At 56.4% G+C, this 68,190-nt stretch overlaps 3 protein-coding genes and 2 long non-coding RNA genes across 10 annotated transcripts; 3 read left to right on the top strand and 2 right to left on the bottom strand.

Moving 5' to 3' along the window:
- Positions 1-8,910: 8,910 nt before the first annotated feature.
- On the top strand, positions 8,911-15,799 carry SRP9 (signal recognition particle 9). Its single transcript, XM_036354954.1, has 3 exons — positions 8,911-9,119; positions 12,823-12,891; positions 14,591-15,799. Exons 1-3 carry the CDS (start codon positions 9,048-9,050, stop codon positions 14,708-14,710), a joined length of 261 nt encoding a protein of 86 aa, XP_036210847.1. The 5' UTR covers positions 8,911-9,047; the 3' UTR covers positions 14,711-15,799.
- Positions 15,800-16,712: 913 nt separating this feature from the next.
- EPHX1 (epoxide hydrolase 1) lies at positions 16,713-39,552 on the top strand. 2 transcript variants are annotated; one of them, XM_036355221.1, is made up of 10 exons: positions 16,715-16,828; positions 26,164-26,167; positions 27,989-28,176; positions 30,769-30,949; positions 32,636-32,863; positions 33,576-33,705; positions 34,228-34,436; positions 36,924-37,032; positions 38,540-38,665; positions 39,109-39,552. In XM_036355221.1, exons 3-10 carry the CDS (start codon positions 27,994-27,996, stop codon positions 39,308-39,310), a joined length of 1,368 nt encoding a protein of 455 aa, XP_036211114.1. In that variant the 5' UTR covers positions 16,715-16,828; positions 26,164-26,167; positions 27,989-27,993; the 3' UTR covers positions 39,311-39,552. The 2 variants fall into 2 exon arrangements, with proteins under 2 accessions (XP_036211113.1, XP_036211114.1); XM_036355220.1 differs by lacking the exon at positions 26,164-26,167 and having other exon boundaries at positions 16,713-16,828.
- On the bottom strand, positions 18,947-29,461 carry LOC118678982. 2 transcript variants are annotated; one of them, XR_004975078.1, is made up of 3 exons: positions 28,325-29,461; positions 26,210-26,321; positions 18,947-20,514 (listed from the first exon to the last, which is right to left on the bottom strand). It is a non-coding gene; the product is annotated as an uncharacterized LOC118678982 (long non-coding RNA). The 2 variants fall into 2 exon arrangements; XR_004975077.1 differs by lacking the exon at positions 28,325-29,461 and having other exon boundaries at positions 26,210-26,451.
- Positions 39,526-67,964, bottom strand: TMEM63A (transmembrane protein 63A). 4 transcript variants are annotated; one of them, XM_036355216.1, is made up of 25 exons: positions 67,746-67,964; positions 66,306-66,465; positions 64,554-64,753; positions 63,465-63,544; positions 61,273-61,339; positions 59,627-59,664; positions 58,330-58,472; positions 57,388-57,439; positions 56,911-57,019; positions 55,970-56,040; positions 55,624-55,704; positions 54,858-54,981; positions 54,637-54,770; positions 53,429-53,566; positions 52,366-52,519; positions 50,888-50,994; positions 50,698-50,784; positions 49,926-49,988; positions 48,627-48,789; positions 47,191-47,296; positions 45,298-45,465; positions 43,600-43,715; positions 43,207-43,269; positions 40,904-41,008; positions 39,526-40,816 (listed from the first exon to the last, which is right to left on the bottom strand). In XM_036355216.1, exons 3-25 carry the CDS (start codon positions 64,737-64,739, stop codon positions 40,484-40,486), a joined length of 2,688 nt encoding a protein of 895 aa, XP_036211109.1. In that variant the 5' UTR covers positions 64,740-64,753; positions 66,306-66,465; positions 67,746-67,964; the 3' UTR covers positions 39,526-40,483. The 4 variants fall into 4 exon arrangements, with proteins under 4 accessions (XP_036211109.1, XP_036211110.1, XP_036211112.1 ...); XM_036355217.1 differs by lacking the exon at positions 61,273-61,339 and having other exon boundaries at positions 63,465-63,515; XM_036355218.1 differs by having other exon boundaries at positions 40,677-41,008.
- On the top strand, positions 49,043-51,460 carry LOC118678981. Its single transcript, XR_004975076.1, has 3 exons — positions 49,043-50,295; positions 50,621-50,800; positions 51,163-51,460. It is a non-coding gene; the product is annotated as an uncharacterized LOC118678981 (long non-coding RNA).
- Positions 67,965-68,190: the final 226 nt, after the last annotated feature.

Below are 68,190 nucleotides of genomic sequence, written 5' to 3'. Positions count from 1 at the left end.
CTCTCTGAGCGGGCGGGCGGCTTGGAACCGTGAACCAACAGCGGGGCTGACACTGACCCCCACCCCTGGAAGCTGAGCTCTCCCAGGACCTGGAGGAACCTGGGTCTGCGCTGGGCAGGGGGGGTGGGGGTGGGGTGCCCCACCTACCTGACCACACCGTCCATGAAACTCTCCCTCTAAGAAGCTCAGCACGTGTCCCTCTGCACCGGGTGCTCCCAGACCACCGGCCCTGAGCACAGCCTCTGGCTCACAGTAAAGCTCTGGCCACAGCGGCACCCGCTATGATGAAAGTCGGACCAAAGTGTCTTCCTCCACCATCTCTCGGTTATCCGTTCCCATTGGGCAGGAGGGTGGGAGAACGTAGAGAGAAAGTCACAATGACCTTGGCTGCTGTATCTTACACTTCACAATGTATTTATTTTTTAAAAAATAAAAACACAGGCTTATGTTATTTCTCTCCATCTTCTGAATCAAATGACACCTGGTACACAGTAGATTCAAATGTGGGTTCTCTTCCTTTCTCCCAATGAGGTTGGAGGGGAAGACATTGTTATCCCCAAAACAACAACAACAAAATAAAATAAAAACTAAACAGACCAAGGCCATCATTCAAGATTAACTCTATATATAGTCGTGGGCCCTAGACTCAAGCACAGCTTTCCTGGCTGCAACACCCAGCTCCTAGAATCCTGGGGTTGACCCATGACCCTTCCTTCCTCTTAAATCCCCATCCAATTAGCCCCGTGGATGCTACAGCTTTTACAATCTCTCAGATGGGCACCGTCCTCACGATTCCTGGCACAGTTCGAGGCACTTTAAATCTCTTCACGAAAGGAATCCTCATAGAACACGCAGGTGGGCGTCATCGTTATTCTCATTCTACGCTGGGGAAACGGGTGCACGTAGCCGTGAGTCATCTGCCCGAAGTCCACCCAGCTTGTAGGCGTGCAGGCCCAGGCGGGCTGGTCCCTGAGCCTGGGCTCGCGATCGCCGTGTGACATCCACGCTCACCTCCTTAGGTGTAAGTGCCTGCCTGTCTCAGACTTAGTAAGTCCTTGAAGGCAAGAACTGCCTCTTTTAAAAAAAATAAATAAATAAAGTACTTTTATTGATTTCAGAGAGGAAGGGAGAGGGAGAGGGAGAGGGAGAGGGAGAGGGAGAGGGAGAGGGAGAGGGAGAGGGAGAGGGAGAGGGAGAGGGAGAGGGAGAGGGAGAGGGAGAGGGAGAGGGAGAGGGAGAGGGAGAGGGGGATAGAAGCATCCATGATGATGAGAGAATCATTGATTGGCTGCCTCCTGCACACCCCACACTGGGGATGGAGCCCACAACCCGGACATGTGCCCTGACCGGGAATCGAACACTGACCTCTTGGTTCATAGGTCAACGCTCAACCACTGAGCCACACCGGCCGGGCCAATAACTGCCTTTTTTATCCTTATTCCCAAGCCCTGAGCACAGTATCTGGCACACAGTCTGTGCCCAGTAACCAGCCGGGGAAGTAACGTTCTGGTAACTAAGGAAGCCAGAGGGAAGTCATACTGTTTCATTCTAAACTCTCAGAGCTCAAACCTGTCATGATTTCTTCCCTCTGCTGTGACCCAAGATATTTAAACGGCCATACAAACAGGTCCCTGATTGCAAGCTAGTCCATCCTTAGATGGGCTGGGAGGAACCGGCCCTCCCAAGGCAGCACGGGCTCCGAAGGACCCGGTGCAGAGTTCCTGGGGGCTCCGCCTGGGGTCCCCGCCAGTCTCCCGGGACCACACTTGTGTGTCTGTGCCTAGACTCAGTAGGACCCCCACAAAAAAAATGGGGAAGCGGCTCCCCAGCTTCCAGGCAGATGTGGGGGGTGGGGTGGGAGGGCTTCCAGAACGTCCATCCGAGGGAATCAGCTGCTCAGGCTGGGACCCGTCCAGCACATGCGACAACAAAGGGTGGCACATGGCAAATTGCGATGTAATGTGAGCCATCTGGTTGGGAGAAACGGCCAACTGGAGGCATGGGGGGCCTGGAAACAGCCCAGAGCGCATGCTTATCTGGGGGAAACGATGAGTCAGCCCGAAAATGACAAAACGGTTCATGAAGGCCTTCGCCACAGGCCCCGCAGAATCTATTCTTGGAGGAGCCGGAGTTGGGTAACTCCATCACACAGGCCTCCAAGTTCCAAGACGCCTGGCTTCGGCGCCGACCAGGCGTACCGTGGACCAGGCCTCGTTAACGTGCACCCGGCTGAGCAGGGGCCTGAGTGCCCTAAACCTTCATGGCTGTGTCAGGGGCAACACGGGCGGGAGACCATCATTTTGCAGCCAGTCCAGATGTGCAAGGCAAGATGTGACCGGAAGTGCTGGACTCGCTGGGGACAGCGTAGCCCTGGTCCTGGAGACCAATCTCCTCCTGTGTCTTCTTCTCTCTGCCGCCGTGAATCCCCGTGGCCCGAAACAAAAGCAAAAAGCAAACCGATGACCAGGTCTCCTGATCTCCTGCGGCCAGGAGGAGGCCGCAGCTGCCCAGGCTCCTGCCAAAAAAACTCTGCTTCCCCCACATCCTGGTCCAAAAAGCCCACGTCTGTCTGGCAGGAGAAGGCTGCGCCGGTCCCCAGCAGCTGGAATGCATCCTGACACGGAGACGGGGCGCAGGAGTTCAATGCCCGCCCGTAGCTACAAAGCAGCCGTGTCCCGGGCCCCCTTGGCCTCTGCATCTGGCTGGAGCCTAGGGCCCGGCATCGGCCACCTGGAGCTGCACCAGAAAATGACATAGCAATCGCCAGGCACTTGCCCTGACTGCCCTCCTGTCCGGGGAGTTGGGGGGCTTCAAGGTCAGGGTGGTCTCCATGGCCATTTCTGTCCGGGCTCGCTGAGCAGAGCCGGGAGATGGACCCCGGGAAGCTCTCTGGGCACTACACCCCACTGATGGGCACTTCCTTGGTCCCCCTACATCGTGTCCCTACCTCGCCCGTGGGTGAGCCTGAGACCTGTGGTCTCTTCCCGGCTGGAGAGGAGGCAGCTACGGCCTGAAGGGTGCCCCCAGCACCAGGCTCTGGCTCCCTCCCCAGTGAGTCAGCCTCCCCAACCCCAGTTGCCTCAGGGGTCCGGACTTGCCTGAGCAGGGAGTGGGGGAGCCATCCTTGCAGCCCCAGGGCCAGAAGGACCAGCTGCAGTTCCCGGGCAGTTATGGGGGCCTTCGGACCGGGGCTTTGAGAACAGGCGGGTATGGTGTGGGTGCGGGTGCAGGGAGAGCAGCGATCCCCCACCCATTCACACACAGACCCTATCCAGGCCCTTCACAGAGGGAGGAAGAGGGGGAGGGCGGGCCTGGGAGGGTTCCGATGGGAAATGGAGAGAGAGGGCTGAGCCCATCAGGCTGGGTTGGGGACCCACACCTAGAAGAAAGGAATTCTGGAAGCCAAGATGGACACGTTTCCCAACCCTGACCCCTGTGCCTACGACAGTTCTGTAGGCCTCAGCCCATACACCTTAGACTTCTCTGGAGATCAGACACCCCCTGGGCCGAGGCTAAAGAGGAATGTTTTCCTACAGACGGTGGGAGGCAGTGTCCCCGAATGTCTCATGCGGGCCATCAGCAAATACGGACAGAGCGGGCCTGCCTGCGCGGACCTGACCCAGGGTGGTCGGTGACAGGTCAGCGGCCGCCCTCCTGGCCCTACATCCCCACCCGACCCTGCATCCCCGCAGACAGACCATAAAGAGGAGCCCGGGGAAGCAGGCCGGAGCTCTAGCGACCAGACACCCCGGCTTGCAACTGGTCAAACACAAGAGACACAGGACACCGCATCTTTGTCCCAAAGACAAAAGCTTTGCATGTTGTATGCCGGTTCCCTTTCGCTGTGGCTGGAAGGCTGGCTACGGTGAGAAGGGAACAGTGCAAAGGAGAGAAACTGGGTGAGCTCTGATGACGTGTGGGGAGAGTGATAATGGAGTGAGAGGCTGGGGGGGAAGGATGGGGGACAATGGCTCCTGGGTCTGATGGGGAAGGAAGCCGGACAGGCACCCAATCAACCCCGATTCCCCCGGGGGCTGGCTTATCTCTCCATCTGCCCTCCCGCAGTCACCCAGCGCTGGGAGCTTGGTCGCTTTCCCTGTCTCCCTTCCTGATGCGATGGGTGGCCTGGTTCCCGCAGCCCCAGGCGGCCAGTCCTTCGCTCGTGGCCTCTAAAAAGGAGGAGGGTGGGAAGACCTTGCTCCCCGTGTTGCCCGTGGCCACGGCTCACTCCAATGCCATCTTTCCCAACGGGTCACTCCAGGCATCTCCGCCAGGAAGCCCACCATGTTCTGGGGACCCCGACCTCCCAGGAGGGAAGGGCTGAGCCTGCTGCTCAGAGCGAGTCTCTGTACCTTTGCTCACACGCGCTCTCTCTACCCAGAAAGCCAAGCCATTCCGCCCAAAGGTCGTAATCTGACCTTGATTTCCAAAATCCAGGTCCTCTGGGCGGCTTTTCCGGACGCCTGCCCTCACTTCACCTTCCCTGCTCAGTGGAGTTTTGTGACTCGATCGTGAAAATTGGTCAGTGTGGCCAGCAGTGCGTACATACATCGCCCTCTCCCCTCCCTTCACAAAACCCAAGTGAGTCCCAGGCAGATGCTCAGGACGTGTTGACTGGCTTGTTGGACTGAATGACTGGGGACATGACAGTTGTGATCAATCAAGAGTCCACAGTCAGCCACGGCCGGCGTGGCTCAGGGGTTGAGCCTGGCCTATGAACCGGGAGGTCTTGGTTCCATTCCCGGTCAGGGCACAGGCCCGGGGTTGCATGCTCAATGCCCAGTGGGGGGCGTGCAGGAGGCAACTGATCCATGATTCTCTCTCATCATTGATGTTTCTCTCTCTCTCTCCCCCTCTCCCTTCCTCTCTGAAATCAATAAAAAGACTTTTTTTTTTTAAATGGTGACTGTGGTCTCTTTTTTTTAAAGAGTCCACAGTCACCATTTCTCAGGCCACCCAGAGAGCTTCCACAGCAGAGCCTGCTTCGAGTAGAGATGTCATCTGATTTATTAATTAATGTGAACACCATTCATCCCAAAGCTCCAGGGCATGGTTAAAAAAAAAACCTAGACTGCTTCAAAAACGATAAAAATAGCATTTCACAGTCTAGAAATAGCTGAACTTTATTCCTAGTACTCTGGTCCCATCATCAGTCCCCACTTCCCGCCTCCCTGCCCGCATCAGCCCCCACCAATTGGTCGCCCCCTTTCCCCACCATGCCCACCTGTGCCCACCTGTGCCTACCTTGCCCACGTGCTTGCTGTCTTTGCTGAGTAACAGAATTCCCGCCAGGGAGGGCTAATTGGGTTAACGGAGTGACTACCTAATTGTTCTCTCTCTGCAGCCCAACCCAGCACTCTGGCTGCTTTCCGACTACCTGCCCCGCATCTGTCCCAGGATCGCTCGTTTGCTGCAACAACAAGGTCCATTGTGGTCCGCCTGTGGGACTTTGGGGTTGGAAGTGAATCTCCCCCAGGCAGAGAACAGAAGATGCTGCTATTTTGGTTGGTCTGGCGGACAATGGGGCCATTCTCCGGGCTTGATGGGCATGTGGGAAATCTGAGATGCCCTGGGACCCGGCCAGGGCGCAGGGTGCTGAGGGAGGAGGAGGGAGGGGAGCAGGTGGGGGCAGCATCCTGACCTCTTCTTCCCCGTTGACTTGGGTTTGCATTTCATTTTAATCAGTTTCAGATGCAACGGACCAGCCAGGAGCCTCTGGAATCTCAGGGCCCCCACCTTTGTCCTTTGGCCCAAGCACCCAGGAGGCGCGGGGCTGGGCGGTGCGTGACCTGGCCTGGCCCAGCTCTCCCCGGAGGAGGCAGAGCTGAGGGTGGCCTTTTCCATCCCCAAGGCTCAGGGGGAGCCTGCTCTCCCGAAAACACCCTTGGAAAAGATGAGGCATCTTTGCCTGTTGTTTTTTGAGGTGTGTTCGTTCTGCTTCAACCTGTCCCACCTGGAAGGGCTCCTCACCTGCCCCGAGAATGGCAATGCCAGCCTCCTGGGGCGGGGTGTACCTGGGGCAGAGAGAGACCCTCTGAGTCGCACCTGAGGGGATGGCTATTAGGGGGCGGGTGGCATGAGGGTGCTAGCGCAGCCTGTGATCTCCGATCGCCTGCAGGGGGCTCTGGGAAGGCGCTTGGCTTCTTAGGGTGACTTCTCTCTCCGCTGTCGCCCCTCCCTCCCTGTCCCGCCCCACCCCCAGCCTCCAGGTCGTCCTTGTCCTTGCTGTCCCCTCTGCAACTCCAGGGCCCACCATCACAGGATCTGGGGGAGCCGCATGGGGGTGCTCCATCAATGCCCATCTCTGCCTCTGGCTTGTTTGCAGACTTGCCTCACCCTTCCCTCTGCTCTCAGGAGCACATGAGCCTCTGCTTGCACTGTAGCCCCCCTGGTGAGGTGACTGACACGGAGGAGGTGCTCAGTAAGTATGCCATGTCCTGACTGGTGTGGCTCAGTGGATAGAGCGTCAGCCTGCAGACTGAAGGGTCCCAGGTTCGATTCTGGCCAAGGGCATGGACCTTAGTTTCGGGCACATACCCAGGAGGGGGTGTGCAGGAGGCAGCTGGTCGACGTTTCTCTCTCATCGATGTTTCTAACTCTCTATCCCTCCCCCTTCCTGTCTGCAAAAAATTAATAAAATATATTTTTTTAAAAATAAGTACGCCATGAATTCAACTGGCTGGGAAGTTCCCGCCAATCAAACAAGAGCCCAGGCTCTGTCCCCAAAGGAAGGGATTGAGCAAAAGGCAACCAAACCCACCACCACTCACCAGCTAAGCGAGGGGTGCGGGCCCCCTGGGGACGATTTCCTTCGGGGAGACCGGGCGTCTCCATGCGACTGTCTGCGCACCACTGCCCTCCGCTGGACGCTGGGCCAAAGCGGCCCCAGACCCGCTCCCTGTCGGAACGCTTCCCTCCCCATCTGGACGCGACTGCTGGGCAAACCGGTTTCTGGGCTGGCTCCCCTTACCAGGTCTGCCCCCCCTGCCCCCTGGCTGCCAGCATTGAGTCCATGAAACCTGGGAAGGCACGGGGCACAGGGCCTCTTGGACTCCTAGCATCGTGGGTGCAGGCAGGCGCTCCTGGCACGATGGTGACGATGAATATCAGAATCCACATAAGCGCCCACCCTTGTTCCGAGTCTAGAACAGCTCTGGCTCTGACAGTTGGGGGAAGACAGCTGAGAACCGCACAAAGGGGCGGAAAGCTCCAGGAAGAAGAATTCAAAAACAACCCGTCATTTCTCCGTGTCTCAACAACAACAGAACCTTCCTCCTCTGGGAAAAGATAGAGGCGAGGAAAAAGGAACGCGGGCACTGCCAAGCCCTGTGGCTGAGACCTGCCCTCCCTCCCTCCTCTGTCTTCAATGACAGCGACTGGAGAATCGGCCTGATTTCCTCTGCCCCGACCTCGTTAGCTTGTAAGCACTTTGCCCCGCACAGTGACTGGCCCGCGAAAGGCCTGCAACACAGAGTTCCTGAACTCCTGGCAGGCGGATCGAGGTGATGAGTGGCTAAGACGTTGCCAATGGCAATAGTGAAAGAAGTCAAAGTGGAAGCAGCAAGCGCATTGCATATATACGTTGCTTCAGTTTGCTGAGGAATTGTTCCAGCTCCCCAAAATTGAACCCCGGGGTGAGCCCGGGGCCAGGCAGGCATGTGGATACATGAATCGGAAGCTCTGGGAGGAATTCTGCACTAGGCAGAAACCCAGGAGTCACACGGCCTGGAGGTGGACGTGGGAACCCAGCAAGGACTGTAGAGCAAGCATGTCAAACTCGTGGCCCGCGGGCCGCAGGCCGCGTTTATTTGGCCCGCGTTAGCCTTTGAGTTTGACATTAGGGAACATCTGGGAGGTGAAGAAATAGTCTGTGTTTGGATTGCGATAGTGGGCATACGGGGTATATACTCAGTGGGTACATTTGTCAAAAATGCATCAAACTGGGCATTTAAAACCAAAACGTCCTATTGCATGTAAACTATGCCTCAATAAACGTCATTAGAGAATGACACCCTTCTAGGCTACCCCATTGCCTGGAGGACAAAGCTCTAATTTCTTATCCTGGCCTAAGCATTGATTTGGCTTCTTTCCTGGCTCTTCTTCCCCCCTTTATCCCTCTCCCCCCCACCTCACCCCCTTTCCCTAAACACCTGTCACATGAAATGCACAGCAGATCTAACATGGGCCTGGATCTCCCTGACCCACAGGTGATCATTCTTCTCTCGTGCTCCACTGACCCTGACATATGGGATATCAAGTTTTTGGAGGCGTGTGATGAACACACGATGCAATCCACGGATGATGGATGATGGAGTGGTAGACTTAAAACCTGTATACTTGTATTATTAACCAATGTCGCCCCAATAAATCCAATTAAAAAATAAAGAGCTTGCCCCAGCTGGTTTGGCTCAGTGGATAGAGCGTCCACCTGCGGACTGAAGGGTCCCAGGTTCCATTCCGGTCAAGGGCACATGCCTGGGTTGCAGGCTCGATCCCCAGTGGGGGGCGTGCAGCAGGCAGCCGATCAGTGATTCTCTCTCATCATTGATGTTTCTCTCTCTCTCTCCCTCTCCTTTCCTTTCTGAAATCAATAAAAATATTTAAAATAAAAATAATAATAAAAATAAAGAGCTTCCGGTTGCACTCTTGTGTTTATGTCTCCCCTCTCCTTACTCGACGGTGGTGGTGTTGATGGAACCCGGGCCTTTTTACCATTGCGCACAGGGCGGCGGGACGGATGCTCCTCCAGTCCTGCAGGGGGCGCTGTGGGAGCGGCCAGCTGCCTCCCTGCTCTCGACTGCTCTGGGCCGCTCCCCCCCCCAAAAAAACACACGCTTGGGGCCCCGCCCCTTTGCAACAACCCTACTTCTCATTGGTCAGGGGCTGTCCAATGAAACGAGGCGTTGGTGCGAGGTCGCAACCATCTTAGTCGGCTAGGCCCGGGTGTCGGGTGGTGGCGGCGGCGGGAGGTAGGAAGGTAGGTGGGCCGGGTCGCGCCGCTCCGGTCCCGGCCTTGCCTCCCTGTCCGGTTCCGCCGCGGGCCCACGATGCCGCAGTTCCAGACCTGGGAGGAGTTCAGTCGCGCGGCCGAGAAGCTCTACCTCGCCGACCCCATGAGGGTAAGTGGCCCGCGGGCCGGTGCCTCTGGCCGCAGCCCCAGCCCCAGGTCGGGGGTCTCCCCGGCCGCCCGCCCGGCCCCGGAGGCGGCTCCGCACCGGGGAGGGGGGCCGGGGTGGAGAGAGACGGACGCCTCCACGTCCCACCGTTCCTCCTGCCTCCTCTCCGGTGAACGGCCCGGTCAGGCCTCGAAATGGGCAAGAATCGGGGTCCTTCCGGGGCCCTAAGCCGCTCCGCCGCCGGCCTTTCTCCGCCCCGAACCCCCGAGGACCTTTGTGGGTTTACGTGTCTCTAAGGGCCGGGCTCCTCCCCCGCAGCTTCACTTCCTGTCCCTGGATCTGCTGCCCATTTCCCCCTGCGCCAGGGCGTTAGGGTGCCTCGGGTCCAATAAAACGGTTATTTCATTTTATTTTTTTCTGACACCGCCGAAACGTGCTTGAAACCCCCCCCCCAGTTTGGAGGCATCGACACCCCTGAGACTAGTGCTGCTTCATCAGATGGATGGTGTGGGGGTGCTGGCACCCGTTCCTCAGCACGATGCACTTGAACGGCAAGGTTTGCAGACAGTTTTAGGGGGGCCTGTGGCTTCATTCAGCTCCGCCCCTCCTCCCCCTACAGAAGTTAGGTCATTCTTTTAAAAGCTAAGGATCGCCCCGGCCGGTTTGCTCAGTGGGTAGAGCGTCGACCTGCGGACTGAAGGGTCCCGGGTTCGATTCGTGGTCAGGGCACCTGCCCGGGTTAAGGGCTCGATTCCCCAGTAGGGGGCGAGCAGGAGGCAGACGATCCATGATTCTCATCATTGATGTTTCTATTTCTCCCTTCCTGTCTGAAATCAATAAAAATAGTTTTTAATACATAAGTAAATAAAAAGCTAAGGTTTGTCTTGCGGTCACGTCTAAAACTCACTTGGAACCCCTGCTTGTTAACGAAAAGCCCTGCCAGCTCTCCGGACCTTGGGAGGGAACCAGAAGCTGTAGAATGCTTTGCTCCATTCTTCTCCATAAGGTGACAATGAACGATTGGGTGAGTGAGATGTCTTTCTGATTCATTCGCTCATTTAAATGAGCACTTTGTGGGTGACACGGTTCCTAGCTTCTCTGTTTGGATGACTTCTCTGGTCTGTTCCTTCCTTCAAGCCATGTACCGCGAAAACGAGAAGGGACGTTTGTCCAGGGGTCCCGGGCCGCTGTCTAAACTAAGAATATTTTAGCAGAGTGAAGAGCAGACAAGCTCCCATCCTATCTAAATGCGATGTCATCCTATCTAAATGTGATGTCATCCTATCTAAATGCGATGTCATCCTATCTAAATGCGATGTCATCCTATCTAAAAGCGATGTCATCCTATCTAAATGCGATGTCATCCTATCTAAATGCTATGTCATCCAATCTAAATGCGATGTCATCCAATCTAAATGTGATGTCATCCTATCTAAATGCGATGTCATCCTATCTAAATGCGATGTCATCCTATCTAAATGCGATGTCATCCTATCTAAATGCGATGTCATCCTATCTAAATGCTATGTCATCCCATCTAAATGCTATGTCATCCTATCTAAATGCGATGTCATCCTATCTAAATGTGATGTCATCCTATCTAAATGCGATGTCATCCTATCTAAATGTGACGTCATCCCATCTAAATGCTATGTCATCCCATTTAAATGCGATGTCATCCTATCTAAATGTGATGTCATCCTATCTAAATGTGATAGCTGCGGCCTGCCCCCCTGCAGGCTCCCTGGCTTGGTCGCCCCCTTCCGCCGCCCTCAGCTCTGGCCCAGGAGCACAGCGCCCACTGGCTCACTCAGCCTGTGTCTGCCTTTAGCCACCTTCTTCCCTAAGAGGAAAACCTCCCTTTCCACAGCGCGTCCCCTCCCCCAGTCTAGTCGCCCACTTTCTCAGCATTTTACCTGCAGGCCTTCCTCTGGGACTTCCTCGTGCTCTTTTGTGCTTTGTGGTTCTGGTTGGTAGAATCAAAGTTGCTGGGAGAGTAAGCACCCTGATTTCTCTCTCCTCGTGGCATCTGAGTTGGTAACTGAAGATGCCCCATGTTACAACATGAACCGCTCACAGGAGCACTCTGACCCTTTAACTCCCATTTCTCCTAATGAGGCAGCGAGCGTTCTTTAAACTAAGACTTGAAACTTCACATAGTTGTCATACTTCGCATTTTAAAGTTTCATTGTGTTTCTGGAGAATTGACATTTGTTAAATAGGTAAGACTGAATCTAACAATTCAATAAATAGCGTCAGGTAATCTAAGACAATTAACCTAATTATTATTTATATCTGCCTAAGTGCTTGGTGACTCCCTTTCCTCCCTCGCCAAGACAGACCTGCAGGGATGGGGTGACTGTTCCAGTCCCGGGAGAGCAGAGAGCATAATGGAAAGGTCTGCAGGTTACAGCTCGAGGAGCCTTAGGATGCAGTTGGCAGAATTGTCTTGAGGCTTCTGGTACTGCACTGCAACCATTTTAAAATGATGTTCCTGTTTTAGCTTATAGATACTTGGCACTTTTTCAAACAACTAGCTACGAATTATTCATATTGGTTAGCAAAAAACTAATACGTTATTGTGAATTCATCATTTAAAAAAATAAAATAATGTTCACGGAAATTATAAATTCTCTTGGGAAATGTCTTCTTTTATTGAAATATGCTAATCTCTAAACTATGTTCATGGCTACTAATTATGTAATACTGAACAACAAAAAACACAATCTAAAACTGTGTTAGATTTTTTGTGTAGCATGGCTCTTGATATAGGAGTTTAATTCCAGATTTGGGAAAATTGTTGATGGAGGCTTCTTTTCAAGGCAGAATTCTGCTCTTTGGTAACAATGCATCATGCGGCATCACTATAAAGACATGATTTTGCTGAATACATTAGCCTCAGTGCACCTCCTGAGCCATGGGGAAGGGAGAGTGCGAACTGGCTTCCAGAGGAAGATTTGGACTGAACTAGCCATTTCTGCCGTGTGTGTCCCCACCCACACCCACACCCTCTTCTTTTCCCATCATTCCTCTGTGGCTGACAGAGGTTTAGTGTTCCCCTTAGGTTTAATGTTGGGGCCCCGCAAACTAACCTGACAAAAGACAGATTAACAAAGGGAAACACTACCCGTGAACTGGATTTCATGAAGGAACAGGAGGAGGCAGAAATAGGAGCCTATAGGCCAGCCTAACAGAGGCTGACGGAGTGCAGAACGGAGGCTAGAAAAAGAAAAGGGGGTTTGGGTTCCGGGGGGGGGGGGGGTGACTTAATGGGGAGGTGATGGGAATGTGTGGTAATAATGGCTGATTGGTTTGTTGTGCAGGTAAGAATCCTGTGGAAGGAGAGGGGACAGTTGTGTCCCCTTTACGGGGCTGATTTATGTCCTGCTATTAGCGAGAAAAGGCAGAGCCTATTGCCTGCGGCTCGTACAGTCCTTATGCCACCGTGGCTCTTGGGAGCTGGCATGCTTGGATGCCCTTCAGTAAATGTTTTCATTGCTGGAAATGCCAAACCACCTTAAATCTCTTTACAAAATAAATTGTAGCAACAGGAATGAACTAGAATGCTGTGTGTCTACCTCATTTCAATAAGTTTACATAAAGGTGACTATTCTAAAGGATCGTTTTAGCCAACCTGAAGACTGAACTATTTATGAGAAAGACCTTCTGATTTCGCTGTTTCTAAATACGTATTTTTTTGTTTCAGGCACGTGTGGTTCTCAAATACAGGCATTCTGATGGGAGTTTGTGTATTAAAGTAACAGATGACTTAGTTGTAAGTATACATTTTTTTATTGGTTGCACACTTTCAGATTTGTTGGCGTTAATAATTTGTTTAAAATTACATAGGATTTATGCAGATTGCCCATTAGGACTCTTATTTTGCATTTCATTCCGAAGTCAAGAACCACATTCTAGATTAGAAGCTACTTTCATAGGCTCTTGAGGAATTAATTCAACTTCATTAAGATAGCATGCCGGGTGGAGTTTCATAATTGCTCTATTTGGACCTTAATCAAGAGTAATATAGAGGCCAGAGCTGGATCTAAGGGGACAAAGGTTCTCTTATGGGCACATGAGAAGTCAGTGATGGTATTTGAACACAGATACAGGTTTTACAGTTACATCTTTCTCCTTCCCTGTCTGCTCGCTCTTGCCACCTCCTCCATCCCCTTCACTCCGAGCCTCTGCCACATGCTTTCTGCACGCGGTGCTCCCTCCCCTGCAGCTGCTCCCGCCACTGCAGCTGCTCCCTCCCCTGCAGCTGCTCCCGCCACTGCAGCTGCTCCCTCCCCTGCAGCTGCTCTTGGTGCAGCCCACGGCACCTTCCGTAATTCTCAAGCCCAGAAGTCTCCTCGCTTCCTACTTTACTTGACCTCCTGGCTGCTTTACAGAAAGCCACTCTCGTGGAAATCATTATTTTGGTGTCTGTGGCTCCATTTTATCTTTTTTCTTTTAAAAAATTTTTTTTCTTGTTCTCTGCTTGTTTCATTCTTTGCTCATGGCTTCGCTGAGGTGCCCCCAGCATGCTGATTTCTCCAGGACTCTGTCCTTGGTTGTCTTTTGAAACCACTTGTGGAGTAATCTGTTCAGTGATTAAGTGCAGGACTGCCTGCAGCTGTCTCTTCAGTTTTGTACATTTAACTCGCATGGTTTTCTGACTCCTGGCTAGTTCTGAGCTGAGCGTCCTCACCTCAGCGCTCCTCACAGCCAGCCTGTCCGGAACGGAACACTTCGCCACTTCTCCCACGGGCTCCTCCTGTGTCCTGGTTTCAGTTCCACTTCATGCTTGTGGATCATGTGGTTCCTTCCTGTCCGTCATTCTCAAGTCCACTGTTTCCTAACCTTGAACCTCTGGTACATTCTGTACACTTGTCTAGGCATTTGGGGGTTGGGGGTTCGAGCTCCCTCATTTATTTCCTGTCGTGAACTCTCCATCTTCACTGTTACTCTCTAAGGTTAGGATCTTGTCATCATCACTTGCCTGGACTCTTAGAATAGTCTCCTGACTCCCTGCTAACAGTTCCCCCTTCAGTCCTCCTAGACTGCTGCTGGAATGGTTTCAGAAATGCGAGTTTGACTGTTATAACCGCCTTCAAACCTTTAGTGGCTCCTCATCACTCAAGGTACACTCCACCCTCACCGCCCTAAGCTCTGTCTTTCCTGTGTTAATTTAAAGCTCAAGAGTTCTTCTCACCAGACCACAGCAGTATTTAACATGTTGCTTAACTGGTCGTTTCTGAGAAGCTTCTGAGAGAGTTCGTGCAGTGTTTTATCCACAGCAGTGACAAACTTAAGGGATGTGATTGCTGGAGGCTTGGAAACGTGGATGTGATTTTCTTAGTATGACCTCCAGAGAGGAGAGAGCAGCACAGCGTCAGCACAGACGCACACTTTTACCCAGTCACACATCTGGCACATGGTTGCTCATCTGCTTTTGCATAGTTAACGTGTACTTTTAAAATTTCTGACAGTGTCTGGTGTACAGAACAGACCAAGCTCAAGATGTAAAGAAGATTGAGAAATTCCACAGTCAACTGATGCGACTTATGGTAGCCAAGGAATCCCGCAGTGTTGCCATGGAAACGGACTGACTGGTTTGAGGTGAAGACTGCTTGCCATGCTCTTAGGAAGTAAATCTCTTTTGAATTTGAGGCAGTGTTGGGACAGAAAATTCTTACTGTAACTATTCAGAAGCCAAGAGACCATTGTTTTGTACTTTGCTTCTTATGTTTACTCTAGAGAGCGAAGAATGCAAATGCTTTCAGTTAGAAAGCCTTTATTTATTTTTGGAAATGGAACAAGAAATGTGTCTATCTTGGAAACTTTCTGCAGATTATTTGATGCTGGGGAAAAATATGTAATTATTTCTTTCAGTAAGTTTGTAGCAATAATTTGAAAATGAGATATCAGGAAAAGCCTATTCTTCCTTAAGTTTAGTTTATTTGTCTTTAAAAAAAATTAAATGTAACCATTTTGCTGGGTTAATCATTTCTTTTGGGGCATAATATTTGTGCAGTTGGCGACCAACAAATATAAAATACGGTAACTAGAATTAACTGCACATACTGATTATGTACAGTAGAGTGAGTCTCAATTGTATCTAAAAGTAATTATGAAAACAAGTATGCTTTATCTTGAACTTTGCAAATTTAAACTATTTTTTCATATAAGGGATTATTAGTATTAATAAGCTTGTTGAGAAAACTTTGAATCTAGTTCTCAGTGCTTAAAACACATGAACAGAATGGTCACTGATAGACGGAAGCCAGCACATTACAGGGCATTTGTCACAGATTTCCCATGGGGACTTGCCCAGAAGGGCTAAGGATTATGCGAACTGTTATGTTATTTAACATAACTGTTGTCATGTTAAATCTCTGCGTACCTCGTACCTCTTCGATGCCCCTGCCCATTCCTCTCATTACCGAACCAAGGGGTTAAACACGACCATCACAACTGTTAGGTTTCCATTAAGCCAGAAGAATATTATTTGATATTTATCTTATCTTTGTAACCTGAATTTTACCAAGTAATGTAATGTTCATATGTTGATTCCCACATTAAAATATTTTTTGTTAGGAATTTGTTGTGTTGAGCAGCCTTTTAACATGGAAAGTTCTACTAGCCATATGAATTTTGACATGTTTCAAAGAGGTCAGTAAATAAAATATGCGAATATATATTGTTTCTCTCGAAGTTTTTAACTTCACAAGAATTACTCGTTTCTTGACTGGCATATACTGTATTCATTTAGTCCACATTGAGCATAATGATTCTGTGAGTAAACGTTTGTTTTGTTTCTTGGTACTTTCCATTTCTCTGAGCTGTCCTGTTTCCATGGCGCGGCTCTTTTCTGGATCAAGGAAAGCGATCTAAGAGTGTAGGGTTTTTTGAGTTTGTGGCGGTTTTTTCCCCCCATAATTAATGGGATCAGGAGTTTTTTGGGCCTTTTTCTTTCTTATTTACATCTTCCACTTGTTAGCACTACAAAGGCAACCAGGAAGGGAGGGGCCAGCAGGTTATTTATCCTCCGCCCAATGTACCTGGAAACTGGCCAGAAGCTTGTAGAGAGGAACAGCCTTTGTTCTGATTTTTAAAAATAATTTATCCCAGAGAGCACATCATACGTCCTCTCCGTACCAACGGCTTCTGACCGAAAGCGGGAGAGCTGTGCCCACATCTTGCCCTGCTGAGTTGGACTCTGCATCTTACTTATTCTATGGACTGTAGATTGCGTATGTGTAGATGGTACCCCGAAATCTCAGTGTCTTGGGTTTCATACCCTAAGGGGTGAGGCTACCGTCTCACCGCAGTTATTTTACATAACAGCAGCTTCACTGAGCTATAACTCACTATAAATTCCCCCATGGAGTGTACAGTTCAGTCGGCTTTTCCGCAAATGCGGAGCGTGGTGATGCGACCGTGCCCAGCACTGAAGTTCGGAATGGAAGTCACTGCACCAAACGCGGGGAGAGTCCCCGAGCCCTGCCGGGAGGGGGCGGCGAAGCTGGGCGGTCCCCCAGGTCGCCGAGGGGGGCGGGGCCGGACCAGGACGTCCCAGCCGGGAACGCCCCTGAGGGGGGATAAGGGGGGGCCTGGGCGGGGTCAGTGCCTGTGCTCCGGAGATCAGCCGCGCGGGAGTGGGGGAACCGGGAGCTGGAGGGACCGGGTGCGGGTCTCCGCCGGAGCCTGGGAGCCGACGACCGACCGTAAGCGCCCGGGGCGGGGCGCGTGGTGCGCAGCTCGGGGCCCAGCGGCGCGATCGCGCGGGGGTGGGGGGGTCGGGGGGGTGGGAAAGCGTGCACGGGGAGGGGCCGCGGGCTGGGGACGCTGTGGGGCCGCACCGTCTGGCCGGGGCCCCGGTACAACTTGCAGACAGACCTCGGGGACGTTGTGCGCCGCCTCCCCTCCCACCCCGCCGCCCGGGGGCGCAGGCGGGAGGAGGCCACAGTCGGGGCAGCTATGGCGCGGCCCCCGCGCGCTGGGCACTGCCCGGTTGTGCGGGAGATGGTGACTCCACGGTGCCTCTGGGCCCCGCAGGGACATGCACGCGCGTGTCCCCGGAGGCCTGCCGCCGGCCTCCCGTCCTGCAGTCGCGATGCGCTTTCCTGCCGTCTCTGCCCGCCCCCCGCCCCCTTGTTCTCCAGCCCGCCCAGCCCGCCCCTGCCCTGCGCGCAGCCAGGAACTTGGCCTTGGGGTTGTGAGAGTTCATGAAGCCGAAGCCCAGGAATGTGATGGGCGGGGGGGGGGGGGGGGGGGGGGGGGGGGGGGCCACGACTCCACGTCCCGCCCTGGCAGCGCGCACTGACCCAGAGGCTGTGCAAATGGGCTCCTGGCCTCTCACGTGGGCCCCTTCTGCAGCCTCGGGGGTGGGAGGTGGGGGGCTAGCAAGGCTGTCATCCTAATTTTGACTCCCTTTTTTTTTTACTGATTTCGGAGAGGGAGAGATAGATAGAAACAACCATGAGAAAGAATCATTGATGGGCTGCCTCCTGCAGGCCCCCTACTGGGGATCGAGTCCACAGCCTGGGCATGTGCCCTTGACTAGAATCGAACCCGGGACCCTCAGTCCGCAGGCCGATGCTCTATCCACTGAGCCACACCAGCCTGGGCGGCAGAGAGACTTTTAGAGAAAGAGCCTCCGGCCGCTGGAGGAAGTGCAGCGCCTCCCCAACCTCCCGTGGCGTCCTGGTTCGTGTGGGGTGTCTACGCCCAGCACCAGCACCCACCGATGCCCAGGCCCTCCCCCCCGCATCCGAGCCCAACATGCCAGGGCTGAGTGGTTGTTCACGGGACACCTTGACTCTTCCCCGCCCAGCGCCCTGGCCAGGCCCAGGCATGTGAAGGCAGGAGCTCCCAGACTCCATGTCCTCAAAGACATGGAACGTAGCTGAGCTTCCAAAACATGGGAGGGCGGAATGCGGGCTGCTCGCCGCTGATGAGGAAACAGCCCAGCCTACCCACTCGGGGCTGGCGGGGCACAGAGCAGCCCGTGGCGACCTGCAGAGCCCCAGCTCACGCTCCAAACCCACCCCCGATGGGGCCTGGCTTCCGCCCTCAGTGATGCATCCCTTTGGGCGCTCACGTGATGATGTGGGAAGAGAACTGGCATAGAAGGCAGCCCCGGCTCATGCCCTAGCGCTGCCATTCATGCCACCCTCCCGGGGCCTCATCGGTACAACGGCAAGGCCGGGCTCCACTCCGCAGGGCCCTGCAGCCCTCCTGGGGGATGGCTCCGCGGTTAAGAAGTCCGGCGGGATCTGCGGGAAAGGAGTCATGTGGGTGGGCAGTGGGCAGTTTCGATGGGGACCTGGGTGGGCCCTGCCGCGTATGCCAGGTGCCCTGAGGGCGGCTTCAATAGAGTCAAAGTCTGGGCCCGGGGGCAGGGGGCAAACCTCAAGGGGCCCAGGCTGAGGCCAAAGAGTCCCTGCCTGGCCCCGCTGGCCTGCTGGGGCCACCTGTGGGTGGGCCACCTATGGGCGCTCTTGGTCTAGGCCGGCACTTTAGGAGCAGAGGCTGTGGGGTAAGGTGGGGAGGCTGCAGCAGGGAGCAGGCACCCCAGCATTCACCCCCCTCCCCGCCCCCCAAGGGAGCCATAGCTTTGCCAGGGACACCCACTCCTGAGGAGGGAGGAGCGGTGAGCGCTGGGAACAGCTCCCTCTCACCAGGAGAGAAGGGTGCCAGCCGACCCGGGGTTGTACCGTGACCCTTGGACCGCACGGGCTTGACCTGGGCGGGTCCACTTAACACGTGGATTGTTTTCAATAAATATATCGGAAGATTTTAATTTTTTTTTTTTTGGAGCTGTGCAACAATTTGAAAAAACTCGCAGGTGAAACTCTTTATATTCTTAATCACCTGTTCTTCCCCTTAGTTCACGTTAGTGTGGCGATACAGTATGTAATGCATAGAACACAGAATATGTGTTAGTCGACTGTTGAACGTTAATAACGGTTCTCAACCTGTGGGTCGCGAACAATGAGAATACATCCTGCATTTCAGATATTTACATGACGATTCATAACAGTAGCAACATGACAGTTATGTAGCCACGAAAATAATTTTATGGCTGGGGGTCCCCACACCATGAGGAACTGCATGAAAGGGTCGCGGCCTCAGGAAGGTTGAGAACCACTGGTTTATGCGATCAGCAAGGCTTCCGGTCAACAGTAGGTCGTTAGTAATTAAGGTTTGGGGGAGTCCAAAGTTATACGTGGATTTTCGACTGCGTGGGGTGTCAGTGCCCCAACCCCCCACACTGTCCAAGGGTGAACTGTGGAACTCAACACACAGTTGTGCAAACCAAGTTCAAAGGGAAGCAGCCTTGTCTCCCATCCAGGCCTACTGACTTTCCCGCGGGGGTCAGAGTTCACCCTTTCCCTCCCTGATAAGGCTGTTTTCATACTCCAAAGCAGGGGCCATTGAAGGCCCGAGAAACCCTTTGGTCTGGCCCTGCCAGGGCATCCGGGGTGAGTTCATGAAATGTTTCACCACATGCAGCAGGCTCATGTTCAAGTTGATCCTTTTGTTTGGCCCTGGAATGATGTCGTAAACACCCAAATGGCCCTGGGCAGAGAGAAGGTTCCCTGCCAAGGCCGGCCTCCAGCCCCCTCCGGACGGACGGCTGGGACCTGGGGTGCAGCTCTCGTGCCCACTGATCCCCACTCTCCATCTTCGGCTTTTGTTGCCTGGTGGGTGGGCACCCAGGTGCAGCAAAGCCTCCTGTTAGGCTGCCCCGGGCCTGAGGGGACGTGCTTGCACGAGAGGGGGGAGATGTTCTTCTCTTTGGGGAGTTCAGAAATTTTCCAGAAGCTTCTCTGGCGAACCCACAGAGGGCCCCAGGCCTTGTCCCCGGTCAGGAACAGAAGTGCATGCTGCCTTTAGCTCTTGGGAAGATGAATATGCAGACTGACTGCATTCTGATGTCTTCTTGGCGCCTACTTGGGGGGGTTGACTCAAGCGAATGACGTAGCCTCTCTGAGCTTCATTTTTCAATCTCTTTAAGCCAGAAAAAAATACCCCTTGCTTCTCAGGGTCACTGTAGTACAGGAGATGATGATTTACTGTCCCCAGCCCCGGGTCACAGCCCAGGGCTTCTCTGGGCTTCCTCACGGAGCTGTGGGGCCCAGACACACACGCGTGTCCCTGCCACGGGCCCACGTGGCTGGCTGTGGCCCAGCTGGGAGCCAGGGCCCAGGAGCAGGAGGGCTGCGTGTCCCCGTGCGGAGTCAGAGCCACGCGGGCTCCTCCGGAGACCAGGGCGTGGGTTCTCCACCCTCCCCCAGGGCCGCCACCTCAGGACTTGCCTCTCCCCGTGGCCTGTGTGACCTTTGCCACCTTGAGTGGCGACTCTCTGGCGTGTTCCTCTTCGGATGAGAACTGGAGGCACTTGGACCTTCGGGAAACGGAGAGAAATAGTTTGGCTCCAGCACCAAGGCCGTTTACAAGGGCAGCTCAGGAGCCTGACTCTCTTGCCAGCTCTGGGGACGTGGAGCTACGTGCCCGCTTTCTGGTGGTGCTGCCTGTGGCCACAGTGTCCCGGTGAGGAGGCAGGAGAGGCGGGCCCAGCCACCAGGTGGGGGAGGCGGCCGCCCTGGCCTGGTTCAGGGCCCCCTTCGCATAGAGCAGGGCTGTCCCCCAGGCCACGGTGCTGCTCCTTCCGGATGGCACATCTGCATTTCAGAGCTGCCCCAGGACCTTTGAACGCCAGGAGTACGCCGAGCCTTTTGTCACTTATTCCTTTGTGCAACCTAGACACGGCGGCAAGCTCACTAACCCCCCACGATACTGACAGCCTGGAACATTCCCAGGTACCCTGGCCCTGGTCTTTTTAAAAAATTATTTGATATATTTTTATTGATTTCAGAGAAGAAGGGAGAGAGAGAGAAAAACATCAATGATGAGAGAGAATCATAGATCAGCTGCCTCTTGCACGCCCCCTACTGGGGATGGAGCCCACAAACCCGGGCCTGTGCCCTTGACCAGGAATCAAACGGTGACCTCCTGGTTCCTAGGTCTCAACCACTGAGCCACTGAGCCACGCCGGCCAGGCTGCCTGGTCTCTAGGGCTGTTCCGCTTGCAGCACCGGCCCTTTCACTACGTGCCAGGCCAGAAGGTGGCTCTGAGCCAGGGCCCATCCTGTCACACACAATTAAGGAGCCCTGTTGAGGACCAGCCGGCCTGGGGAGCGGAGGGAGGGCAGAGCGCGGTGGATGGTGGGAAAGGAATCTGATAGGCATCTTTTATGGCCACTCCTATTATCCCTGACACAGGAGTCCTCTGCTCAGAGAATTGCCAGGTACTGAACTGCCACAGGAGGGCCTGTGTTTTCCTCGTAGGCGGTGAACTGTGTTCTACCTGGGCTGTGTTCCCTGGTAACTGAGAACCAATGGAAGACTTGACAGCTCTTATTTTAATTGGCAGAACATGAGCTGGACCAGGACTTCGCATGACACTGCCTGGGATGATCACGTGAACCCTGCTGGGCGGGGACAGTCTGGTCCCTCTTGCGTTATACAACTTAAAGCTGGAAGGTGTGTGAATGAGTTTATGGGGGGCCCCAGCTCAGGGGCATTTAACATCTGTGGGGGGCCCGGCCGGCGTGGCTCAGTGGTTGAGCATCAACCTATGAACCAGGAGATCACGGTTCGATTCCCGGTCAGGGCACATGCCGGGGTTGCGGGCTCGATCCCCAGTGTGGGGCGTGCAGGAGGCAGCTGATTGATTCTCTTTCATCATTGATGTTTCTATCCCTCTCTCCCTCTCCCTTCCTCTCTGGCACCAATAATAAAAATAAAATACATTGTTAAAAGTATAGTATATACATAAACTAGTAACAGGGTCATTTATCATTATCACATATTAGGCACCGTCCATAATTCCATGTGCTGTATTTTTATAGTGCGGTCAGAGCAGTAGGATTGTTTATATTGGCATCACCACTAACAGGTGAGTCATGACGGCGCTGTGAGGACACTAGGTGATAGGGATTTTTCAGCTCTGTTGTAATCTTTTTTTAAAAAAATATATTTTATTGATTTTAGAGAGGAAAGGAGCAGGGGAGAGAGAAACATCAATGATGAGAGAGAATCATTGATTGGCTGCCTCCTGCACGCCTCCCCACTGGGGATAGAGTCCGCAACCCAGGCATGTGCCCTTGGCCGGAATCGAACCCGGGACCCCTTAGTCTGCAGGCTGACGCTCTATCCATTGAGCCAAACCAGCCAGGGCTCCATTGTAATCTTACGGGATCACAGTCTTTCATGTGGTCCGTCGGCGACCAAAACGTCGTTATGCGGCACCTGACTGACTGTACATATGGTGTATCGATCACTAGAAAGTATTATTAGTTCATCTGTTTGTCTCAGTGGAGTGTGACCTGCTGCAGGTACAGGGCTGTCTCTCATTCCCTGGGTCACAGTCATGCGCAGTATTTGCTGAACCACCTTCTGGCCCAAGACCAGATTTATACTTGCTTTGCTAAGGCACGGGTCCAACTCTCTTATTGATTTTAAAAAACAATGACTCCCTGATACTTCACAGACCAAGTTCGAATAACAGGAAAAGAGTGCGCTGAGCTTTTACTTCTGTCCATCTTAACATGAGTCGCATGTTTTCAACCTTGCATCTTTGCTCCAAGCCTAACAGAAATATTATGTTCCAATTATGAAAACTTACATGCCTCTGAACAGTACCAGAGAACAAAGCACCTACCCTACTTGGCCTCCTATCTTTAAAAATTTTCCCAGAAAGTGAGACCCAGAAAGACAAAAGTAAACCAATAAATCGCTTCGCTTGTATCGCTTGTCCCTTTCAAACGGTTTACATTGCGTCGGTCCCGTGAGGGTCATGGTCATCACATTCCTCAACTAGCTTCTTCCACTTGAACGCATTCCTAATGTTTTTCCCCGGGTTTCATAACCGCATGCCCAGAACTTGACCTCCCTGCAGAACTGGGAGGATTAAACTGTATTTGATCTCATCTCTTATCAGAGTAGCCAGTTATCGCTCATCACGCTTCCCCCTGAAGTTTAGCCTCTTATAACTAAACTAGAGGCTCAGTGCACAAAAATTTGTGCACTGGGGGGGGGGGGTGTCCCTCAGCCCAGCCTGCACCCTCTTGCAATCTGGGACCCCTCAGGGAATGTCCGCCTGCTGGCTTAGGCCCGCTCCCCATGGGCCTAAGCCAGCAGGCAGACATTCCTCTCACAGTCCAGGAGCCCTGACTCCTTACCACCCGTCTGCTCACATGCTCGCTGCTCCTTAGTGCTGCCTCAGAGGCGGAAGAGGCTCCTGCCACCGCAGCTGCACTCGCCCACCGGCTTCTGCCTGAGCGGCGCTCCCTCTGTGGGAGCGCACTGACCACCAGGGGGCAGCCCCTGTGTTGAGCGCCTGCCCCCTGGTGGTCACAACGTGTCATAGCGACCGGTCGTTCCGTCGTTTGGTCAATTTGCATATTACCCTTTTATTATATAAGATGACCGCTGTCGTCCAGTTTGTGTGTTTAAAAGAAATTTGGCCGCTTTACAACAAAAACGACACTTTCCTTACTAGGTAAGCTCATCATTTTTCAGAAAGAGGATTGTGATTCCAAGAAGAAAAAAGAAATGCTTTCGTTCAGAAAGGCTTCCCTTCCCCCGCCTCCCACCCCGTCAGCAAAGTATGATTCTGGAAAAGTGCATGAAAGACAATAATAACCACCTCATCGGATGACATGTGTTTGTGGGAGTTCAGCTCTAACGTCCCGGGCCGGCATCACCAAGCAGGCACACTCGTTCTGTATCGTGTCACTGCGGAATTTTTCACCGTGCCTCCTAAATGCTGATACTGCCTCTCGAAGTGATTAGAACATTTTCTACCCCAGCAGAGGCTGACCACACGGAAGAGATAAGAATAGCTCTCCTTGGGGACGTGGAGGCGTAGCAAACAGGATTCTGCCCCCTGACGCTGCAAATATCATTTCCCCGGGGACGTGTCTGGGAAAAGGCTGGTAGGCAACGATGTACACACTCCTAGGTCTGGACCCAACCGAAGTGTCTCCATATGTTTACGCAGAGTCACAAGGTAGGATGTCCATTGCCCACGTCAGTCCTTGGTGAGGAAGGAGAGCGGACCCCAGGCGTCCACGCCATGCACTGCCCTACGTCCAGCCTACGAACGCACACAGACGGTGACGGGCACCGGGGCGTGGGCTGCATAATCTAATAGGGACAGAGTCCCCCTGGGGTGTCCTCCAGCACAGAGCGATCCCGCACAGCAACAAGGGAGTAGGCGGAGCAGCTGCTCTGAACCAGGCCGTCTTCACAAACAGCCTGTGCGGTTGCATTGTTATCCCCATTTTACAGACAAGATCACAGAGGCTCACACCAAGACACCTCATGATTAAAATGACGGAGGTTAAAGACAAAGAATTTAAAAGCAGCAAGAGAAAGACAGTTATCTCCAGGGGAGTTCCCACGAGACGGTCAGCTGATTTCTCAAGAGAAACATTTCAGGCCAGAAAGGATTAGCAGGAAATATTCCAAGCGATGAAAAGCAAGGACCTTCCACCAAGATTACTCTCCGCAGTAAGGCTATTGTTTAAAATTAAAGGAGAAATAAAGAGCTTCCCAAACAAGAAAAAGCTAAAGGAGTTTGTTACCGCTGAACCAGCATTATAAGAAATGTTAAAGGGCCTGGAATCAAAGAAGAAGAAAGAAGGAGAAAGAGTGAGGAGGAGAAGACGATGGAAGAGAAGCAGCAGCAGCAGCAAAAGGAAATAGTTAAAAGAATAAAATGGCAATGCATATGTACCTATCCGTCATCACTTCAAATGTAAATGGATTAAATGCTCTAATCAAATAACATAGGGGAACTGAACGGGTAAGAACACAGGACCCATATGTGTGCTGTCTACAAGAGACCCACCTCAGGAGGACAGACACACGCAGACTAAAAGCGAAGGGATAGAAAAGGCTACTTCATACAGATGGAACGTTTTTAAAAAGCTGGGTAGTAATACTTGTATCAGACAAAATAGATTTTAAAACAAAGGCTATCAGCAGAGAAAACGGACATTGGATTTCTACTGGGGTGCAGGAAGGGGGAGGGAAGTTCCATTTCTGTACCCCTGCGGAGGAGTATTTCAAGAAACAACCCCCCCCACCACCACCACCGTGGCCCAATACTCAGTTTGGGGGGCAGCTCCTGGCAGGAGCAAACCTCGGGGCCTCAGCAAGCCCCACCCCCCCAGGGCCCTGTGGGGAGTAGAGAGCACCCTGGGTGGGTTTCCTAGCAAGCTCCTCCCTGCCTTGGGGTTGGGTGGGAGAGGTGGGGAGAACTAGGTAATTTGCACACTGTGGTAATGCCTGCTTTGTGATCTGTGATCAGTGGCTCTACAGCACCACCCCTGAGCTAAATATCAATATTCTTATTAAATTAATTAGGGTGCAAGAGAAGGGGCTTTACATTTTCTTCTGGGGAGGCGGGGTGGGGGTGTAGAAGAGAATATAGGGGGGATAGATGGTGGTGGAAGGAGACTTGACTTGGGTGGTGAACATACAATATACAGATGATGTATTATACATCGTACACCTAAAACCTACATAATCTTATTAACCAATGCCACCCCAATCAATTCAATTTAAAAGAAAAGAAACACTAACATGAAAACAATCTCCTTGAATCTGTTACGTTGCCTGGACGGTGCTGGAGTGGGCCATCGTTACGCCCCTCGTCCCGGATTTCCTGTGTTTGTTTGTTTGTTTGTTTGTTTAAATATATTTTGACAGAGTTCAGAGAGGAAGGGAGAGGGAGATAGAAACATCAACAATGAGAGAGAATCATCGACCAGCTGCCTCCTGCACAACCCGGGCCTGTGCCCTGACCAGGAATGGAACCGTGACCTCCTGGTTCATAGGTGGAAGCTCAACCACTGAGCCACACCGGCGGGGCTGATTTCCTGTGTCATTCTCACATTCTCCCTGGGCATGGGGTTCAGCTTGCGGCCTGAAGACTAGGGGAGAGAACCACACTGCACACCCTTCACATCAGCTGAGGTGGCAGGACCGTGCAATGGTAAAAAGACCTCGGCAAGTGAGGCCAGCCCTACCTCCCCAGCAGCCTCGAACTCCACCGCTGAGCATCCCTGCTTCTTCCCGAGGCCGTGATCAGAGGTCGAGGTGGCGGCTCCCACGTGGACAGGGGCAAGCGCTGGGCTCATCCTGCCCAAAAAGAGAACTTTGATCACTAATCCCAGAGGGAAATGGCAGCGAAGCTCCCGTCTCTCTGTGCTGATGTCAGGCAAGGAGGGTGGCTTGCCAAGCTCACCTCCGACGCTGAAGAAGTGGACCCTTCTAGATGGTTCCTTCTGATTTCAGCCCCCTTGACAACACTGTGCAAAATGTGTCTGATTCGCTTCCACAGTGCGGGCTGCACAAATCTTGGCGGACTGCCTGGCCATGCCAGGGATGGTGCTGGGCCCTGGGGTCGGGGCAGCCACCAGGACAGACAAGCTCCAGACGGCTGTGGTGCCGCCCGCCTGCCCGGGGAACCGCGTCCACCTGCTCCTGTTGCCGGGGGCAGCTCTGCTCTCTGCCTTCCATCCCCTCCCGCACGCTCCCCGCAGGGCCTGAGCCCCACCCAGCCTTCAGCTATCAGGAGGGCTAGCGCTGGCCCTGCTCCATCTTCTCAAAGGGAGGATTGCCCGGCCCTGGCCGGTGTTGCTCAGTGGATAGAGCGTCAGCCTGTGGACCGAAAGGTCCCGGGTTTGATTCCGGTCAAGGGCACATGCCCGGGTTGCAGGCTTGATCCCCAATAGGGGGTGTGCAGGAGGCAGCCGATCCATGATTACCTCTCATCACTGATGTTTCTATCTCTCTCCCTCTCCTTTCCTCTCTGAAGTCAATAAAAATAAAAGGATTTCCTGGCAGGGACAGAGGGTCTCTCGAGAAATGAATGGAAGGAGCTGTTGCAAGTTATCTTTTCTGAATTCCTTGAAACAGGAGGGACTCTCCCCAGCTGCCCCTCGCCTTGTTTAATTCCAGCTGACACACAGGCCAGGCACTGTTGGCGTGGGGTTGAAGGATGAAGGCCGTGACCCGGCTGCAGGGGGACGGGGGGTGTGGGGAGGGAGGGGGAAGGGGTGTGGGGAGGGCCCATGCTGACACACCACCAGCCACATCCCATCTCCGGCTGGGATGGCGGAGGCCTGCTCTCTGGGGCGGCTGAGACTCATGGCGTGAAGGGAAAGAGGCCTTGAGCCCCTTCAGAGCTTCTCAGCCGAAAGGGGGAGGTGGCGGTGGGCGCGCTGGGTTACAGGGCCCAGCACAAATGCTCGGCCGGATTGTCAGATGTACGCCCGCAGCCTGAGAGATGGGGTGGCGATCAACATGTGGGTGCCACGGGCTGCGGTTCAGAGGCGGGCGCTGGGTCGGAGTGGCCGGGTCGGAGTGGCCTGGGGACTTGGTGACGGGCAGTTGAGAGGGGAGAATCGGAGGGTTCCGGGGACTGAGTATGGGAACTAGGAGGTCAGCAGGGTCACGGTCGGAAACAGGGCCCTGGATTGGGTGCAGGAAGCGGGGGGAGCCAACCCCAGGGGTTCCCTGCCAGGAAGTCCCATTTCTGTACCCCTGTTCCTGGAACAGCCCCAGTGGCCCCATGCTCAGACTAGGGGGGCAGCTCTTGGCAGGAGCAAACGTTGGGGCCTCAGCAAGCCCCCTCCCCCCACTCCTCTCCAGGGTCCTGTGGGGAATGAGGGCACCTAGGCTGGGTCTCCTAGCAGGTGCCCCCCTGCGTGGGCTTGGGTGGGAGAGGTCAGGCGGATGGTGTCTCCGCCAGGGCTCCAGCCGGGCCGGTGGTCTCGGCGGCTGACGGCCTTCCCCCTCTGCAGGCGCCATGTGGCTGGAAATTCTCCTCGCCTCGGCCCTGGGCCTCGTCATCTACTGGTTCTTCTCCGGGGACAAGGAGGACACGCTGCCACTTGGAGATGGGTGGTGGGGGCCCGGGGCCAGGCCCACAGCCCCGGAGGATGAGAGCATCCGCCCTTTCAAGGTGGAAACGTCGGACGAGGAGCTCAACGTAAGGCCCCTCTTCCCGGGCAGGGCTGAGCAGAGGGGAGGGAGGAAGCCCCCCCACATTTGCCCGAGACTGGGGAGGGGAAAGGGCCGCTCCTCGGAGTGCCCAGGTGGGAGAGGGGGTGCCCGCCAGACCCAGTTTCGCGTCTCACCTCCTTTGCGGCCCATCTGGAACCCGGGGAGGAGCTTATAGGAGAAAGCGAGCGGGGTGTCTGTCGTCAGGCCCTGGGCGGAGAGCAGGCCATGGGGCCACCAAATGCTGAAGCACAGAGAACCTGCTGGCGGGGCCAGCGCTGGTGAAGCACCTACTGTGTGCCAGCCACTCACGGTCCCGTCCAGTCCCTGCGGTCCTCCTGCCGGGTGAGGTCTTTGTTCTCAGCTGCAGCAACTGAAGCTCAGAGAGGGAAAGCAGCTCATCCCAGGTGAGGGAGATGGCCTGCAGGATCCGGCCCGAGGTCTGCCCAGCTGTAAGGCCTTGTCCTCCTCCGCGCGGGGCCGGAGGCAGGAAGGATGTGGCCAGCAGGGTGGGCTGACCCAGAGGCTGGCTCCAGCAGCCCCACGAGGGTGGGTGGGGCCTGGGATGTCCCATGTTTGCTTTTCTTCTGTGGTATGGCAGCACCTACTGTGTGCAGGCGCTATGCTGGGTGCCCGGAAGGCAGGCAGATTCTTCCCTCACCTAGCTCAGAGTTCAGTCGTTGAGGAAAGAAATGCGCAGAGAGAAAAGTTAACTAAAAGGTTAAAAGGGATAGATGGCGTCAGACGTGCTGAGGAAAACGTCGCGAGAGTTCTGAGAAAGGAGGGGCTGTTGAAAAGCGGAAACTGGCCGCCCCCAGGAGAAGGCAGGTGCGGCTCCTTGCAGCCCCTGATGAGGCCTCGCTGTGTAGGACAGAGGCCGAGCCCTGGGGAGAGCTCCCTTAGAGGGTTCTTAGGCTCAGAGCCTAAGTTTCCAAAACCTGTTTGGGGGTGACCCCAATGCTGGGGAGGGGGCACTCCAGGAAGACTCCACCAGCTAAACTAACTTCCCCAGCCAGGGCTGCTGTCTTGGTCCGATGTACGCCCATCCGACATGAGCCCTCTTTTATCCCAGCTCAGTTATGATATATTAATTATTCGGTGCTGTACATCCCAGTGGGTGAACCACAGCTCATGGGACACCCCTCCTGCCACCTGATTTTATACAGCCTCCATCCCAAGAATAGTTAACTTTTTTAAAGATGCTTTTTCTCATTTTATTTTTTAAAATATATTTTTATTGATTTCAAAGAGGAAGGGAGAGGGAGAGAGAGAGAAACATCAATGATGGGAGAGAATCATGGATCGGCTGCCTCCTGCACGCCCCACACTGGGGATCGAGCCCACAACCCGGGTATGTGCCCTGACCGGGAATCGAACCCTGACCTCCTGGTTCATAGGTGGACGCTCAACCACTGAGCCACACCGGCCAGGCAGTGTTTATATCTTTAAACAGTTGAAAAAAATCAAAAGAGGAAGAATGTTTCATGACGTGAAAATTATATGACATTCAGGTTCAGATCCACACATACAGTTTTGCTGGGACATAGCCACACTCACTCCTCCACGGACCGTCGTCCACGGTGCTTGGAGGACAGAGCAGAGGAGTGGCCGGTCAAAGGCTTAAAATACCGGCTACCTGGCCCTCTACCCAAAAGGTTGGCCAGCTCCTGCACGCAGAAGCCTAGATCGACGAAAGATGCGTATTGTTCATACATTTAAACCAGTGGTTCTCAACCTTCTGGCCCTTTAAATACAGTTCCTCATGCTGTGACCCAACCATCAAATTATTTTCGTGGCTGCTTCATCACTGTCATGTTGCTCCTGTGATGAATCGTCATGTAAATATCTGATATGCAGGATGGTCTTAGGCGACCCCTGTGAAAGGGCCGTTCGACCGCCAAAGGGGTCGCGACCCACGGGTTAAGAACCGCTGATTTAAACACTGAAAGACGAGAAATAAACCTGAAGTCAAAAGCAAGGAACATGGGCCCTCGCCGGTGTGGCTCCGTGGTTGAGTGTCAACCCACGAACCAAGAGGTCACCGGTTCAGTTCCTGGTCAGGACACAGCTCTCCATCCCTCTCCCTTCCTCTCGCTCTAAAAAAATCAATGAAAACATATATATGTTAGCCGTAGCTGGTTTGGCTCAGTGGATAGAGCGTTGGCCTGTGGACTTGAAGGTCCCGGGTTCGATTCCTGGTCAAGGGCACATGCCCGGGTTTCGGGCTCGATCCCCAGTGTGGGGTGTGCAGGAGGCAGCCGATCCATGATTCTCTCTCATCATTGATGTTTCTGTCTCTCTCCCTCTCTGAAATCAATAAAAATACATTTAAAAGACAAAAAAACATATATTTGAAAAAGGAAAGAGCAGGAGCTTTAGGAACAGCCCCTGTGATGGGAAACGCAGAGGTTTCTTCTGGGTTAAGCCCGCTGCCCGGAGCGAAAGGCCAGGCCGGGGGCCTCCGCGCCCTCTGGCTTTGCCGCCGCGGGAGCATAGGGTTAGCTCTGTCCTCCGGAAACGTACCTCCTCTGAGCTCTGCCCCCCGACCCCTCTCTCCTCGGGGCCCTGCGCGCTGCTCCAGGATTTGTACCGAAGGATCGAGAAGGTCCGCCTAACCCCGCCGCTGGAGAACAGCCGCTTTCACTACGGCTTTAACTCCAGCTACCTGAAGAAGGTCCTCTCCTACTGGCGGGACGAATTCGACTGGAGGAAGCAGGTGGCCGTTCTCAACAAATACCCTCACTTCAAGACGAAGATCGAAGGTATGTTTCCAACATGCCTGGGGCGGGGGGGGGGCGATGTCACAGGCACGGCCTTCGCAGACGCTGGACGTGACTCAGACAGAGCTGGGGAGACCCAGGACCCAGGGGTTGGTCATTGAGATGTTATTTAAAAGTTATCCCAAGATGCAGACAGAACGCAAAATCCCAGCAGAGGCAACAGTGGGAGCCCAGGTTCCCACGCTGTCCGCCCAGCCTGGGGCTGGTCCAAGGCCGCCCTCCTCCCCCTCTGTATGCTGCTGTCCTCCTCCCTCGTGTTTCGACCTCCTCCAGGTCCTCCCAGCCCTGCACTGACCCCTGTGCTCCAGGCTGGCTGCTCAAGGCTCAACCCCCACCCCAGTGTTCTGTCCTCGTCCCCACCCACCTCACCATTTCATCCTCCCTGGTCTGTGGTGAGCCTCTGGCTCTCGCCCCGGCATGGCCTCCCACCACCGACCAGCCTCTACCGAGGCCTCCAGGGCTGCTCAGCCCACCGCCCAGAGCGATGGACCGATGGACCGAGTCACAGGGAGGCGGAGGTTCGAGGCCGGACGCAGCTGCTCAGCCGGTCCCAGCTCAGGCCCAAAGCCATGACCTCACCCCACACCCTCCCCTCACCACCCACCAGGCCCAGCGCTGCGTCTGAGCCCAGCTTGGCTCCTCACCCAGCAGCCTGCGGGCACCACCGGCTGATAGAGAAACCAGGAGAACGTGTCCTCCTCACAGGAGGAGATTTTGAAAATTCAAATAGTTAAAATTCAAAAAAAAGTACAGAAGGGTACGCAGGAAAAGCAATCTCCCCAGTCCACCCCCTCCCCCATTCCCCCCACATATCTGCTCCCAGGGAGAGCCGGTGGACACCCAAGCATGTATGTCTATACGGGTTTTGTGCTTTTTTTTCTAATTTTATACCCAAATGACAATGCGATCAAACTTGAATTAAAAATAATCTCCCATCCTGCACTGTGCCTCAGAGGAGGCAAGATTCCCAACTAAGCCCTAACCGGTTTGGCTCAGTGGATAGAGCGTCGGCCTGCGGACTCAAGGGTCCCAGGTTCGAGTCCGGTCAAGGGCATGTACCTTGGTTGCGGGCTCATCCCCAGTAGGGGGTGTGCAGGAGGCAGCTGATCGATGTTTCTCTCTCATCGATGTTTCTAACTCTCTATCCCTCTCCCTTCCTTTCTGTACAAAATCAATAAAAATATATTTTAAAAAAATAAACAGCTGTATTGCACTCCAGGGCACTGTTGAACTTCAATCTGTCCCATACTCTGTGGCTAAGATACATGGGGCATTTCCCCCTGATATTTAAACTATTAAACAAGTGTTTCATGAACCTGCCATGAGCCAGGACCTGGTCTGGGAAGCAACAGTGCACAACCACCCAGCCCCTGCCCCGGCCCCGGCCCCAGCCCCTGCCCCTGCCCCTGCCCCTGCCCCTGCCCTGCCCTGGCCTCACGGAGTCCCCCGTCCTCACAGGGAGGCCGTGGAGCTGAGCGAGGGCCCGTGCAGCGGGTGTGAGTGTAAGCACTCGGCCAGCGCTGGCGGCTCTTGCTGTTCCTGCTGTGACCTGTGCCCCGGGGTGGGGAGCCGAGGTGGCAGAACCCGCTGGCGGGCTCCCCAGCTGCAGGGCCCTGGTCCCCTGCCCCCCCTCCCCCCGTGACTCTGGTGTGCCCCCTGCACCCCCAGGGCTGGACATCCACTTCATCCACGTGAAGCCCCCGCAGCTGCCCGCCGGCCGCACCGCCAAGCCCCTGCTGATGGTGCACGGCTGGCCCGGCTGCTTCTTCGAGTTTTACAACATCATCCCGCTCCTGACGGACCCCAAGAGCCACGGCCTGAGCGACGAGCACGTGTTCGAGGTCATCTGCCCTTCCATTCCCGGCTATGGCTACTCCGAGGCGTCCTCCAAGAAGGGTAGGGGCCGCTGGAGGCCGGGGTGGGGGGCCCGCCCTCCTCCCCTGGGGCCAGGCTTTCCCACAGGCTCTCCTGGGAGGAGGAGGCAGGGAGCCAGCTGGGAAGCTTCCTCCTGAGCCAGGGGAGGCGGGCAGGAAGGGAGGAGGGCCAAGGAGGGCATTGTCTTTGGGCAGAAGGCCCAGGCCTCTTCTTGGGGTCCAAGAGCATGGCTCAGGGATTGAGCGTCAACCTATGAACCAGGAGGTCAGTTTCCTTCCTGGTCAGGGCACATGCCCGGGCTGTGGGCTTGATCCCCAGTGCGGTTTTTTTTTTTTTTTTTTTTTTTTTTTTTTTTTTTTAAATATATTTTATTGATTTTTTACAGAGAGGAAGGGAGAGGAATAGAGAGTTAGAAACATCGATGAGAAAGAAACATCGATCAGCTGCCTCCTGCACACCTCCCACTGGGGATGTGCCCACAACCAAGGTACATGCCCTTGACCGGAATCGAACCTGGGACCCTTCAGTTCGCAGGCCGACGCTCTATCCACTGAGCCAAACCAGCCAGGGCCCCAGTGCGGTTTGGGCCCCAGGATTCCTGCTGTCCTCCTGAGCTGCTCTTGGCTAGCCTGGGGCCGGGGGTGAGGAATTTCACAGGACATGGGGGTGACGGCTCCATGATGCTGTCTCTCCCCCACCCCCCCACCCGCCCCACCCCTTTTCCCACAACCAGGCCTGAATTCCGTGGCCACCGCCAGGATCTTCTATAAGCTGATGCTGCGGCTGGGCTTCCAGGAGTTCTACGCTCAAGGCGGGGACTGGGGGTCCCTGATCTGCACCAACATCGCCCAGCTGGTGCCCAGGTGAGGGTCCTTGGGGGGGAGTATGCATGCGTGTGTGGGCACAGCACCGCCCAGCTGGCCATCCGTGCAGCTGGCAGGGGGGCTCACGCTGCCCCCCTCCCACCCCCGGGACCCGGTGTGGAGCCTTGGAGGGTGCTGGGATGCTGAGCCCAGGGGAGGGGGGAGGGCTCCCTGGCGTCCAGCCGCACCCGGGGCCCTGGGGACACCGTCCGACCAGGGTTGGTGACACTGGGCCAGATGCCCAGGCAGAGAGGCCCACTTGGACGAGGGGAAGGCCAGGGAATAGACCTTCCTAATGGACCAAATACCTAAGCAGAACTTTCTAGAGACACTCTATTTTCTCGCCAACCTGCCCCTTTGCCTCGGATGGCCACCGGAGAGGGGTGGGTGCTGAAGGGGGCTGGCCCTGGCGTCCTCTCCCTCCTCTGCCTCTCCCCTCCCTGCTCCCCCCGCCTCCCCCCCCACCCCCCCACCCCCCGACACCCGCCGGCCGAGCCTCACCCGGCCCCTCTCCGCCCCCAGCCACGTGAAAGGCCTGCACCTGAACATGGCCTTTGTGGTGAGAAACTTCCACACCCTGACCCTGTTCCTGGGGCCGCGTTTCCGGAAGCTGTTCGGCTACACGGAGAGGGACATGGAGCTCATGTCCCCCCTGAAGGAGAAGATGTTCTACAGCCTCATCCGGGAGAGCGGGTACATGCACATCCAGTGCACCAAGCCGGACACCGTGGGTGCGTGCCGCGAGGGGGCGCGCGCGGGGCAAGGGGAGGCGGTTTACATCCGATCCATCCAGGAGGGCTCCCAACCAGGGGACCCCCGGCCCCCCCCCCTGGGGCCCCGCTCACAGGTGACAACCTCTTTGAGGTCAGTCTTGGAGCTCTTTTGACCCTTAAACTGCAGTTTTCCATAGAAGTGAGTTGATGGGTCGCCATCCAACTCCCCAACATTCCGGTTTGGCAGCTGTCATATTCCTGGTGGCTTTGACCCCTGACCCCTCACCCCTGAGGGATGGAGAGCGGTGGGGGGTCGGGGGGAGGGAGAGGAAGCCGGGGGGGGGGTGGTGGGCAGAGGAGGGAGTGCCCCAGAGCCCAGAGGGGGGTCCCCCTGACAGCAGGGGAGGACCCAGCAAGTTTCTGCCACCAGGATCCTGTTAAAGCAGCGGTTCTCAACCTGTGGGTCACGACCCCTTTGGGGGTCGAACGACCCTTTCACAGGGGTCGCCTAAGACCGTCGGAAAACACATATATAACGACATTGTTTTTGTGATGAATCACTATGCTTTCATTACGTTCAATTTGTAACAATGAAATCGGGGGTCACCACAACATGAGGAGCTGTATGAAAGGGCCGCGGCATGAGGAGGGTTGAGAACCACTGTGTTAAAGGATCGTTAGAAAAAAGACTAAAAAATTCAAAAGATCAGGCCCTACAAATGGACAGTGAACACAGGTTACAGGTTTTCCTTAACTCGCTGGTTAATGAAGGAACCGGTAGCATGTAAAACGGCATGATGCGCAGGCAGCTAGGGACCCTCACGTTAAGGGGCTAGGCCAGCGATGGCGAACCTTTTGGGCTCGGCGTGCCAGCATTTTGAAAAACCCTAACTTACCTCTGGTGCCGTGTCACATATAGAAATTTTTTGATATTTGCCACCACAGTAAAACAAAGACGTACATTTTTGATATTTATTTTATATATTTAAATGCCATTGAACAAAGAAAAACCAACCAAAAAAATGAGTTCGCGTGTCACCTCTGACATGCGTGTCATAGGTTCGCCATCACTGGGCTAGAGGGTGCAGAGCATCAGAATCCACAGTCATAACCATTTACACCCCCACTTGCTTCCCTATGAACAAGAATCGCGTGTGTGACCACCCGTCTTCCACAGTGTCCAGCCCCTAAACCAGCTCTAAGGCCAGGGAGGAGGGGACCCAGAGAGTCCCATCCCCTGGGAGCATCCGCGAGGAGACTCCCCGACTCCCACTCAGGAAGCCCCCGGGACAGTCTGCCCATTTCACAGTCCTCGATCGTTCTCAGGACGGTCCCGAGCTCGCCACACGCTAAGCCGCTCATGGAGATAACGGCGCTTCCTTCGTAAAACCCGTTCTACCCCCGGGATCACAAGCGTGACCCACACTCGTGTTCGAAACATCGAAGGACGCGAAAAGCACAAAAACAGAAACGACCGTCCCCTGGCACCTCTCACCACCCCCCCGGGCTCCCCTTCCCAGCCTTCAGGCGAACTCGCTAACATGGTGGTTGATGGGTTCTCACACGTGGAACCCACCCATCCATGTAACCAGACAGAACGCGGCCGGCCGGCCAGCCAGACACCCCTCTTCCAGGCAGTCTCCTCCCCTTGCCCCCAGGGCAACACCTCCTGACCTGGGACTGGGACAGATCCATTTTGCCTGTCTTGGTACTTAAAATATATATATATATATATATATATATATATATATATATATATATATATATATATATATTTATATTTATATATACACACACACACACATATATATATATTATTGATTTTTTACAGAGAGGAAGGGAGAGGGATAGAGAGTTAGAAACAGCGATGAGAGAGAAACATCGATCAGCTGCCTCCTGCACGCCCCCTACTGGGGATGTGCCCACAACCAAGGTACATGCCCTTGACCGGAATCGAACCTGGGACCCTTGAGTCCGAAGGCTGATGCTCTATCCACTGAGCCAAACTGGCCAGGGCTGTCTTGGTACTTTTTTCATGAAGTGGAATTCTGGGGTCGGTGCCTCTTCTAAGTCTGGCTTCTTCGGCTAAATGTTATGTTTGGGGGACTCACCCATGTGGTCGTCCCAGCCACATGTCACACCTGCCCAGCGTTTCAGCTCGTGGGCGGATCAATATTTAAAACTGACCCCCAACTTTGGACTTCTAGGTTGTCGCTCATATGTGTACGAATCATATTTTTTTTAAAAAAAAACAAAACATATCACCTTTTAAAAAACAGCATTCGGGTATTGGCGCTCACAAAACCCAGAGTCCTAGACCCTTCTGTCTGAAGGAAGCTGCCCAGACGGGTCAGGGTCCCCAGGAGGCAGCGGGAGGTGCTGCCCCTTTGATCAGACATGCGCACCCCGAGGCGAGGGTTAAGGAAGTGAGGTGCGGGCGCACCCCGAGGGCCAGGGCACAGCTGGGCCCCAGGCCTGAGTCCCTCGCGCCCCTTCCCCTGCCAGGCTGCGCCCTCAATGACTCCCCCGTGGGACTGGCTGCCTACATTCTAGAGAAGTTCTCCACCTGGACCAACTCAGACTTCCGAGACCTGGAGGATGGCGGCCTGGAGAGGTGAGAGAACGCGCGCCCCCCATCCCCACCCCCGGTCCCAGCACCCCTGCCTCACCCATCACCCTCCTCTCCATCCTCACTGCGCTGAGCCCCGAGTCAGGGTCCAGCAGAGACAGGCCTGGGGGAGCAGCTGCTCCAGGGACCCGGATTTCCTCAAGGACAGGAGGGCAGAGGCTGTGGGTGGCACTGAGTGGGGGGTGGGACCCTCCGAGGTGGAGCTGGAATTCGAGAGCACGGGTTCAGGAGCGGACTCGGGGTGCAGGTGGCAGAAGGCCACAGGGAGGACACGGAAGGAGTGAGTGTCATGGAGGCTGGAGGGTCCGGGGTACAGTGGGTGGTTACTCCTGGGGTAAAGGGTGGAAGCTGGTGGGGTGAGTGAGGAGTGGGGAGAGTAGTGGGGGGAAGTGGGGGCCAGAAGGCACAGCCAGTGGGCACCAGTGGACAGGGGAGGCCATGGAGGGCCCGGGGTGTGGGGGGAGCCTGGACGCAGGGTGGGGCGAGGGAGCCCAGCACCAGGAGAGGGAGGGGCTTTCCAGGGTCCACAGACCACGTGCTCCGACACTGGGAGCCAAGGTCTGTCTCCTCCTGGAGTGGGGGGCCCTGCGGCCGGGGGACCAGCCTGCTCTGCAGTCCCAGCCTGCAGAACAAAAAGGGTGTCTCAGGCTGAGCGGGGACCTTTGAGGGCCCATGGCTCCCTCCTGGGGTGACCCAAGTTTGGCAGGAGGCACGTGAGCAAGCTGGGGGCTGGTGAATAAAAATGCCCTAGGAGCCCGGCCGGCGTGGCTCAGTGGTTGAGCATCGACCTATGAACCGGGAGGTCAGGGTTCGATTCCCGCTCAGGGCACAGGCCCAGGTTGCAGGCTCCATCCCCAGTGGGGGGCGTGCAGGAGGCAGCCGATCCATGGTTCTCTCTCATCATTGATGTTTCTCTCTCCCTCCCCCTCTCCCTTCCTCTTTAAAATCAATCAAAATATATTTAACAACAAAATGCCCAGATCTGCTGGTTCTGCCATCCTGGTCCTGGGGCCAGACTGTGCAGGCCCTGGGCTCTGAGGGATGCCAGGAGGCCGGGTCTGTCAAGGGCCTGGCAGGGGCACTGCCATCTGAGGATGGAGCAGGGCGGCCTGTACTGAGGACACAGGAGTGGGCACCGCCTCTGAGCAGGGGTACAGCATCCTGCCACAGACCCCTGGACCCCCGGTGGTGACCAGCTCAGGGCCCTGGGCTCAGGGGCCTCCTGGGTGGAAACTCAGGGGGCGAGGAGGGGGGGAGGGACTGTCTGAGACCACCCAGGAAGACGGTGAGAACCAGCTAGCCGGCCTCCCACGTCGTGGGCACTCTGCTTTCATTCCCTGCCATCGTGGTAGCCGGTGACGCTGGCCGGCCTGTGGCACGGGGACCCCACCCCCACCGTGCAGGGAGGTCTGAGGAAGGAAGCCGGACGGGCACGGGGCCTGGCCGGTGCCCGCAGCCGAGAGGGGCAGCTCTTGTTTGTGGTCCTTCCCAGGAAGTTCTCCCTGGACAACCTGCTGACCATCATCATGATCTACTGGACCACGGGCACCATCACCACCTCCCAGCGCTTCTACAAGGAGAACATGGGCCACAGCTTCCTGAGCGACCGGCACCAGAGGTGAGTCCGCCTCTGGGGAGGGGGGGCGGCTCCCAGGCAGGGAGCAGGGGCAGGGCCTGCTCTTGAACTCAGAAAAGGACAAGACAGCCTGGCCTGCGGGGCACTGGGCGTGGAGGGTGAGGGCAGGGTGTCCCGAGAAATCCCTGTGCCTTTAGAATCAACGCCCAGAGGGACCCCCCGGGGGCCAGGGTGCTGGGATGTCCGCGTCACCCTTTCCTGATCTCATCGGAGGACCCTGGGGACAGCAGAGGGAGGGAGGGGGTCAAGGTGGGGAGTGAGGCTGTCCCACCCACCCTCCAGCCTGGGCAGCAGCCCTTCCAGAAAAGAGGGTTCTTCGTGGCTTGGAACCGAGGGGGGTGGCTTAGGACACCCCCGCGAGCCCCCCGCTGTGGGGACAGGCTGCCGGCCGAGCCTACCCCTCAGTGGGACCCTTGTCCCGACAGGATGAAGGTCCATGTGCCCACCGGCTTCGCTGCCTTCCCTTGTGAGTTAATGCACGTCCCTGAGAAGTGGGTGAAGGTCAAGTACCCGAAGCTCGTCTCCTACTCCTACATGGCCCGCGGCGGCCACTTCGCCGCCTTCGAGGAGCCGGAGCTGCTGGCCCAGGACATCTGCAAGTTCGTGGGGCAGGTGGAGCGGCAGTGACCTCGGGGCAGCCCCTGCCCTGGGGGCGCTCCCTCGTGGACACCTGTCCGTTTCCTGCAAACACCCCCCCCCCCTCGCCCAGCGCCTGCTCCCTTCTGGGAGGCGGCCCCCGAACCCTCTTTTCCGAGGAATGGGTTTGCTCGGTCCCCTGCCCACCGGACCCCCACGCGCACCGCCCCCTCGCACACGCCCCCACACGCGTGAAGCAGCACGGCTTTGAGAATAAATGATTTTACTTCTAAGAGTGGCTGGAACCAAGTGACCGGCACGCACCCCGACCCCACTCGGGGTTCCCCTTCCAGCAGAGCTAGCAGGGCTGCAGCCTGGGGAGGGGATCCCATCCACCCTGGCCGGGAGGGCAGGACCCCTGCAGGGGCACAGGACTCCCTCCATCCCCTTCCGGGTGCCCGGGCAGCTCAGAGGGGAGGCCGAGGGGCTGAGTGACGGTTGGGGACAGGTCCCAGGTCCGCACAGGTGCCCCAGATCCCACCTGGCCACCTGGCCGGGCCCACCCCCTGGGATGCAGGCGGCCTCCCTGGCTCTGCCCACCACCTGCACCCACCTGTGACTCGGGCGCCCCCTGGAGGCAGGAGGAAGGCGGTGTCTCCAGCAAATGCCCCAAATTATCTCAGCCCCGGGATCCCTCGGGGAGAAAAAAAGGCAGGGACTACCCATCCTTGCTGCCTGGGCCACAGCCCTGCACCCAGCCAGGCTCCCCCTCCCCTGCCACAGCCCTCCCCTGGCTCCCAGGAGGCCCTGAGCACGCCTCCCCCGCCCCCCCAGGAGGGAGCAGACAGGAGGAGGCGAGGACTGGAGACCCAGCCCATGCACCGGCCCTGAGAGGCACAGGGCTGACCTCACCACCTGGCTGAATGGGCAGTTTATTAGGGTTCGCACTGTCCCTGGCTGCTGGGGTGACCCTGGCCCAGCCACAGCGTCGCTGGCAACATGATACAGGAACAGAACCCTAGTGGGGTGCAGACGTGAGTGCGCAGCTCACGCCGGGGGCAGGGCCGGGTGCCCGGCTGGCTACAGAGAGGGGGGGCCGGCATGACCCCGGGCCACCTTCGCGACCCCATCTCAGGCTCTTTGGTTATCCGTGGGGCGTACGTGCGCCCAGACGGGGGCGGTGGTGCGTGCTCAGAGGGGGGTCTTCCCTGTCCCCTCTCCCTGTTACCTGGGAGTCACCACAACCAGTGGCCCCAGAGGGACACCGTTCCAACACGTGATCTCGCTACAAGGCACGGGGACCTCACCCAGCGACAGAGCTGGACGCTGCAGAAGGCGACGGGCAGTGAGCAGGACCCCGGACCCCCCAGCAAGGGCCGGGGTTGCACCCGGTCCCGCCCCAGACCCCTCAGCCAAGGGCTGGAGCCCCTTCCCGGCTGGTCTTCGGAGCAGGGGGGGCTTTGAAACGTGGACGGGAGTCCTGGACTTGGTCGGGGTCCGTGTCAAGCTGCGTCTCCACCTGCGTCGCCTCACCTCCCGGCTCCGAGCCGGGCCCGGCCCAGCCCCGCGGCTCTCCCGCCCTCAGGCCTCCTGGTAGGCGGCCGCCACGCTGTCCGCGGGGCTCTGGGCCGGGCCTGGGCCCGGGACGGTCCCGCTGATGTTGCGGACGGCGCCGTAGGTCTGCTGCAGCTGCGGGGACAGGGCCGTTCTCTCCGAGGCCAGGCCGTTCAGGATCCGGGGCACGTAGGGCTGCCGACAAAGGAGGGGGTTAGTGCTCGGCTGGGGCGGGCGTGGGATGCTGTACCCCGTTCCTCCCCCACTGTCCCCTCTCCTCCCAGCAGGAGGGGACGCAATGCTCCTGAGGGACACATAAAGGAGTAACATCAAGCCCTCGCTGGTGTGGCTCAGTGGCTGGAGCGTCGGCCTGCGGACTGAGGGGTCCCGGGTTCGATTCCGGTCAAGGGCACAGGCCCGGGTTGCGGGCTCGATCCCCAGTGCGGGGGGCGTGGAGGAGGCGGCCGATCCATGATTCTCTCTCATCGTCAATGTTTCCCTTTCTCTCCCTCTCCCTTCCTCTATGACAGCGGTTCTCAACCTTCTGGCCCTTTCAATACGGTTCCTCATGTTGTGACCCAACCATCACATTAGTTTCGTTGCTACTTCGTCACTGTCATGTTGCTACTGTGATGAATCGTCATGGAAATATCTGATAGGCAGGACGGTCTTAGGCGACCCCTGTGGAAGGGTCGTTCGCCCGCCAAAGGGGTCGCCGCGACCCACAGGTGGAGAGCCGCTGCTCTATGAAATCAATAAAATAAAAAAAGAAATAACATTATTAATTTAGGACATCAGGACCCAAACTATGCCAACTGCAGAGTTTCCGAGCAGCCAGAGCCGAACAGAAGATGCGGTCAATTGCTCGGTTCTCACGATCACCCAGAAAGCAGCACACACGCCTGCTATTCCTCGGAGGAACCGGCGCTGCCCAGCGCGGGGTCCCCGGGGGAGTCCCCACTTCATATGGAAAGTAAAGCCGCACAGGACAGGCCTGGGGGGGGGGGGGCCTGGAAAGCGAATCCACGGCGGCGGCTGGTTCTCTTCCCAGTCCCAGGCTCCCGCTGCCGACCCAGCGGCACAGCCTGCTCTGCTCCTCCCCGGACCCAGGCTGGGAACGAGGGATGTCCTGTCTCGGCCGGTGTGCTCAGTGGTTAGAGCGTCGGCCCTCGCACCGGAGGGTCGCAGGTTCGATTCCCGATCGAGGGGCAGGTACCTGGGTTTCCGGCTCCTTCCCTGTCCCCCCCCCCCCACCCCCAGTCCGTTAGGTCGGGGTTCTTGCGGGAGGCAACCAATCGATGGGTCTGTCTCCCACCGATGTTTCTCCTCCCCCCCCCTCCCCTTTTCCCTTTCCCTCTCTCTAAAAATCAATGGGAAAAATATCCTTGGGTGAGAATTAAGAACAAAAAACAAAAAGAAATAAAAAAGGCATGAGGGCCGTCCATCATCCATCTGCCCCGCCTCCTCCCTGGTCTGGGGGGCACAGCCACAGGGGTGCCTCCGGGGCACACGTCTCCCCAGAACCTTTGGACCTTCCCTGGGGCCAGTCCAAAGACAGACACTGATAAGAGGGCCTGACACCTGGGAGACAGCCGCTGGAAAGAACAGAGAAGAGTGGGGCCGCTGCCCCATCCCACACCACCCGGCCCTGTCAGTCTGGGGTCCCGTGTCCCAGCCCCACTCCAGGAGCAGGCCGACCCAGGAAGGAAAGGAGACCCTCTAGCCCAGCGGTTCTCAACCTGTGGGTCGCGACCCCTTTGGCGGTCGAACGACCCTTTCACAGGGGTCGCCTAAGACCATCCTGCATATCAGATATTTACATGACGATTCATCACAGTAGCAACATGACAGTGAAGAAGGAGCAACGACAATAATTTTATGGCTGGGTCACCACATGAGGAACTGTATTTAAAGGGCCAGAAGGTTGAGAACCGCTGCTCTAGCCAGTGCCCGCGTGCAGCAGGCGCCATGTTCACGCGCTGAACTCCACGGGGAGCCGGTCTGGGCAACGGAGGACCCACCGAGGCAGGTGCTGCTGGAAGCTGGTGATCAGCTTCACCAACCACAGGGCTGGCGACGTAGCCTCACTCAGGAAAGGCCCGGCTCTCCAGGCATTAAATATGCAGAGAAGGAAAGTGAGCAGGAAACTGATACCCCTGGGGATGGGCGTCCATCCTGGCCGAATGGATTCTCGGCTCCGTGGGGGACGCGGCTGCACAGACCCAGGTTACAGCTCCAGAGGCACCTGGGACTCCTTCTCAAGTGACACTAATTCAGCAACCTGCCCGACACACGGGATCGAGGGGCTTCTCTCTTCACGAGATGATCGAAGCCTGCCGGGTCCCCGGGGCTAGGGTCCCCGGGGCTGGGTCCTGGGGGAGAGCGTGACTTACCGTGTGCGGAGCGGGCACATGGGCCAGGGCCTCGCTTCCTTTGTCAGCTGCCGGCTCTTCCGTCTGCAGGAAACAGCAGAAACTTCCAATGAGAAGCAACAACGATCTTCCTGAACAAACCCCCTCCCAATAGGCGGACTATTAACACCCAGAATAACAGTGCCAGCTAGCACCAGGCTCCCGGCGACAGCCCCAGGGGGCATGGGGGGCGGGGGGGGGGGCCATCGGGCAGGGGGCAGGGAAGGGGTGGGGAGGGAAGCCTCACATTGCACCCAGCTAGTAAGACCTGGAGAAGTTGCTAATGTGTGAGTGGGTGGACGAGGGGTGGAGAGCGGACCCACATCTCGGCCCAGGTCCTGGCTGGCTGGGGGCGACGGGGGAGGCGCCCTTTACCTTGTAGTTCAGAGGGCTGAGGTGCTTGAAGCATCCAAAGCAGGTGTAGCCCAGGCAGACCAGGATGGTGAGCAGGAGGACCAGGAAGTTAAACAGGGTGGCAGGGGCCGTCAGACCTGGGGACAAAGGGATGCCATTCACCCTCACCCTGCTGGGGAGGGGCCCACACCTGGGCAGGTGACTTCTCTCTGGGGCAGAAAATAAAGAGAAGGCACCGCCCCCCTCCCCGCCCTCAAGCAGCTAGGACACCATGGCACCTGCCAGCTTCCTGCTGGGTCAGTTCCTTGCAGCCTCGGGTCCGGATTAGGTAGTGCAGCCCCCCCCCCCGCCCCGCAGACTGGGGCAGTCACACATCTCCCCTGCCTTTTCCTTTTTCCCAGGAGCGTTGGTTTTCCCTCCGGCACGTCCCCTCGGTGAGGTGTGAGGGTGAGGTGTGAGGGGACCCATCTGTGACTGCCTAAGAGCCGCCTGGGCCTGCGTCCCCTCTCCCCTGGCTCAGCCTCCCCTCTCCCCTGGCTCAGCCTCCCAGTGCAGATGGAGGGGCCATCCTCTCTCGGCGGCCTGGGGCAGCCCACCTGGCCTTCACCTGTTACGCTCCAGCTTGGGCTAATTTAGGTGGTCGAGCGGCACCCAACCAGCCCTCCCTGGGGGCCACATTCTGATTGGACACCCAGCCAGCCTTCACCCTGGGGGCCACATTCTGATTGGACACCCAGCCAGCCTTCACCCTGGGCGCCACATTCTGATTGGACACCCAGCCAACCTTCACCCTGGGGGCCACATTCTGATTGGACACCCAGCCAACCTTCACCCTGGGGGCCACATTCTGATTGGACACCCAGCCAACCTTCACCCTGGGGGCCACATTCTGATTGGACACCCAGCCAACCTTCACCCTGGGGGCCACATTCTGATTGGACACCCAGCCAACCTTCACCCTGGATGCCACATTCTGATTGGATAACCAGCCAACCTTCACCCTGGGTGCCACATTCTGATTGGACACCCAGCCAACCTTCACCCTGAATGCCACATTCTGATTGGACACCCAGCCAACCTTCACCCTGAATGCCACATTCTGATTGGACACCCAGCCAACCTTCACCCTGAATGCCACATTCTGAGTGGACGCCCAGCCAACCTTCACCCTGAATGCCACATTCTGACTGGACACCCAGCCAACCTTCACCCAGAATGCCACATTCTGATTGGACACCCAGCCAACCTTCACCCTGGATGCCACATTCTGATTGGACACCCAGCCAACCTTCACCCTGAATGCCACATTCTGATTGGACACCCAGCCAACCTTCACCCTGAATGCCACATTCTGATTGGACACCCAGCCAACCTTCACCCTGAATGCCACATTCTGATTGGACACCCAGCAAACCTTCACCCTGGGGGCCACATTCTGATTGGACACCCAGCCAACCTTCACCCTGGATGTCACATTCTGATTAGACACCCAGCAAACCTTCACCCTGGGTGCCACATTCTGATTGGACACCCAGCCAACCTTCACCCTGGCTGGCACATTCTGACTGGATAACCAGCCAGCCCTCCAGAGGGGGGGCACATTCTGATTGGACACCGAGTTGACGCTGTTAACGCGGCGAGGGATTTGACTGGGGGGTACGGATATGGGGATGTGAGGCCAGGGCTGCCTCCCCGCCTTGGGTCAGAAGGGGCCCTCACCCAGGCGCAGGAAGGAGAAGAAGAAGAGCCAGAAGAGGCACAGGATGGGGGCGGCCAGGGCCTGGTGCACGGCCGCGAAGTGGATCCTCTTCTCCAGCTTGGCCGGGAGGTAGGCGAAGTAGAGGTTGTGCCGGTCCACCATGTGCTTGAGCAGGATGTAGATGAGGCCTGCGGGGGGCGGAGGTGGGGGGGCTGTGAGCCGGAGGCCCGGCGGGGCCACAGAGGGGGGCTGTACATGGAACTGGGGCAGCTGTTGGACCACGTGAACCAGAAGGGGGGCAAAACGCACGTCCTGGCTGCCAGTGTTCCTAGACCCTCCCCTCCCCTCCTCCCTCTCCCCTCCAGCATCAATTCGGGGAAAGAGGCTACTTTACACACACAGGCCCCCTCTCACACTGAGCACCCCAGACCCCTCAACGCCCCACCCTCCTTTCCTTCTCCCACCCAAGTGAGCTCCTGCCCTCGGCCAATGGGTGTTCAAGGCTCTTAACCCAGGGGGCATCACACCCCCTTTTATGGCAGGTTCTACAACATGTTTTGGTTTTGCTGTTTTTTTAAAATATATTTTCATTGATGTCAGAGAGGAAGGGAGAGGAAGAGAGAGATAGAAACATCAGTGATGAGAGAGAATCATTGATCGGCTGCCTCCTGCCCACCCCACACTGGGGACTAAGCCCACAACCCGGGCATGTGCCCCAACTGGGAATCGAACCGTGACCTCCTGGTTCATAGGTCGACGATCAATCACTGAGCCCCACCGGCTGGGCTGGTTTTGCTTTGTTTGGAAAGAGTAATCCTATGCTTTAAAAACAGTACAAGAGAGCAAAACAGGGAAAACTACAACTTCCTCCTACCCCCGCCCCGCCCCCCCAACCTCAGCTCTCACTGCCAACAGGATCCTGGGTGCTGTGTTTCCTTCTAGAGTCTTCCACCTGTCAGCCAGTTCCTGATGTTTTATTTTAGTTGCAAGCCCTTGGCCTTTGAGGTCGAACCGTTCCACGTTCGAATCCTCACTCTACCCTCACCGACAGGTATCGAGTGCTTCGTCTGTGACGCCTGGCTTGTTGGATGGTGTGATCCCCCGTGGGGAGTGCGAAGGTGACTGCCGGGGGACAGCACACATGAGAACCTGGATCGTTACTGCCTTAGTGTGTTCAAGAATCGACCAAGAATAGAGTGGTCAGCCTGGCCCATGTGGCTCAGTGGTTGAGCATCAGCCTATGAACCAGGAGATCACTGGTTCGATTCCCATTCAGGGCACATGCCCAGGTTGCGGACTTGATCCCCAGGAGGGGGCTTGCAAGAGGCAGCCGATCCATGATTCCTTCATCATTGATGCTTCTATCTTTCTCTCCCTCTCCCTTCTTCTCTCCAAAATCAATAAAAACATATTTAAAAAAAAAAAAAAGCCCTAACCGGTTTGGCTCAGTGGATAGAGCGTCGGCCTGCAGACTGAAGGGTCCCAGGTTCGATTCCGGTCAAGGGCATGTACCTTGGTTGCGGGCACATCCCCAGTGGGGGGTGTGCAGGAGGCAGCTGATCTATGTTTCTCTCTCATTGATGTTTCTAACTCTCTATCCCTCTCCCTTCCTCTCTGTAAAAAAATCAATAAAAAATATATAGATTTTTAAAAAGAGTGAAGGGGTCAGCTGGCGGAGAAACTCAGACCAGGAGAAGCACTGAGTGAGGCCACAGTTTGGAAGGCCAGTGGGAGGAACTCATGAGAAGTGAATTAAATCTGGTGTCACCTGTGGCTCCTTGACAGCGGGTGGCTCTTGTGCCTTCAAGGGGTCCTCTGTTTGTGGGGCTCCAGAATGCCCCGTGACGGCCGTCTTGGGGTGCTTGGTGGAGTCAGCCACCCCCCGACCCTGGACGGGCCTCGGGGCCACTCACCAAATGGCGCGATGATGGGGCAGGTGATGCTGTAGGCCATGATGACGGTGAAGACGCACAGCATCCACGCGTACATGGCTCCGAACTCGAACTCGAAGGCCTGGTTCTGGGAGGAGGAGGAGGAGGAGGAGGAAGAGGTGGTGAGGCACTACCAGGCCTGCTCAGCTCCAAGCCCCTCGATGGCTCCAGGTGGAGAGGGCAAACCGGGTGAGAAGGACTTTGGAAATGGGAGACGCACAGCTCCCCCACCTCTTAAGGTCCTTTTTCTTTAAAAAAAAAAATGTTTTTAATTGATTGCAGAGAAGAAGGGAGAGGAGAGATAGCAACATCAATGATGAGAATCACGGATCAGCTGCCTCCTGCACACCCCCTTCTGGGGATCGAGCCCACAACCTGGGCATGTGATGGGGAATCGAACCGTGACCTCCTGGTTCATAGGTCAATGCTCAACCACTGAGCCACACCGGCCGGGCGTGAGGTCCTTTTCCTCCCTCCACCAGCCTTCTCCAGCTGCACTCCGCGCACCCCCAGACCTCCACGGTGCAGTGACTCATGCTTCCCTCGTGTCACCTTTGTCTTCACCGTGTCTCCCCAGCAGGCCCCCGAGCTCCCGGGGGGCAGTGATCCCTACGGACTCTGGCATCAGACGCAATGTCAGCTCTGCCCGTCCTGGCCTGTGTCCTGGGCTCCCAACCTGCCTGCGGCTTAGGCTGTGCATCTGCCAGGTAAGGAACCAGCAGGCCCGTCTCAGAGGGCTCTGCCTTCCCTCTCAGGGTGCCCACACGGCAAAGGAGAATGAAAGAGAACCCGTGTTACCTACTTAGGGGACCATGCCACATGCCCCAAACGCATTGACAACTGTGATCATCTTAAGGGCTTAGGCACATGGATGCCCTTCAATGAGCAATGTACTGACATTATTTGTGTGTGTGTGTGTGTGTGTGTGTGTGTGTGTGTGTGTGTGATGAGACTGGTTAAAATGGGAAAATCCAGCCTTCACTGGTGTGGCTCAGTGGATAGAGCATCAGCCTGCGGACTGAAGGGTCCAGGGTTCAACTCCAGTCAAGGGCACATGACCAGGTTGCGGGCTCAATCCCCAGTCGGCGTGTGCAGAAAGCAGCCGATCAATGATTCTCTCATCATTGATGTTTCTCTCTCTCTCTCCCTCTCCCTTCCTCTCTGAAATCAATTTAAAAAAAGTTTTTTTTAAATGTAAAAATCCACACTCTCTCCTCCTGCCGGTGAGTCAGAGCGGACGGAGGTTTATGAAGACCTGCCGCTGGCAAGCAGGGCTTGGCCCCTCCGCCCCCACAGGCGGCCTGAGCCCCTGGTGAAAGGCACTTGGCAGAGAGCCCGGCACCCAGCAGGGCTGCTGGGGAAGTGCCGGAGTGGGGACGCTTAGGGGGGGCCCGTGCGCCCGCCCCGCCAGCCCGCACCTGCTTGACGTTCCTGCGGTCGGCGGCGGTCTTGGCCATGACCATGCGGAAGGTGTAGAGGATGAGGCCCGGCAGCCGCAGCAGCTCCATGCCGGTGCCGATGAAGGCCGAGGCGATGACGTAGTTCACAAAGAAGGCGCCCTGGTCCGGCAGGAAGACGCACCTAGGGACCCGGGGGGGGGGGGGGGTGAGTCAGGCCAGCCGGGACCCGAGGCCCCTGGTGGGTGCGTGTGCAGCACCCACGTGTGCCAGGCGCTGTGCCAGGCGCTGGGAGGAAAACAAAGACCCTGCCCCTGCCCTCAAGGAGCTCAAGGAGGCAACCAATCAATGTGCTTCTCTCACATCGGTGTTTCTCTCTGTCTTTCCCTCTCTCTTCCACTCTCTTTCTAAAAAAAAAAAAAGAAAATCAATGAGAAAATATCCTCGGGTGAGGATTACAAAAATAATAATAATAATAACTCACCCCTTCCATGGTGATGGAAAACAAATAAAAGATAAAAAAGGAAATCGCAGCCAGCCTTCCCTATAAATATCTCTTTGGGAAAATCCACCGTGGGCCGATGAGTCTATTTCAGGACCTAAAGTCCAGTGCAGTCGGGGCTGAGGTTAGGTCCCAGCTCCATCTCCTAACTCGCTGGGTAACCTTGGGCAAGTTATTCAACATCTCTGGGCCTCAGTCTCCTCATCTGTAAAATGGGGATAATGACACGCCCTACTGCTAGTGGCTGTGAAGGCGAAAGGAGACCAAGAATCCAGCACTGAGCGCAGCGCCTTCTTGTTATAAGTGTTACTGTTCAGTGGGTGTGGTGCGAGCTGAAAATGCTAACAAGGACCCACGTCAGACATGAGTTGGACTCCGTTCTCCTGGCAAAGATAACCCACAGTCCAGACAACTCGTTCTGGCTGCGACGTTAATTATTACTCCCACTCCTGCCCCCTGGCACCACGGAGGCCCAGCAGCTCCTCCTCCCCAGCGGCTCAGGTCTCGGTAAATACGTTTCAGAGACCGAATGAGGCTGTGACTAATTGAGTCCTGGCCTAAAAAAAAAAAATGAACCACATGCTTTGCACACGTGGCACAGAATCGGCCGGCTCCCCTGATGTGGCCGAAGGCTCTGTGCAGCCGCCTCCCCAGCAGGAACCCGGTCGGGGAGCGGGCAAGGCCCAGCCCTGGGGTCTCCGGGAGGAAGTGGTCTGTTCCGAAACGGGGACCACCCTCCCCGCAGCGCAGCCCGAGCCCCGGGGGACATTTACTCGGACCGTGGCGCCATCACCTCCGCGCGCCCGGCTGATACTCACTCCAACCGGATAGAGGTGTCCGGGGAAGACTTGTCAAAGAGCCAGCGGAAGAAAACGTCGAGGCTGAAAGACAAACGGATCCCCTCAGAACCGACCCCCAACGCGCCACGTGACCACAACACAGACGTCCTTTCCCTCTTCTTCTAAAAACAGGCCGCACCTCCAGATCCACGTTCATCCTTTCAAATGCCGCTGGCTGCCGTGCGACACACCAGGGCCTACTGCAACAGAACCGTCCTTCCCGGAGAGAAACCACGCCAGGACCCGCCCCGCCCCCTAAGTGGACAGTTGCCGTCGTGATAAATTTGTTTTCAAACGTAGAGAGGTCCGATCTCCGGGAGACTCAATGGGCAGCACAACTGCCCTCCAGGTGGGTGTGACAGGCTTAAAAGTTGTCAGGGGTAGGTATGCATCCACTCCAAAACCATTTCCGGCCCGGCTGGTGTGGCTCAGTGGTTGAGCATCAGCCTATGAACCAGGAGATCATGGTTCGAGTCCCAGTCGGGGCACATGCCCGGGTTGCGGGCTCGATCCCCAGTACGGGGCGTGCAGGAGGCAGCCCATCAATGCTTCTCTCTCATCACTGATGTTTCTCTCTCTCTCCCTCTCCTTTCCTCTCTGAAATCAATAAAAACACATTAACTGTATAAAGTGAGAAACAAGCATAATTATATATATATATATATTTTTAAAAGGTTCCATTCTCCTGGGGACAGTACTCTCCAGCTACGACCCTGATTCTGAATTGAGAGCAGGAGGCGGCCACGCGTACCTGGTGAGGCCGAGGGAGGGCAGAATCAGCACCATGAAGATCAGGAATATGTAGACCTTGGTCATCATGATCCGGTTTTCCCCAGACCTGCAGGAAGTCAGAGGTGAGCATCCCAGCCCCGGGGTCCCAGGGTCCCCAGGGAGCCGTGTGCCCGCTGCCCTAGGGCACGGGGTCAGCGCCGGGCACTCACTTGGTCCAGTGAGACTCCAGCAGCGTGGAGTAGTAGACGATGGTCGGCAGCAGGGCGGAGAAGGACCACAGGAGGAGGGTGGGGAAGAACTGGCTGATGACTGGGTCCTGGAAAACAAGGCCCCCGGGGGGCGGGGGGGGACGGGTTGAGACCACAACCTACCGGGGCTGGGGTTTAGTCCTCCTCGCCCCCCAGAACCAACGCTGTCCCTGGTACAGGGGAGCTAGTCCACTCTGTTGGCTGAACAGACAACAACCCCTTCTGTTTGTATTTAGAGTGAAGCCAGCAATTTCACATATAATTCAAGGACAAGATTATTAAAACCTGAAATGTACAAGAAACCACCCACGGTGCTGCCACCCGACCCAAGCAGCTCTTCTCCGCGTGCACCCGCGTCCCTGGCGCGTCGCTGTAGCCACTGCTCGCAGACAGTTTACATCCTGCTCTCGTCACAAGCCCCCAGTGCCCGCCACCAAGTCTATGCAATTTTTTTTTTAAATTTGGGACTTTATCCACTGAGAAGTGGTTGTGTGTTTTTCAATATACTTTATTGATTTTTTACAGAGAGGAAGAGAGAGGGATAGAGAGTTAGAAACATCAATGAGAGAGAAACATCGATCGGCTGCCTCCTGCACACTCCCTACTGGGGATGTGCCCGCAACCAAGGTACATGCCCTTGACCGGAATCGAACCTGGGACCTCTCAGTCCGCAGGCCGACGCTCTATCCACTGAGCCAAACCGGTGAGGGCTATGCAACTTTTAATGGGCGCTGAGCATGCTCTCAGACCAAATATACTTCATTCAACTCAAGTAACACCTACTGATGAATATGTAGATTGATTCCATATATGTAATTATATATGCACATACATTCATTACGAATACGTATGAAATACAGTTCTATATTATGTATATATTATATATTATATATTATATATTATATATTATATATATAATGAATATATGTACATAAAATGTCTAAATTACTAGAAGACATTGTACTCAATGTGGCCATGTCTGCTTAGGGCTAAAAACGCAGGCATGATCATAGACGTCAATTATTCCTCGATACAAAAAAATTATTTATTTTAGACCTAACCGGTTTGGCTCAGTGGCTAGAGCGTCGGCCTGCGGACTCAAGGGTCCCAGGTTCGATTCCGGCCAAGGGCATGTACCTTGGTTGCGGGCACATTCCCCAGTAGGGGGTGTGCAGGAGGCAGCTGATCGATGTTTCTCGCTCATTGATGTTTCTAACTCTCTATCCCTCTCCCTTCTTCTCTGTAAAAAAATCCATAAAATATATTTTTAATAAAAAAAAATTTATTTATTTTAAAAATAGCACAGACATGAGCTGAGTGAATGACATCCTGGTTCGCCGTCCCCCACATCCCCTGGCCACCCCCCCGCACCCCCTCCCCACCGTGCCCTGTTGGCACCGAGCCCTCCAGGGATGGGCCTTGCAGACGGCCACACTCACATTCAGCGCGTGGATGGGTTTGGTGACATTGAACTTGTCCATGGTGGAGAGGATGATGGATGGTGTGGTCAGAAAAAACAGCACCACGAAGAGAACGAAGTTGATGCCCAGCCACTGCAGCCACCAGCGGGGGCCCTGGACAGACAGGTTCTTCCTGCGGGGGAGAGGACACGGGCCCTGGCGGCTCACCTCCCAGGACCTGGCCACCAACCCTACCAACATGCCCCTGGCTCGGGGGGGGTCAGAAAGCCCCAGTGAGTCAAGCCAAGAGACTAGCCCAGTGGTCGGCACACTCATTAGTCAACAGAGCCAAATACCAACAGTACGACGATCGAAATCTCTTTTGAGAGCCAAATTTTTTCAACTTAAACTATACAGGTAGGTACATAGTTATTAACTTAATTAGGGTGCTCCTAAGGCTTAGGAAGAGCCACACTCAAGGGGCCAAAGAGCCGCATGGGGCTCGCGAGCCGCAGTTTGCTGACCACGGGACTAGCCTGAGGGCTCTGGCGTAGGGCTCATGTCAGCCTGGGAGTACAGATGGGTTCTCTGCACTGACCTTCAGCCCCTGGAAGGTCAAAGTTTGGGGCCTGATGAGCTCAGAGGAGCTACAAGTTATTCTCCGCTAACTATTGAACTCATAATATTTTAGCATCTAGAGCAGCCGTGGGCAAAATACGGCCCGCGGGCCGGATCCAGCCCGTTTGAAATGAATAAAACTAAAAAAAAAAAAAAAGACCGTATCCTTTAATGTAATGATGTTTACTCTGAATTTATATTAGTTCACACAAACACTCCATCCATGCTTTTGTTCCAGCCTCCGGTCCAGTTTAAGAACCCATTGTGGCCCTCGAGTCAAAAAGTTTGCCCACCCCTGATCTAGAGAGAGATACTATTACGAAAATTAATTTCAACCTTTTTTAGGTTTTTTTTTACTTTTAATGTGTCCCCAGGCTAACGAAGCAGGTGACCCTTGACCTCAGGCTGCACTGTCCGACACCGTGGCCACGAGACACGCGTGGCTCCTGAGCACCGGGATGCGGCCCTCGGGCCTGGGGCTCACCAGCAGATGTCCTCGGGGTAGGCGGCGAAGGTGACCGTCCACTGGGAGATGCAGAGCTCTTTGCTGCAGGACGAGGGCTGGGGCTCCCCTTTGCACCGCAGGCCCTGGCACTTGCAGGCGTTGAAGTCCTTCAGGATGCTGCGGGGAAGGCAGGCGTGCCAGGGCCCAGCACATGGGGCCGAGTCAGAACGGGAGCCCCGTGGAGCAGGACCCTGGCTTTGTTACTGTGGATCTATTATTATAACTAACGCTAGGAGAGACAGCATGCGTGGCCCGCTATGTGGAGGGTTTCGTTTAATCCTCAGCACAACCCTGCGAGCTGAGGACTGTTATTCCCATTTTACAGACAAGGAAACTGAGGCTCTCCGATCAGGTTCTACGCCCCATCTGTCTGGCTCCGGTTTCCATGCTGCTTGCACTGCCCCCCCCACACCCCCCCACACCCCGGCAAACCCACCCCCCGCCGGGATCCTCCTGCCAGTGGCTTCACCCTTCAAGACTCTCGCTTACTTCCCAGGCCCCAGAGTCGCTATCAGAACACATACATGAGACGGGCTCCCATTCTGACACAAGATTTCCCTCCCTCGGACCCCCCTCCACCCTCACCAGCTCCTCCTCTTTCCCCCTTTGTCTCCCATAAAGTGCCCATCTCTTGACCCTCCCCGCCCCCCCCTGCGGCTCCCAAGGCTCGGGGATGCCGGGATGCCGAAGCCCCAGGCACGGAAGAGCTTTATGAGCCTGACCGCTGGCAGGCGGAAGTCCTTCGTGCAAACCCCCTCCCCAGGGCCAGGCTGCCTGCAGCAGTGAGCGCCCCGAGTGCCCATTTGTAGGAAGACGGGGAGCCCCTGCACAGAAGCAGGATGTGGGGTGCATAGCGGCTCTCTGAAGGAGGGTGGCGTCCATCAGGATGCTGGGACACAGAGCCGATGGGCCCTTGGGGCAGCTGGTGCAGCCCCGCCGCCAGGCAAGGCCCCATCCCCCGGAGAGGGTCTCAGCTAGAGTCACCCGAGCCCCGCTGTCCCCCACACACGGGCTGGGCTCCCCGAGGGGTAAGCGTGGTGGCGCCTCCCCAGCCAGACGCGGGGAGGCAGAGAGATAGGCCACCGGCAGCCCCCAGCGATGTGAGTCGGCGGTATCGTCCTCCCCAGGAGGGCCAGCGGGGCATCGGGACAGGGCGCAGAGCCCGCCCGGGAGGCCGGGACACTCACTAGATGGCCATGGACTTCTCCTGGAAGGTGACGAAGGCCATGCCCAGCGGCTGGAACTGGACCCTGGACTCCTCCTCCGTGATCCTCTCCATCAGCCGGTCCTTCATGCCCGTGTAGTAAGCGATGGCGTCCTCCTGCCAGAGGGCACGTCCCTGTGATGCCGTGGCCCCGGGCGGGTGGCGGGGACCCCAGCGCCCGGCCTGGGGGGGGGGGGGCCTCACCCGCTCACAGCCCCGCACTTCGAAGCAGCAGAACTGGCCGCAGGGCTTGGGGTTGACGAGGGCCCGCTGGCCCGTCTTCACCTGCAGGTTGGTGTAGTAAGCCAGGCTCTTCTCCATCTTCTTCCTGCAGGCGGAGGGGGGGCGGGGGGGGACGTCAGACCCTCAATCCGCGCCACGGCCCGCACCCTCCATTCAACGCTCCGTCACCCAGGACGGGGCCCAGCGCTCTGGACAAGCTGGAGGCCATCAAGGAAGGAGGGGGGCTTCTCCGGGGGGAGGGTCAGAAGGGGCAGGCCCGCTCACCCGCGCACGGCTGCTTCTCCGTGCACGCACCCCTGCTCACTCACACACACGCCCGCTCACCCACCCACACATGCACGCCCACTTCCCCGTGCACGCCCGCTTCCCTGTGCACGCCCGCTCACCCACACACACACGCCCACTTCCCCCCACACGCATGCACGCTTCCCCTACACGCATGCACACTTCCCCCACGCATGCACGCTTCCCCTACACACATGCACACTTCCCCCACGCATGCACGCTTCCCCTACACACATGCACACTTCCCCCACGCATGCACGCTTCCCCACACACACATGCACGCTTCTCCCCACACACATGCACGCTTCCCCTACACGCATGCATACTTCCCCCACGCATGCACGCTTCCCCTACACACATGCACGCTTCCCCACACACACACACACACATGCACACTTCCCACACACACACACACACACACACACACGTGCGCGCGCCGTACCTCTCCTTGCACAGGTAGATCAGCTTGGCCACGTTGTAGCACAGCTGGACCTCCACCACCTCGCATGTGGGATACGCGTCCCTGCGCCCAGGGCGGGCCGGAGGAAAGGATGGCTTTGGAAAAGGAACCCCCAGGCCGGCGGGACCCCCCCCATCTCCAAGGGCCGCAGAGCCATCGCGCTGCCCATTCCCGGGCCAGAGAGGCCTTTGTCTTCCTCTTTTAGCACCAGCACAGCCAGCGAAAGGCAGCCCTCGATGCCCGTGCGGCAGGTCTCGGCTCTCCCCCAGGCCCCGAGGAAGACATGAGGCGCCCGCCCCCGGGACTGCCCTCGGCCCGGCCTGCTCACCGGAAGTGGCTCTCCACGGCCTCCTTCGTGGCGTGTCTGGGGAGTCCTGTGACGAACAGGGTCCGCCTCACCTGCCGGAGAAACGCGCGGAGGGAAGTCACCAGGACGGGCCGGGCAGGGCCTGGGCGCTCCTCCTGGCCTGGCAGAGCATTTCCCGGGCAACGCCACGCGCTCCTTGGCGTGACCGGGGACCGAGAAAGACCCGGAGAGGGGCCGGGACTCAACAGGGCCTCACAGCGGATCACAGGAGGGCCGGGCCCGCAACTCCGTCACCGAAACGGAACCGTGTTCAGAATTGTAACTACAAGTTCGCAGCCCACAAACCTAAGGGCTAGCTGGCCCTTAAACCCTACACCCTAAAACAATCTATTCAGAAAACAAGCTGTTAAAGGGAATACCAGGTTGAAGGTTAGTTGTATGAGAGGCAACTAATCGGTGTTTCTCACATTGTTTCTGTTTCTCTCTCTCCCTCTCTCTAAAAAAAAAAAAATCAATAAACGCCCTAGCCGAATTGGCTCAGTGGTAGAGCATCTGCCCAGGGACTGAAGGATCCCAGGTTCGGTTCCGGTCAAGGGCGCATGCCCAGGTCGCAGGCTCGATCCCCAGCCCTGGACGGGACACGTGCAGGAGGCAACCAACCGATGTGTCTCTCACACTGATGTTTCTCTCTCTCTTTCCCGCCCCCCTTCCACTCTCTCTAAAAATCCATGGAAAATCAGGTGAAGATTAACAACAACAATAAATCAATAAACATATCCTCAGGTGATGATTAAAAAAAAAAGACAATGCCAACTTTGAGTTCAAACCTGCAAGCTGTGCTCCAGAGGACCCTCCAGACGCTCCCTGCTGTCATGCCAGGGGATCGAGCGGGGGTTGGGGGGCATTCCTCTCCGCCCCCCCTCCCCAGCCGCTGCCCCACCCCCGCCCCCAGCCTCACTCACCAGGCTCTCATCTTTGTACTTGATGGACTGGGTGTGGTGCCGCATGAAACCCAGGGTGAGGAACAGGTAGATCACGGCGAAGACGGTGTGCAGCCAGAGCAGGTCGTTGCTGCGGGGACACCGCCTGCGATCAGCGGGGGGACCCCAGCCCAGGTGGGGGCGCAAGGGCTGGGCTGGGCTGCCTTATGGCCCTGAGCTGAGGGACAGCGACTTCATCACAAGAGGCGGGGCGGCCAGCCCCCCTTAGAGAGAGCCCCTCCCTGGCAAATGAGCTCTCCTGGTTTCCTACAGCCCCTCAAAACAGCAGCTGCTAACGGGGTGCCCGTGCCCAGAGCCCAGCCACACGCTGGCCGCAAGGGGGCCTCGGGGCCTCAGTCCGCCCACGTGGGGCCACCTCTCGCTGACGCTGGGCTCCAGAATCCGCCCTCTCCTTGGCCTCGCCCATCGGCACCCTCAGACCCGTCCCCCGCAACTCACTCGGTCTGGAGGTTTGCTATCGTCGTCCTCCCGAAACTGTATGCGTCCTTCTCTGCGGAGAAGCACAGGGACTTAGTGCCCGGGCCGCCCCGGGGGCGGGAGGCGCACCGCCAGCCACGGGGAGTACGACCCAGAGGAAGGGGCCGGGGAACAGACGCCCTCCAGTCTTCCCAGAGTCGCCCCGACAAGGCCCTGCTTTAGCCCCAGATGCCCCCCGGCAACTTCTCACCCCGTCTCGGGGGTTGAGTCACAACCTGCCTTCGTCTGGCTTTGAGATTTTGGTGGCATTTCTCGGGAAATCAGGACTGACCCTTAGCTGTTCCGAGAAGCAGGGCTGGGAATCCCGGGGTGTAAGGAGTGGGGTTGTGGTGGCATTTGGGGAGCGAGCTTCTGGCGCACGCTTGGAAATAGAATTCCGGGCTCGGATTCTGACTCTGAGTGGGGGCAGGGAGATGTCAAACACCCTTGGGAGCCCCCCGATTCTGTAAATCTTGGGGTGTTTTTTCTCCCTCTTCCTACTTAGAACCAGAAGTGGATATTAGGCTTGGGGTGGATTCTTCTCTGGATTTTTAATCAGATGGAAAAGTCCAGAAAGCCACCCTGGGACCTTCTCACATCTGAGCAAGAGCATGAACACCCCCCACCCCCCAGTGAGCCCCTTTCCTGAGGCCTACAGCTCCCCCTGGGCCCCACACAGATGAAGACAACAGCCCCGCTGGCGTGGCTCAGGGGTCAAGCGTCGACCTAGGAACCAGGAGGTCACGGTTGGTTCAATCCCCAATCAGGGCACATGCCCGGGTTGCAGGCTCGATCCCCAGTGCGGGGAGTGCAGGAGGCAGCCGATCCATGATCCTCTCTCATTGATGTCTCTCTCACTCTCCCTCTGCCTTCCTCTCTGACATCAATAAAAATATATTTAAAAAAAAGAGAGAGAATAGTTACCCAGCAAGTTGCCCGAGAGGTTGACGGGCAGGATGACGCACAGGGACGAGAAGCTGACCACCGCCAGCAGGAAGATGATGTGTCTCTGGAAGGACAGGTAATGGATGGCGTCCTCCCCGCACCATTCCAGGATCTGGTCGTCGCTGGTCAAGACACAGGCATGGGATCCCGGTGAGCAGCAGCCCCAGACCAGCCCTCGGGGGCCCTGCACGGAGGGTCTCCTGTAACCCCTCCTGGCCACCCCTGGAGGGAACTTCTAATTTCATCTCCATTTCTTAGCACAGCAGGAAACAGAGGCATAGAAAAGCAGCATAGCCCTAGCTGGTTTGACTCAGCGGATAGAGCGTCGCCTGCGGACGGAAGGGTCCCAGGTTCGGTTCCGGTCAGGGGCCCATGCCTGGGTTGCGGGCTCCATCCTCAGTAGGGGGTGTGCAGGAGGCAACCGATCAATGATCCTCTCTCATCACTGATGTTTCTATCCCTCAAACTCCCCCAGTTATACACCACATATTAATTCATTTGAATTACCCAGAGCAGGTGTCGGCCTCAGCACCTTATAGTTGTGGAAACTGAGGCCCAGAGAAAGGGACTTACCCACTGTCCTGAAGCTACCATATTCCATCAATTCTACGCTGTCCTTCTCCTATTTCAGTGAGCATAGCTGACCACGGCTTACTGGGCAGCGTTTCCTCATTCTGAGTGCTGTCTCAGATAATGTGCATCTTACAGCAACCTATGGCCACCGTGGCACCCAGACTCACAGCCCGGCTGCCTCAGATAATGTGCATCTTACAGCAACCTGATGGCCACCGTGGCACCCAGACTCACAGCCCGGCTCCGTCCACCGCACTGGAGGTGACTGGCCAGCCCAGAGCACCCGGCGCCTCTTTTAGGATTTCTCGCCACAGGCTCCAAGTTTTGGAAAAAAATGAACATTTTTAACCCAATGAGCTGACTGTATCGAGCGATCACTAGTTCTCCACTTTTCACCAGTTTAAAGACACGTAGCACTGTCTAGAGAAGCTTCCACTCAACTAGATCCACGTTAAATACTGAGGAGAGAGGATTCCCGCCTGGAGCACAGCGGCAGCTTTAACTGGCTGGTGCAGGAACTGCCTGGGACTCCTTTGTCCTCAGCCCCCACGTACGGCTTTGAACCTGAACTGAAGGAAGTACCTAAGAGGCCCTATCTCAAGGTCAGGCCTCTGGGCCCTTTCCTCCTGATTGGCCAAACACTCAAACACACACACACACACGCACACACATGCACACATGCACAAGCACTCGCCGTACTCACTTCAGACGGAAGATCGCAGTAAGCCAGGGGCAGCATCCCTGGAAACAAAGAGATCGGGAATTAGCTTCGAGCGTGTCTGTCTTTGGGAGCAGATACAACCATCGTCGTTGACATTAATGACCAGCTAACCTTCTTCTGTATAAAAACAGCACTTTTGCCCCAAATTCAGCAAGCTACCCCTTGCCCCGAACACGACAGAGTCCGCATGCTCCCAACCGTTCCCAATATGCACTACAGGCTTGGAATTCATTCTGTCTTCCTTTCTTTCTTTTTTACAAATGATTTCAGAGAGGAAGGGGGAGGGAGAAAGAGAAATAGAAACATCAGTGATGAGAGAGAATCATTGATCGGCTGCCTCCTGCACGCCCCACACTGGGGATCGAGCCCGCAACCCGGGCACGTACCCCCTGACTGGAATCGAACCCAGAACCTTTCAGTTCACAGGCCGATGCTCTATTTGCTGAGCCAAGCCAGCTAGGGTGCAAGCTTGGAATTCTTGCAAAACCCTCTCAAATTTGCCAATCTGTGGGATTACACATGTTCCGGGGTCAAATCATGAAACTTGAGTGAACAGCTGGTGAAACCTCAGGCCCGCTCTGGAGAAACTGCTGTGGGTTTCTGTTTGTTTCCAAACGACCGAGTGAGACATGGAACTAGAGCTTGGAGTGGGATCTAGAGAAGGAACAGGTGCCTGCAGCTTGGATCGTCCACTGACACTCCCTGAAGCAGACGGTTGCCCAGCGTGACCTGTCTTTGTTTGAAGACAAATATTTGTTCCTCATTCATTTGACAATTACTAAACAGCTCCTACTGGGTGTCAGGTGACGGGCACAGCGCTGGGTAACACACGGCTCCTGCTCACATTTGGCCCAGAGACTAGCAGGCAAGTCAACAATTAACTGGCCCTGGCCGACGTGGCTCAGTTGGATGAGCGTCATCCCGCGCACTGGTAGGTTGCGGGTTCGATTCCCAGTCAGGGCACCTGCCTGGGTTGCGGGCCCAATCCCCAGTCGGGTGCATACGAGAGGCACCTGATCTCACATCAATGTTTCTCTTTCTCTCTCTCTCTCTCTCTAAAAATTAATAAAAACACATTTCTTAAAAAAGAAATAATAGCCCTGACCGGTTTGGCTCAGTGGATAGAGCCTGCGGACTGAAGGATCCCAGGTTCGATTCCGGTCAAGGGCATGTACCTGGGTTGCGGGCACATTCCCAGTAGGGGGTGTGCAGGAGGCAGCTGATCGATGTTTCTAACTCTCTATCCCTTTCCCTTCCTCTCTGTAAAAAATCAATAAAATAAATTTTAAAAAATAAAATTTTTTTAAAAAAAGAAAGAATAATGATAATTGACTGTCACAGAAAGCCACAAATATGATACAGAGACGCGTGCTAGCACCCCATGGGGATTCCGTAGCCCTCTGCCTGAGAGGCAACCAAATCTCACCATCCCAGGTCACCCGGCTGCACCTCCCCCGTGGTCTGTTCCAAGTCCAGGCGATGGTCAGTGCAGAGAAGAGCTCTCACCCACACCTGCCACCGGGACAGGAGCACGGCCGCCCTCTCCCCGCTGGTTCATCGCCGCCGGCCTCCCCTGCCCACCAGGCGCCCCCGCCGGCCACAGCCACCGCTGCCCCCGAGATACCAACCAGATCACTCTCAAAATCCTGAGGCCCTTGGGAGGAAGACGATGATGACCTCTGGAACCTGGACTCGCTGGAAGCACAAACGGAAAAAAATTCAAATACTTCTTTTTAAAAACCTAAAAAAACGCATCCCCGGTATCTTGCTGCCTCATGGAGCTCAGGACCAAAGCTACTAGCCCTCAACGGCTGGGGCGAAGCGTAACTCGCCCTGTGAGAAACACAGACACAGCGAGAGCCACTCCGAGGTGTGTCAGACAGAAAACTGCGGGGCGAGGCTGTAACGCGGGGTCAGGACACCCTCGGCCTCAGCACGAGGGCTGGTTTACCTAAAGTGACTTCAAAACGGGGCCTGTTGGCAAGGTGTTTCCCACAGAGCAGACAACACTTGGCATAAACACTGAATTTTATCCTCAACTCTAAGACGCCACTGGTGTCAGGGGCATCATTATTATGAACCACGAAGAATGAAAAAAATGCTACCGATTAAACTGTAACTAGCAATGATAACAAGCTGCCTTCCGACTTCAGAGACAAGAAAAGGCCAAAATGTGCATTTTTAACGTTGCTAAACTCTGGCATTTTAATATTTTTTTATTGATTTCCGAGAGGAAGGGGGAGAGAGAGAGAGAGAGACAGAGAGAGAGAGAGAGAGAGAGAGAGAGAGAGAGAGAGAGAGAGATGGAAACATCAATGATGAGAGAGAATCATGGGTCGGCTGCCTCCTGCACATCCCCTACTGGGGATTGAGCCTACAACCAGGGCATGTGCCCTTGACCAGAATCGAACCCGGGACCCTTCAGTCCACAGGCCGGCGCTCTATCCACTGAGCCAAACCGGCGAGGGCTGAACTCCGGCATGTTATATTGTGGCATTTTAATCAGATCCCTTCTTCTGAACAACCTGCAAGAACACCCGTGCGCTATTTGGATTTTTGCTTCTGTTTCCCTACTCCTCGCTCCGCCCTCCCACTCCGAATGGCCTAAGACACAGTGGAACTTCACTCTGAACTCTCTCATTGGGCCTTCACAGTAAGCCTGCAGGGAACAGAGCGCAGGAGAAAACCCCCCAAAAAAGTTTAGGGACTTGACCAAGATCACACAGCCGGGGGGCTGGCCAGGCCCCCTGATTTCCAAGTGCTCCACCGCACTGTGGCATTCAGCCCCTCCTCGGGGTCAATGTCCCCCAAAGCATCAGATATCCCAAAAGGCTCCCCCAAGAGTCTCAGGCTCCAACACAGCTGAAACCAGGACCCCCCCCACTCACCCCAACACTAACACCCTGACTGAGGCTTTTGCAAATGCCAGAGACTATGAAGAAAGAAATGCATTTACACACACACCCCTCGCCCCTCCCACATTTCCCCACGGCGCAGCCTGGGGAGCGAGCACGGAGGGTCTGCCTGGTGATGGCAGGGCAGGTGCTGGGCGGGCAGCCTGGGCCAGCGTGTGCTCCCCATTCACTTCCCACTGACACGAGGCCTGGGGTGGGTGGCAGCCAGCTGGCCCTGGAAGCGCCAGTGGTGCAGATGGAGAACTGAGTTGTGAGCCGAGAGCTTTCTGAGTCCGGATGGAAGCGGAAGGCCTGAGCCCGTGGTGCGGAGCAGGCTCACCCGGGGCGGCTGAGTTAGGGCCATCGGCCAGCGTGAAGCCAGGGGAGGTCAGGGATGTTCGTTCAGCCACGGCCCCACCGCCCTGCGCAGCCAGCCCCAGCCCTAAGCGAACTCGTTGCGGAAGATGCACTTGAAAATAGCCAAGGCGAGACAGAACGCCGGCGTCCTCCTCCTGCTGATTTTGAAGCCCTAACTATCTGAAGGAACACCGTTTCCTCCGCAGCCCGAAGCCAGCGAGGCCGGTGGCCACAGCCGGGCCGGAGCCTGGAGGAGACCCGGGCGTGTGGGCCTCGGCTTTCTCACGAGGCTGACCTCGCGGGTCTGTGCCGCGGACCGGACAGACGGCGTCTGGGACCAACCTGGCAGGCGTACTAGTATACGGTGAACGTGATGTGATTCCAGCATCGTGGGTGGGTCCTGCCTGCTGGGCTTCCCACGCCCCCAGGCCATCCCAATGTCTCTCTGTCTCTCTCTCTGTCTCTCTGTCTCTCTGTCTGTCTCTCTGTCTCTCTCTGTCTCTCTCTCTCTCTGTCACACACACACACACACACACACACACTGACATTCTAAGTAATATGACTCTTACCTGCCCACTTCTGACACCAGGGCAATGCGTCCGTAATCCCAGAATCTTCTCCTTATGATGGAAAACACCAATATTAAAAACTAAAAGTAGAAAAAAAAAAAGAAAGCAAGTGAAAGCACATTGGATGGCTTGTCATGAGAAGAGACAGCTGTCTTAGGGGCCAAGCCCGCCTGCCTGGCGTCAGCGGGGCGCGAAGGTGACCCAAGCCCAGAGAGGGCACCGAGCTGCCCAGGGCCGCACAGCTCAAGGCTGTGATGCTGTGCTCGCTCACACACACACACACACACACACACACACCAGGTCTTGCCACTTGTTCCCAAGTCACGAAGGCGGTCCGCGCTGCCGCTGAGCTTGCCCGAGCGCCCTCCTAGCCCAGCACGTGGGCCTGTCCTTGGCTAAGAAGGCAGCATGGGCAGCCGCGACCTCCCGAGGACTGAGCTGGCTTGGCGGCTCCTGAGCAGGGAGGTCTGGCCCCACAGCAGCCCTGGGGAGCCGCTTAACTTTCCTTCTTCACTTTACATAGAATTTCTTCCTCTTTTTTTTAAAAAGATCTATTTTTATTGATTTCACAGCCGATCAATGATTCTCTCAATCCTCATTGATGTTTCTATCCCTCTTTCCCTCTCCCTCTGAAATCAATAAAAAAAAATATTAAAAAAAAAGAATTAGGCCGAAACCGGTTTGGCTCAGTGGATAGAGCGTCGGCTTGCGGACTGAAGGGTCCCGGGTTCGATTCTGGTCAGGGGCATGTACCTGGGTTGCGGGCACATCCCCAGTGGGAGATGTGCAGGAGGCGGCTGATCGATGTTTCTCTCTCATCGATGTTTCTGACTATCTCTCTCCCTTCCTCTCTGTAAAAAATCAATAAAATATATTAAAAAAAAAAAAAAAAAAGAATTAGTCCCATTTTACAGAGCAGAAGCCTGAGGCCCAGACAAGCGACGTAATGTACCCAAGGCCACAGAACCGGTAAGTGGCAGCGCTGCTGGGATAAAAAGCCAGGTCTGGCTCCTCCCCTGAGGTCCCCGGAAGGCCCTGGGGTTTAAGTAAACAAGTGACAGGGGGAAGCAGGATTCACAAAGGTCTTACCAGGAAGCAGCTGACGTCGATGAGCAGGACAACGGGGATGCCGCCGAAGGGGACGCCCTGGAGCACGGTGCTGTTTTTGGCCGAGTTGTAGCAGTAGGAGTCGTTGGGGTGTTCCCTGATGCCCAGCCGGTCCCGGGTGGACGCCGCCTTGGACTGCCACAGGTCCAGGAACGGGGAGTCGGTCATGGCGCCCGTCACCCCTGAAGAACGGGACCAGGCGGGCGGTCAGAGCTCAGACTCTCCCATCGTTTCCCCAGCCAGCGCTGGCAGAGCCAACGGCGGGTGTCTCCTGGCTGGGGTAGGGGGTGGGGGGCACAGGGAGCCAGCAGCAAGGGGCCGGGGCGAGGAGACACCAGACCCCGCGTGCCAGGCAGTCTACGGAAAATAGCTCCATTGTGCGAACAGTCCCAAGGGTCCGATGGAGGGGGTATGGCTCCTGCAGGACACAGCTGGTACCCTCCCGAGTGGGGGGCACAGGACGAAAGGGAAGGACAGGCGCTGCATGTCTGCCTGCTTAGGGGGGGCCCCCGGGCCTCCAGCCTCCAGGACTCCTGCTGGCAAGGTCATTCCTTCCCGGGGGAGCCCCTGGGAGCACCAGTGCAGGCCTGGGAGAGGGTGGAGGGGGGCAAATAAGGAAGAGGGGGCCCCTAAGTATGCAACAGCTGCTGACCGTGGGAACCACGGGGGAGCCCCTGCTCCCACTGTTCATGGATGTCAGAGACGGGCCCATTCCCCACACTTGGAAACTGAGGCTCAGGGGCTTAACCACCTGCCCCAAGATCAAGGAGCCGGTCCTGGCAGACGCGGGTCTCAGACCCAGACTCCTGACTCACACGCTCCCGCCCCAGCAGGCAGACACCCAGCAGGCGGATAAGCTTAGCTCAGTGAGAGATGAAAGGCCTGGGAAGGGGCGGACAGAGGCAGATGTGGGACTGGAGAAGAGAGGGGAGGGGGTGGTCCAGGGAGAGGATATGGGGAGAGTCTCAGGACTTCCACAGGGACCCCCGAGTCACCCACTGTGCCCTCCCAGCTCCGCCCTCTGACCCCTGCCCCCCTGAGGACCTTGGGTCTCAGGGAAAGGCCTGACATATCCAAAGCAAACATGGACAGCTCCAGGCGGGCGACTGGCCTCTCCCTCCCTGGCTGCTGGGAACCCCGGCGAAGCTCATGAAAAGCTCCAGTGTTTGTCCCTGAGCCCGGAGGCCCAGAGCTAGAGCCCGTGTTCCGGCCTCCTTTCCAGGGACTGTGGCCGAGGAGCAGGGGACATGCTCAGCATTGCTTCCTCCAGCTCCCTCTCCCCTCCCCAAAGCTGGTTAAACCAGATTCCCCAGGGCCTCTGCTAGGGCTGGTCTCTCCACCTGCTGCAGGGACCCCAAACACCCCCAAACACCCAACGCTGGTGGCTTGTGTGCTGGGAGGGGGTGATTCCCAGTTCTGCCCCCAGGGACTGCTGGGCTGGGGACAATCCCACACAGAAGTGCAGGCAGGGTGTGTGTGTGGGGGGGGGGGGGGGGGTAGGTGCGGGTGGTCAGGGGGTGCCTCCCAGGATACAGAGGCACTTTCTCCCCAGTAAGAGCTGGAGGGAGGGTGTGGTGCCAGAACCATGGACGGGGAGGCCCATGAGAGCTGCTCTGGGAGACAGATGGTCTTGGCTCCCCTCCTTCACACCCCGCCCAGTGGCACCAGCCCAACCACACACCCAGCCAGATGCTGGGAGGCCAGCGCCTGCCCTGCTCCTGGCCCCACACTCACCGGACACCAGGGGAGGCACGGCCTGTGGATGAGCCCCTCGGAGAGGCCCTCAGGGGGAGCTGGCTCTGGCAAACCCCAGTGGCTTCGAGCCGCCACTCATTTCCTGCAGGGTCTCCTGCCCACAGGGCTACGGGCACCAGCCTGTGCAGCACGGGCTTTCCTGGAGGGACACAGACACCCGGCATGAGAAGCGGCCTCTCCCGGCCCAGCTCTGGCCTGGGCCTCGCGGACACTCCCCTCCCCGCGCCTGCCCCAAGGTCTCTGATCTCAAATGCTCACATGGACCCTGTGTCCTCCCAATGGGCGCCCTCCTGCCCTGGCCTCTCCCAGAACTGGTTCTAGGCCTGCGTTCCTCTGGGCCACCCCGCTCCCCACCCCCTCACCCCAGCCTTCCCCAGCACCACGGGGGCTCCAGCCTCCCCCTCCTCTCCTGGGGCAGGAGGCCCTGCTGGGGCCAGTGGTCTGCCCTGGGCTGTGGGGCTCATCTGGGCCCCACGGGTGGCTGCTGCCAGGGACAGGGCAGAACAGACAAGGAAGGCTTGAGAGTGAAATGGTAAGACAAGAACATCCTCATAAAATGCTCACAGAGGGAACACTGTCCCTGAGGAGCAGGGAGGGCGGGGGCCACTGGCTGGGCTGGGCGGTACCAGGGGACAGCCCTCCCCAAGGCTGCTGCATGCTGAGCTTAGGGGAGCAGAGGCCCCAAGGGAGGAAGGCACTGTGGTTCCCCTTCTTCCTTGAGCCCCAGTCATGCCTCTCAGTCCATTTCCTCTTGCCAAACAGGGTCCCTTGATAAGAAGGGCCCCGGGAGGTCAGCCTGGGGCCTGGGACTGAGCCGTCCCGCCAGCCCCTCCGGATGACGTGCCACTGAGCGCACAGCTGTGCAGGCCCTCAGTCTCCCCGCCTTTCAGCTCAGCTGTAGCCTGTCCTGCCCGTCACACACACACAAAGCCCAGCGTCTGCTGAAACACCATGGCCCCTCCAGGCAGGGCTGACAAGGGGGGGGGGGGGAGAGGGGGGGAAGAGGGGACTCAGTGGACCAAGATCAAAAGGGTGCTGGCTCAGGAGCTGAAACGCTGACCGTTCTGGGCAGGGGCCAAGCCAGCAAGTAGGCCCCGTGGTCACAGGAGCCGTGCCTGGCCGCGACCTTCGCAATATCCAGTGATCTGGTATTTGTTTGACAAGTGTATGCAAATGCCTAGCACTTATCCATGCCTCCTCCGCTCATTCCTAGCCAGGAGCCTGGAGGAGGAGATCCAGGAATTCCCGCTGAGCCAGGTGGGCAGCAGGGGACTCGCGCCCCCAACGCCAAGTTCAGCCCATGTGCCCCCCGCCCCCGCCCCGAATCTGGTTGTGGCCCGTGGGACAGAGGGCCGAGTCCAACAGCTGTTCTCAAACTTGCCAAAGAAAGCCAACCACCAAGGCTAGCCCGCTGCCCACCTGAGCTGGCCCTGGGCACACTTCACTTGAAGATCTCGATTTCTTCCAGAAATACCAGCAGAATGAGGCAGGAGGCGTGTGCGCGGTACTGGCTCTCACAAGAAGAGCGTTCTTGCCCCAGCCGGTTTAGCCCAGTGGATAGAGCATCAGCTTGTGGACTGAAGGGTCCCAGGTTCGATTCTGGTCAGGGGCACATGCCCAGGTTGCAGGTTCAATCCCCTGCAGGGGGCATGCAGGAAGCAGCCAATCAATGATTCTCTCTCATCATTGATGTTTCTATCAATCTCTCTCCCTCTTCCTTCCTTTCTGAAATCAATAAAAATATATTTTTTTTAAAAAAAGAGCGTTCTTAATATCACCCAATCACCACATTTTCAGGTTTTGTTACAATGATCGCAGGACTACAAGCTGCCGGAGCCCTTCTGCCACCGGGAGCTAAGGGAGC

Source organism: Myotis myotis, unplaced genomic scaffold, assembly GCF_014108235.1.
Source record: "Myotis myotis isolate mMyoMyo1 unplaced genomic scaffold, mMyoMyo1.p scaffold_m19_p_21, whole genome shotgun sequence".
Classification (NCBI taxonomy): domain Eukaryota; kingdom Metazoa; phylum Chordata; class Mammalia; order Chiroptera; family Vespertilionidae; genus Myotis; species Myotis myotis.
Note: the sequence above shows the minus strand (reverse complement) of the source record. Positions and strands in the feature narration are given on the sequence as shown.

What these genes read in the sequence shown, in the direction of transcription:
- SRP9 (XM_036354954.1), top strand. Translation starts at nt 9,048, where the DNA reads ATGCCGCAGTTCCAGACCTGGGAGGAGTTCAGTCGCGCGGCCGAGAAG. An exon ending in ACCTCGCCGACCCCATGAGG is followed by an intron (nt 9,120 to 12,822) that starts GTAAGTGGCCCG and finishes TTTTTGTTTCAG; the next exon opens with GCACGTGTGGTTCTCAAATA. An exon ending in AAGTAACAGATGACTTAGTT is followed by an intron (nt 12,892 to 14,590) that starts GTAAGTATACAT and finishes AATTTCTGACAG; the next exon opens with TGTCTGGTGTACAGAACAGA.
- EPHX1 (XM_036355220.1), top strand. Translation starts at nt 27,994, where the DNA reads ATGTGGCTGGAAATTCTCCTCGCCTCGGCCCTGGGCCTCGTCATCTAC. An exon ending in CGTCGGACGAGGAGCTCAAC is followed by an intron (nt 28,177 to 30,768) that starts GTAAGGCCCCTC and finishes GCGCTGCTCCAG; the next exon opens with GATTTGTACCGAAGGATCGA. An exon ending in CTGAGCGACCGGCACCAGAG is followed by an intron (nt 38,666 to 39,108) that starts GTGAGTCCGCCT and finishes TTGTCCCGACAG; the next exon opens with GATGAAGGTCCATGTGCCCA.
- TMEM63A (XM_036355216.1), bottom strand. Translation starts at nt 64,739, where the DNA reads ATGACCGACTCCCCGTTCCTGGACCTGTGGCAGTCCAAGGCGGCGTCC. An exon ending in CCTCTCGGGCAACTTGCTGG is followed by an intron (nt 57,440 to 58,329) that starts GTAACTATTCTC and finishes GCTTCTCCGCAG; the next exon opens with AGAAGGACGCATACAGTTTC. An exon ending in GCAACATCAGCGGGACCGTC is followed by an intron (nt 40,817 to 40,903) that starts CCGGGCCCAGGC and finishes CGCGGGGCTGGG; the next exon opens with CCGGGCCCGGCTCGGAGCCG.